At 41.2% G+C, this 72,089-nt stretch overlaps 6 protein-coding genes across 7 annotated transcripts; 1 reads left to right on the forward strand and 5 right to left on the reverse strand.

The window, feature by feature from the left end:
* Positions 1 to 5,939: 5,939 nt before the first annotated feature.
* rragca (Ras-related GTP binding Ca) lies at positions 5,940 to 18,249 on the reverse strand. 2 transcript variants are annotated; one of them, XM_080746642.1, is made up of 7 exons: positions 17,915 to 18,249; positions 15,769 to 15,972; positions 14,341 to 14,540; positions 12,072 to 12,186; positions 11,158 to 11,300; positions 9,553 to 9,701; positions 5,940 to 8,434 (listed from the first exon to the last, which is right to left on the reverse strand). In XM_080746642.1, the coding sequence occupies exons 1-7, from the start codon at positions 18,101 to 18,103 to the stop codon at positions 8,280 to 8,282; spliced, it is 1,155 nt and encodes a 384-aa protein (XP_080602768.1). In that variant the 5' UTR covers positions 18,104 to 18,249; the 3' UTR covers positions 5,940 to 8,279. The 2 variants fall into 2 exon arrangements, with proteins under 2 accessions (XP_080602768.1, XP_080602769.1); XM_080746643.1 differs by having other exon boundaries at positions 17,892 to 18,030.
* A 905-nt stretch (positions 18,250 to 19,154) lies between these two features.
* Positions 19,155 to 21,628, forward strand: LOC308303738 (c-Myc-binding protein-like). The gene is made up of 5 exons (XM_080748234.1): positions 19,155 to 19,272; positions 19,738 to 19,810; positions 20,110 to 20,158; positions 20,780 to 20,909; positions 21,397 to 21,628. The coding sequence occupies exons 1-5, from the start codon at positions 19,258 to 19,260 to the stop codon at positions 21,439 to 21,441; spliced, it is 312 nt and encodes a 103-aa protein (XP_080604360.1). The 5' UTR covers positions 19,155 to 19,257; the 3' UTR covers positions 21,442 to 21,628.
* Positions 21,629 to 23,219: 1,591 nt separating this feature from the next.
* Positions 23,220 to 25,312, reverse strand: gja9a (gap junction protein alpha 9a; the record flags this gene model as incomplete). The annotated part of the gene is made up of 2 exons (XM_080747617.1): positions 23,220 to 24,762; positions 25,263 to 25,312. 2 exons carry the CDS (start codon positions 25,310 to 25,312, stop codon positions 23,220 to 23,222), a joined length of 1,593 nt encoding a protein of 530 aa, XP_080603743.1.
* Positions 25,313 to 30,161: 4,849 nt separating this feature from the next.
* Positions 30,162 to 38,238, reverse strand: rhbdl2 (rhomboid, veinlet-like 2; the record flags this gene model as incomplete). The annotated part of the gene is made up of 7 exons (XM_080741334.1): positions 30,162 to 30,341; positions 32,196 to 32,257; positions 32,369 to 32,429; positions 32,911 to 33,011; positions 33,743 to 33,855; positions 34,507 to 34,655; positions 38,014 to 38,238. The coding sequence occupies 7 exons, from the start codon at positions 38,236 to 38,238 to the stop codon at positions 30,162 to 30,164; spliced, it is 891 nt and encodes a 296-aa protein (XP_080597460.1).
* A 3,584-nt stretch (positions 38,239 to 41,822) lies between these two features.
* Positions 41,823 to 56,462, reverse strand: akirin1 (akirin 1). Its single transcript, XM_080738722.1, has 5 exons — positions 56,094 to 56,462; positions 46,996 to 47,142; positions 44,951 to 45,079; positions 43,686 to 43,757; positions 41,823 to 42,334 (listed from the first exon to the last, which is right to left on the reverse strand). Exons 1-5 carry the CDS (start codon positions 56,296 to 56,298, stop codon positions 42,324 to 42,326), a joined length of 564 nt encoding a protein of 187 aa, XP_080594848.1. The 5' UTR covers positions 56,299 to 56,462; the 3' UTR covers positions 41,823 to 42,323.
* A 3,662-nt stretch (positions 56,463 to 60,124) lies between these two features.
* Positions 60,125 to 68,090, reverse strand: cnr2 (cannabinoid receptor 2; the record flags this gene model as incomplete). Its single annotated transcript, XM_080741345.1, has 5 exons — positions 60,125 to 61,197; positions 63,740 to 63,744; positions 63,844 to 63,896; positions 67,457 to 67,525; positions 68,070 to 68,090. 5 exons carry the CDS (start codon positions 68,088 to 68,090, stop codon positions 60,125 to 60,127), a joined length of 1,221 nt encoding a protein of 406 aa, XP_080597471.1.
* Between the last annotated feature and the right edge of the window lie 3,999 nt (positions 68,091 to 72,089).

Consider the following 72,089-nt stretch of genomic DNA (forward strand, 5'->3'; position numbering starts at 1 on the left):
ACCCAGTCGGTGATTTAGCAACCCAGTCGGTAGATTTAGCGACCCAGTCGGTATATTTAGCAACCCAGTCGGTGATTTAGCAACCCAGTCGGTGATTTAGCGACCCAGTCGGTAGATTTAGCGACCCAGTCGGTAGATTTAGCAACCCAGTCGGTGATTTAGCGACCCAGTCGGTAGATTTAGCAACCCAGTCGGTAGATTTAGCAACCCAGTCGGTGATTTAGCAACCCAGTTGGTAGATTTAGCAACCCAGTCGGTATTAGCGACCAGTCGGTAGATTTAGCAACCCAGTCGGTGATTTAGCAACCCAGTCGGTAGATTTAGCGACCCAGTCGGTAGATTTAGCAACCCAGTCGGTAGATTTAGCGACCCAGTCGGTAGATTTAGCAACCCAGTCGGTGGATTTAGCGACCCAGTCGGTAGATTTAGCAACCCAGTCGGTGGATTTAGCGACCCAGTCGGTAGATTTAGCGACCCAGTCGGTAGATTTAGCAACCCAGTCGGTGGATTTAGCGACCCAGTCGGTGAAAACTACCGACCAGGTTGCAACCCAGTTGTAGGTCGCTAAATGATCTCGCTCCTACTGAAAAAAATACCTATATTAAAAGATTTGCATACATGTTCACAAATAAAAATAAAAAAATAGCAGATCTACAAGCTCACAGCACGGTACTTGGTACATGTTCAACAGTTAAAGATTTGAATAGTTAAAACCCAGGGCCCAGAATTTGGTGCGACACCCCTGTCTGCATCAATGACAGCATGGTATAGTTGAAGGGTTGAGAGTTTTAGTTTGAATTTAACTCTGACAGTGTACACATGTAACATTTACATTTGTACACTCTCCGAGTTAAAAGCTGGTTAAATTGACAATGATGATGGTTCAATAATCAATACAGTCGTTTTGATTGTACTCTCTATTATTGAAAAGTGGGATTTTGTATAATTTCCGGTCAGGCTTCAGGTCCCACCATAACTTAAATATTTAAAGTCGATTTTGCTCCAGTGTTTGCAAACACTGACAAAGAGTTTATTTGCTTTGATATATTCAATGCTTGTGAAGCAGTCACTCAGTTACAGTGTGTATTTAACTGAATAGTATAGATTTTGTCACTTAAAGAATGTGTAATAAACAAAAAAGCTAGTTATTGGGGCAGTGGTAATGCAGTCTGCTTCTATTCTATTAAATAAATGTCCAATATTAGACATAACATACATCTTGATTTGATATAATTTCACAAGGCATGTTTCTACTTTTGAGGAGTTTTAAGTCTCCTCAACAACAATATTCCCCTATTTCAACTATTTATTATTATTTTACACCTTCCAGTCACTGGCAATGTTGTTGTTGCTACTACAATATTAAAGAGGTGGTGCCATAGTTTTGTACTTTTTCTGTTTTGTATGTGTCTATGGAGTTAACATAATAGACCCCCAGGTGTGGTTATAATATGCAAATATGTCTTCCCTGTGTATTTGTGGTTACTTACTGAAAGCTGAAAGTCAAAAGGCTGAATTGAAATACAATGATTTAATGACATCATAATATCACCCCCTCCCCTTTGTACCATTCAACAACAATGTGGGCGTGTGTCTAACTTCATCTGGGTCACCACCCACCTGACAACCAGGCATACTTAATGAACAGGTGGGTGTGGCCACATAAAAAGCATAATTTTAGCACTTTCTGTACACTTTTTTGAAAAGAATCGTCCTCCAAGTATAATCATAATAACTGACGATTATGTTGTAGGGGGGGAAAGAATCACAGCACATATCTTTATGAGCTTTGTTGTTACACTTAAAGATCCTCACACTGGGGGCAGGACTTTCTGTTTTCATGATTAATTCACCCAAAGATATTGTTGCTGTCGGGTGTCCAAAACAGTTAAGGGTTGTCCATACTGTCTCCGACCACCAAACTTTTCGTGTCAACTTTCCGAACTCAGATTCGGGGTGTTCGCGAGTGACGTCATTTTGACATTAAGGCGTTAATTTGACATAATTTTTATTCGAGGTAGATTTCTCTGAGTTTCCGCAACTTAAATGAAGGCATCAACCATATGAATATCTTACTCACCTGTGAGTAATTGACAATTTTGTTCAATTTATATACAACGGCCCCAGTGTGCAAAGGCCCAGACTGCTGAGAGTAATAACAAGTATATCTCTTGTTATACTCTGCTACTACTCCATTACAAATGAATAGGGTACAGAACACCCTCTTCCAACACTAATTTGTCTTGTTTAATCTGCATATGATACTCTCCCGAGCTCTTTCTTTATACCTGAACAAATTAAGCTCCTTTCTACATCTGTCACCTATCTGAGATGTCTTGCTTTAGCGGCGCTAGTCATTTTCCCCTCGTCTCTCGTAAGCACGCCTAATAAAATGTAAAGATGAGAGATTATACGCCGGCGAGTTTTTATTGAGAACGTAATGACAATATCATTACTGTAACGCTATCTCAGACGTGCAGGATGAAGGGGCCCGTGTCACAGAAACTGCAGAAAAGGAGGCTGACATCACAAGCACAAGTATGTTCTGCTAGCTTTATTTCATTATTGGCCGAGTTTCTTTATTAGGGACGGGGGTGAAGTCGCGTCGCTTTTGATAAAGCAAGGCAATTTCAGCAGCTGCTACAGTGCCAAATTACAGTTGTACATCATGCAGGATCTCACTTCTCTCTCTCTCTCTCTCTCTCTCTCAACTTCTCTCCAACTATCCATGTCTATGTCGTTCTGCAAAGCCTGTGTGAGTGTGAGTGTGTGTGTGTGTGTGTGTGTGTGTGTGTGTGTGTGCGCGCGCGCACATGCATGCATACATATGAGAGAGTATCTGTGTGTGGATCATTGTGTGCTAGAGGGAAGACCAAGTACAATGTGTGCGTGTGTGTGTCTAACTGACTGACTGTGGGTGCGTGTGTGTGTGCGTGCGTGCGTGTGTGTGTGCTGTCCACTAATGTGTGAAGCAGAGATTCTAAAGCAGAGGAGTTAGGGGGTGACAGTGAGGGATGGCGGTTAAAAAGCAGACAACAGCTCCATCTAGAGACTGAATATAGACACTACATGGCTGACAGGCTATCCAATGGCCCAGGTAGGCTATATATATAGGCTATAATATAACATACCAGCATTCCTGGTGTATTATAATTATACTGTTGAATATGATTACTTTGTTCTTCCCTTTCAACTTACACAATAAAGGATACCGGATGACCCAAGTGTTCTTTCTAGAAGATTAACAACACATAAAAGGAGGATGCTGGATGACCAATATGTAAAAGGCTACAGTAACTGACACAACTTTACCCTTTTTTAAGTTTCTCAAGTTAAATTGCACAGGATTTTTCAAAGCGTTGTCTTTTCCTGGTTTTAATCACTTAGGCCTTATTGTATATATTTTCTAAATCATTTTTTTATTTTTTTATGTATTGAGGTATTTGGTCTGATGTCTGATTGTTTTTGTCCACATCGCGCAGCCCTAGTAGGGAGTACAATGGATCCTCTCAATGGTTCAATTATTGTTAAACATCTGCATTACTTAATTTACAAGATGTCTACACAAATAAATGTAGAAGAATTGTTATTCTGATCAAACATTACCTGTTATCTCGCCTATGGTGCCACTACAATAGGCTACACTACAGCATGGAATCTTATCCAACAAAATGTTCCAGCTCTTGGGTCTGAGAGGCTAAATCTCATCAGAAGGTGGTCCTTAATTGGCTCAAATGCCAAACACATAATGGACCTTGATATGAAAAGGGTTGAAAACCACTGCTTCACATCCACATAACTCCTTACTGATGTGGCTGGCTCACTGCCACTCAGGCACGTGCACACATAGACATGTGTCTGTAAAAAGTGCCCTTTCCAGACCATAAATGCAGTTTTTACTATGGTGAAAGACATCCAATTGCCTCCTTTCCATGCCATACCTGAAGGCAGAGATGGGCACAAAAAAAAAAAAACGTATTTAAAAAAAAAAAAAAAAAAAAGAAAGTCAGTACTTGGTTTAATACTGACCAGGATACTGTCACCAAGATACTATCCTGGTGACAGTATCCTAGTAAGTATTTCACATAGTATTTTTAATTTGTATTTCAAATACTTTTTTTTGTATTTTGTGCCCATCTCTGCCTGAAGGCAGCATTACGCATTCAAGAGAATTGCCTTGTCTAAACTCTCCTGAGCAGCACCTTATGTTGAAGGAATTGCCCTCTCTTTGTAGAAATCCATGCCGTTACGCCACATCTCCAGTATTAACTTGATTATGCTTATTTCAGTGTGGCATCACACAGCGAAAATAGCCGACCTCCAAGCTCACAACGCGTCACAGCGTCTGCTATTTCCGAGGCCCTAACATTCTCTGCACGTCCCTGCTTCCCTTGATGGGACTCCTATAGGGTCGAGAATAGTTTGAGTTACAGTAAGTGGTTACTTCAAGGTATGCAAAAAAAACTCAACGTGGGTTGTTGTACCTAACTTTACTTGGTAGCTGGTACCCAAATAACCATCAGAAAACCATCCCCAAAATGACCCGGCCTGTGCCTTCCTGGGTAGGAAGCGACTTCCAGATCAACACACCATCAGGTTGGCAGGTCTAACCTATCTTGCCATTATATTCTGTCGAGACATCACACTTTGCTTTAATTCACCATCTTTCAGAGTGTCACACTTTATATTCCTTGGCATGGGTACATGCGGATGCATAATTTATCTCAAATTAGCGCCTATTTGAGTAAGCATCAAAGCACGGCGGCTAAGGTTGGAAGAGAGCTTAAAGAACCGCAGGGAAGCCATCGCCAGGATTAATGCGGGAGATTTTTATAAGAAATTAGGGGCTTAATGAAGTGGATAAAAAAGCTGTCAGTATTTTATTGCATCTAAATTGTGTGGAAGTGGTGTTTAGCTGTCTTGCCTACACCCCACATAATGGGTCGTGACAGTAGCTGTGAGGCTTATTTAACTTAACTGGTGAATAACTTGCATGCCGAAGCTATTCAGTAGGGGTTTTTTTTCTTTCTGTGCACTAAACCGGTGAGGTTTTTTTTTTCTCGCTCTCTCCTGAATGTTTCCCCTCCCTGCTCGCTCATTATAATGACACATGAACCACAACAAACCCTAGACAATTGGCAATTAAGTGTGTGTGGTTTCATATTGTAAAATTGTTGAAAATAAATGTTTTATGGCAAATTAGTAACTGCTAAACATGAAACCAAGATGGTGTTCCATAAATTAATGCATAGAAAACAGGGAGCTGTAATCATTGACTTCTTTGCAGATTGTAGACGAGCCAAACCCTGTTTTGTCACTACCGAGTAAACCATTGTTATGTTGTAGATATAATACATCAAAAATCACGTTATAAATACATCAAATATCACTTACAATACTCCAGTCTATGAAAGCTAGCTGCTGGCATTTATAGGCCAACTTTAACAGGCTGTAAAATGCTCTATGAAGGCTCATCAAATAGCACATGCTTACCATGAATTTAACAAGTATTAAAACAGTATGGAGGTTGGAGAGGTAATGATGTGGAACACCACATTATGAAGAAAATATTGTTATAGTCCTATGGCACCATCTAGTGTTTATTTTAAGGCTTGCAACAGATAAGTGAAAGGCTGTTCACTGATCATTTTAAAACCCTAAACCTTCTCATAACTTAACATGCAGGTCATTTTACTCTTAATCATATGAAACAAATTAAAGGAATGGCATGCATGTACAATTTTAACCAAGCACATTGCACTCTCAATTACCTTTGACCTCGGAAGTAAGTTATTTGAAAACAAAAGTTTGGCAAGTCTCAAATACTGTAGCTACTTATATGCTGATTAATGATCAGAACGTGGTCTCTTAAATCTTGAGCCAATCAATTGATGAAAGGGAGACAGATCTGGCATGCCATCACTACAATCATTAACCAGTCAAAATTAAAATGTTCCTTTATTTCACACAGTATAGCGTCATAATACATCAATCAATCAACCAACCAATCAATCAACCAACCAAACAACCACCCACCCAACATGGTTTTGATGTGCAAGGGTTACATTGTTCCATGTTACTGACAGTAAGTCTCAGATTAAACCAGTCCTCAGATATGTATCCTGAACCAAATCAAACCAGACCGAAACTACATGCATGGGAATATGTTTGCATTATTGTAATGGCAATCGTAATTAAATGTGGTCTCTCTTTGGATTTTGTGACTAGTTCACTCCTGCTTTCAGAGTACAGTCCAAAGAGTAAAATGAACTCAAGAGCCATTACGGGTGCATTTGTAGACTCAAGAGATCACAGAATTTTTCAAATGATATTGAAAATAGCTGATCTACAATAGACCTCTGAGACAGTCTTAGACTGATGTTGGGGGGCCAATCAGATGTTGACATAAAGTAACATAGTTTACAAATATATATATTTTATTCATGTCTTTTGTTGCTGCATGCAGTTGAATTTTATTCCGTTTGGGACCATGCAAGCATGTATATTTGTATTATTTTTAGGGGAAATCCTATTTGGCATCAAACGCTTTAATCCCTTAGTTTTGTTGTAGAGCAGTATAGATCTTTTGCTGTGCCGTCTTTTAATACGTCGAACAAAGTTGTGTTTTAGAGCGATACGGCTGGATGGTGTGTGCATGCTTGGAATGGTATACTGGACACCGCTGGCGCGGTCAATTCTAGTAAATCCCTGTGATTAGACCAAACGCAAGTAAAGAATTAAATGAATCCCTTCTGGGCACAACTCAGAGATAGTGCCTAAAGATGTGTGTTTCATTCCTGTCATCATCATCATGACCTCATCATCCTTCTTCAATGGCGCTTAGCCAAAAAGGAATGTAGGCCCTTGCGGAACCCAATTTCTAATGCTTCATCTATACTCCTTCACACAACAGTGTCACGCTCCCAACACAATGTGCCACGTCGTGGCACGCAGTTAACTTATAGATCGTCTATTTCCGTCGCAGACGATGTGTCAGTCTTCAGTCCAGCAAATGGAGTGAACCCATTTCCCTCATGACTATGACACTATTGTTAAGCTGGCAGGCTCATCAGATGAAAAGTTTTCTTTTTTTTAACCCACTTACATTTTAACTTAGAAATGTCCCGTTTTAAGATTCTAAATGTTGTCTTTTTTCTTTGTTCATTACCTAAAACCGTTTTTAATATTTATTTGCTATGCTTCAGCATCATACAAGGTTTCAACATCCTTTGTCGGTTTAGTTTTTTGTGTCTGTCCGCTTAATTATTGCCAACACTTTTGCTCTATTTTCTGCCACCGGAAAGTAAAAGGAATGGTTTGACATTAGTTTGTTTAATTGATTTGAGTGTATAACATTGAGGAAAGAATCACTGCAGTACTAATGTAGCATAAATGCATGAAGTGAGACTTCTGTAATGGTTGCTCATTGTGAAAACCTTTCCTTCCCTTAACAGACGTGCACGCACGCACGCACGCACACACACATGCACGCACGTACCCACACAGGCACATACGCACACACGCGCACACAGTAGCAGAACCAATGTAATTCCCTCTTCACTCCATTTTAGGAAGCGGTGTTTCCCTTTAGAGGTGGGTTTTGGGCAGCATTCAGGTGAGGTGAGTAGAAGTGAGAAAAAGCTTGCGCATCAATCAAGCTTTATCTACATAAGGCCATCTCTGAACTGTGGGGGCTTGGACTAGCATTTCTCATCCACCATCTTTGCACAGAGTGAGGGTGGTTACATGACTACACTGAGTCCCCAAACAGGCAGCTTGTCCAAAGTACAGGGTTTACAAGGTTCTCTTTTTTCCCCAATTTTCATCATTCACAAATTAGGACCAGCAGTTAAAGGACATAGCCATCGTCACGCTTCCTCTGGACGCTAGTAGGAAAGCCAGGAAAAGGTCCTGAACACCTTTTACCAGCATCCTTGTGGTGTATCTGGGTCAGGGTGCACTTTCACTTTGTCTTTGCAGCGAACGGTGTGCCTCTGTGCCTTTGCATTCGCCCCCAAAACAAGCGTTTTGAGTTTCCCTTCCATCCTATAGCTCGAGAGGACTGCCGCCTCATGTGCTCCAGTACTGCTCCTACTCTCAGCTCTAGTCATCTCTCAGTGATTTTATAAGGTGCTGGGAGCAAGGGATGTGATTGGTGCGCTGGCGGGCCCCAATCCATTAGTCTCTCAACCGCAGGCTCCCTAGCCCCTGTCTCCCATCTATCTTTTCCTCAAACCAATCTCAGTCTCTCTCTCTCTCTCCCTTTATTCTCAGTGTGTCTAGACAGTGTTGCGCGGCGTGCCGTTCAGTGCCACAGCCTTGGTGCAGGGCGTGCCAGGTGGCTGCGGGCCCGCCGTGCGCTGCATGGAGACGCCCACTTCGAACACTTCGTGTATGGCCTTCCGGAAACAGTGGAAGTTGTAGTCTATCAAGCCTGAGGCAGGGGCGGGGTCACCGATGCAGGCAAGGAAGACAAATAGGTTAGTTTTCAGACCCACTAAATATCTTCGTCTGCGATAGGTTTTGTTCTGTTTCCAAATATGCCATGAAAACACATGTATACTATACTAATCATGAAGAGGCAATAGAATAGAAAAATATACAAGTGTTTCATGTGTTTGAATATGACTCAGTAGAGTGGTTCTCAAACCTTTGCCACCAGCCGCTGTATTAAAATACTATGACGATGAAGTCAAAACAAGGTCCATTTGAATGAAATTCTCACTTGCATTGCTATCGTTTGAAGCCAAGATATTACACAAATACCTAATATACAATTGTATTAATAAAATATGTATGATCGTAAATTGTCAGTTAATCGTTATGAATAAACACTACATTGAGTTTGAATGCAACAAACATGGATGAACAATTCTGGACCAAAATGGCTGTGCACCCCTGCCAAAAGCATACACATCCTCTGTCATTGTCATGACATTTGAGTGAACACATTGAAAAAATAAAATAATAATAATGGCATTTGTAGAGCCCCCAACCTCAAAGTGATGTGGCACACATACTGTATGGTCCCAAACATAGTTTCAAGACAACTTACTGTACTGTACAAAGTAAACCAAAGTGGAATTGGTTAACTTTGTGAATGGCCAGACTCAGAGACAATGGGTAAATCATGTTGTTCAGATCATGGCCATTTACATTATTATGTTTGATAATAAGAGGAGCTTCAGTACACATTACCAAAGTGTATACAGTACTTATTTGATAGGCAGTATTCAGCCTGACCTACTACTTGAACACAGGACTAACTGCACTCAACAAGAAGCATCTCTCTCAGCTTGCTCTTCTCTTTACAGAGACAACGGAAAATATTGATGTTTGTTGAGGACTGTATTTTGCATCGCCTCCCAAGTGGTTTTTAATCCTAATATCACAATTAAACATTAAGTACAATTGTATGCAATTATATCATGGTTGGGTATATGATTCAATCAGTTCAACTTGCACAGGAAAGCTCTGACCTTGTTATAGCCCTACAGGTAAAGGTAATGTATAATAGAAGAAGAAGAAAATAATATTAATAATACAACTCACCTTTGCGCTCAAAGCTTTCTTCTCGTAGGATGCAAACAAGGGCCAAGAACTTGGTGACCTCTTTCAGGTACAGCACAGTGGTGTTGTTGAGCTTGATGATGGCCATGGACTCCTTGTCATAGGCACTGCCACTGCCATCCTCCTTCAGACTGAGACAAACACACAACAAACACCACATAATGTTCATTTGTTAAGGTTCGGCTGAAACAGGCTTCATTGCTCAGCAACGCTGAAGATCATGAGCTTTGTAATGTTTTCCAGGGCAATCGATTTGCTTTAAAAAATCAAAAGTAAATCTGATTCTGGGATCAACATCAATTATTAATATTATTATAAAGGCAGACAAGTAAACTACCATTACACCCAGATGCTAGATCGATAAAGCTCTTTAGAATGTAAAGGTAGGATGCACAGCCAAGTCATATGACCGAATATACAGTACCTCATGTTGCTAGATTCATATTTTATTCCAAAAGGACACTAAACTCACTATCTTGAGAAATCAACTCAAATCTCCATCAGGGTAGAATCACCATTTTGTTTTACTGTGCATCGACATGGCTATGATGGCTTGAGTCTGAACTGATTAACAAGTTGAAATTTGCAATGCATCTCCAACCTCCACTTAGTCTGTCTGTCAGACCTGTCCTGACCTTCCACCTGCTGTAGAGAGTGTGTGTGTGTGTGTGTGTGTGTGTGTGTGTGTGTGTGTGTGTGTTCAGCTGAACCGAGAGAGCAACAGGGTATACATAAGCAAAATAATTGCATTGGTTTCATAGACAGCGGTGGCAGCAACCTGGCAAATGCAAAATTCGTATAGTAAGTACTAGTAAGACGCCTCAGGGCGACATGCAACCTCGCCCATCTGGCCACTGATGTATATTGCACCAGTTACCCATTTATGTAGACCCCTGGTACCCATATAATTATGGAGATCCATGTACTGTATATGGAGATATGCTGTGAGAGCCCAAACATGCTTAATCAGTTATTTGTTATGTGAAGGTCCTATGATGTCTATGACATCTGACATCATACCCTTTTATGCCCATACATGGAGATTCCTGTCTGTAGAGCCAGCCACACAAATATGGGCTGTCTTGGCCATATATGGATTCTGTTAGTGTGGTATGTGGCCTCCATAGATGGGCATTCCCATATGAAGTCCTGTTAGATATGGGCTTAATATTGATGACATCAGGGAACTCCATATGGGTATAAAAGGGATTCTGTTAGTGTGACATCACAGTGAGGCCAGAGCATGATGTCAGAGCGGCAAATCCATTCTATTGGAGTGGTTCCCCTGACATCACAGTGATGTCAGAGCATGAGTGGCAAACCCATAGACCGTAAAAGAGTGTACACGTCCAGACGAACGGAATCTGCAATTAAAAATAACTCATCGTAGAGTGTGAAAATGTGTAGGTCACATATTCAAAGACATCTGAATCGTGATATATTAATACTTTAGGTGTTTCAATAAAATGAGTTTTCTCATGAGACACATCCATCACTGGCTGCTTGACTCATATTACTGGTCCCCATTATGAAAATGTTAATGTAATGAAATGATAAGAATGTAGATGTCCAGGGGAACAGACTCACCCATAGATGCAGGACACGTCGATGACCACGTCGATCATGTCGCAGCAGAGTTCATAGGACTGCATGTCTACAGGAGAGCTGTCTGTTGCAATGTATATCTTACTGACTACATCAAACAGAAAGGCCTTCTCTATCCCCGAATTCTACGATGGAGAGATTAAATGAGGAGACCAGAGAAGACAAGAGATGATACAGAAAGAGGTGAGGTGAGACAAGGAAAGAGGGATTTAGTTTTAAAAGAGTATGTATGATATAATCTACATTTATTTTGGACACAATAAGCCTGATAAGCATCTGCAAATCATTTTCAGATTAGTTTTAACTTGCTTGGGGTTACGGTACCTGACAGGTAGATACCAGAAAATGTGGACAAGGAAGTATTTCAAATTCAGCTTAGCGTTAGACATCAGTGACTAGTATGGTTGCTATGTCTATCTGTTCACCCAACTCTACGGTACAGCAGAAAACAAAGCCAACGGAATGATTTGTAAGTACCGTTTTGGCAGGATCGGCTTGATACCATTTAAAATCGAATGCCCAGAGATAAACCTTTCCTATGTTGTTGTGGGTCCTAGCAAGAGTGGATGTTTTAAAAATGAACTGTTTTGTCTGTGCGTGTATATTAGAAATTCTGCACAGATTCATCCAAAACACCATATTTTATTCACAAAAGCTCATGTATTGTTAAATGATTGTTATACAACTATGATCACAGTAAAAACTGTGTTCATTTAACACTGAGGATAATCAGGACATAGCTGTGATGCCTATAAAATAAACTGAAGGAAAGCTGTTCAACGCTAATGATGAATGATGAAGCATGTCACAACAGAAGTAAAAGAAAGTTAATGGTTATTAAACTTAATAGCATTATAAAAATTAAGACAGTGAATTTTACTTAAGAGCCTACTCACAGAGATGAAGATGTTTAGGAGGTTCTCCAGTGTGGGAAGCTGAGGGATGAGTTTCTGGACCACTTTGCTGAAGGCCTCAAAAATGGAGTGGTCATAGATACTTGTTAGGTAGAAGCTGAATGGGAGCAGAGAGCAGAAGGAAGTAAACAGACATTGAGTCATCTGATAGTGGAAATCCAGTCATAAGACCCTTTGCAGTTCCTCAAATATTTGTTTTGATAAAAAGAAACTGATCAAAAACGGACATCACATGACTGGCAGCAACTTCGTTGTCGCCCAGAGGTTCTCCAGTCAGCATTTCAGCTCAAGGCTTTAGCCACGTAAGCCATATGTACTTTGCCCTATGACGAATAGCAGAATAATCTACAAGCTCATACACTTGTGAATGTGAGCTTGTAGATCTGCTAGCCTATTTTCACAATCTCTGACAGGGACGTTATGTTATGGGGAGTGTCAGGTTTTGTTTTGGGTTGTTGTTTTTGTCCAAAAACGTGAAGCAAAACAGCATACATGGTATGGCTATATTGCTTCTGTTGTTTGGACAGACATTGTATGAAAGAGATGAAACACAAGGGGAGACAGCACAGCAGCAACTTGGGCGAAATGGACTTCCATAGCACAGATGGCAGGGACACAACTTTGCAGCAAAGGAAGCCTACATCAGAGGAAGAGCAATACATCAGAGGAACAAGTCTCTCCAAGCACCACTATAAATCTGGGATTGATCTGGCTGTCGGGCCAGAAAAAAAAACAGCGATCCACACCTTGCATAAAACATATCGCTGGGGGATGTGCCAGCACAGCTCTCTAATCTGCTACAGTAAACCACCAGCAGAGAACAACAACTGTGTACAGTTTAGGTAGTCTACCCCAATGTATTTGACTTGTTCTATGGCTGGCAAAACCGAATAACATTCAGTCTATCGCGGGTTGATTTGTTTATTTTTGAAACGCAGTTCTTATGTGACGCAAATCTTAGACGAACCTATGGGATTTTTAATAGAAAACATTACTGTGACCAAGGGGGACAGCGGCCTCTAAATGTTTTTTTAGGGGAAACAATATTTTGCCTACTGTACAATAGACAATAGGTGGCTGTGGCAAAATGAATGAATGCCTGAACAACAAAGTCCTTAACACTTTCACAACAAGCCTGGTCTCTGGAGCAATGGCATGGGGAATCTTCATTAGGAACCCAATGAGGAATCTCACAGCAATTCCTTCAGAGTATTCTAACCATGTGGTAGACCCGTCACCCAACAGAGCAATGCAACATGTCTCACACACAATGACAGTACTAGTTATTAAAGGACCATGTCAGCATCAATGCATTCCATACCGCTTATCCACAGGTTTGGCCAAATACCATACATACACATGACAGTTTTTCCATGAATGGGAAATAGTGACGACTGTGAACCTGAACCCGCATTGTTCTGATGAGAGGTGAGAGAGAGATAAGTTACTACCTGTTGGGCTTTTGGATGGTCAAATAAGTCTTTAACAAAGTGTATGCACACGTGTGTGTGTGTGTGTGTGTGTGTGTGTGTGTGTGTGTGTGTGTGTGTGTGTGTGTGTGTGTGTGTGTGTGTGTGTGTGTGTGTGTGTGTGTTATGCCTAAACGTGTGAGAAGGAAATCAAGACCACAATCTTGTTTTTTTGTATTGCAAAATCTATTTTTGCACTCCACTCACATCCCTCTCTAAAGCACATATTTCAATTAGAGGAAATGACCCTCCGTACCACCAAGCTTATTAAGGCATTGGTTATATACCACTATTACAGTATGTTAAATTATATTGCTGCAGTATGTTGTTACTAGTGTATTTAAAAAAATATTTTTTTATAAACATTAGTTTCTGTGAGAAACAAATACCCTATGACTCTTGTGCATTTCTTCTGCAAAATGATCTTCAACCATGATGTCAAACACGTTATCAGGCACATTGTCTCGCAAAATAACTGCTATTTAATTGAACATTGGAACATATTGGAAGTTGGAACATATATAAAAATTGCATTTTTGTTTGGCTTTGTAAACAATAATTCCACAGGGCAGAATATGACAAATAACATTGACAAAAGTCATACTTCATAAAATAAAATAAAAAAACTTTACATTAGAAATATAGTGGAAATAGTCGATCTACACTGCGACAAGTTGTGAGCTTGTAGATCTGCCATTTCCGCAAAACAATTGCGATCATCTCGAATAATCGTGATTAGGCAATTATGTAATAATAACTGTGACAGGTGCATTCCTACGTACCTGAGGTGTAGCTTCTCTAAGGAAGCGTCTGCCAGGTCGTCGTTGGCTCTCTGGTGGATGTCTCTCTGCGTCTCTATCTTGTGGTCGTCCGAGAGGCCGTCCACCTTGTGAATGAATACCTCAAAGTTGATGTCTGGGTTCACCCTGTAGGCCCGCGACACAGTGAGGTGGAGTCTGCCCAATGCCTCCACGTAGTCATCCTGGGAGAGGAGATGGCATACAGTTTCAGTTAAACAAGGATAACCTCTACCGACTAGGAATGGGACGATAATCGCTATTATCGTTAGGGTTAAAAAACACTCAAGATAATCGTATTGTTGAGATTTAATTTATCGTGCTCCGTCATGCACTGAGGTGAATTCATCTTGTATTTGCAGAGCTGCATATCTGGTACCACTTAAACTCTCTATAATTGGTAAATCGGACCTGTAAATAACATTATTATTATGTATAGCAATCAAACTGTTACAAACTTCTGCGGCCATCCACAATCTGTGATCTGGTGCGGAGAACTGGAGGTTGGAGAACAACTTAACCTTAACACTTATTTGAAAACAGACAACATTCTAGACAGAATTACTCCACCACACCACAAACCATGCCAAAGTGAGCAGAACAATCCAGACTATTTCGCATGAGGCCTGTGCACAACAACTGCAACAGGCTTAACATTCACATCCGTAGTTATGTCAAACCAGTTATGAGGAAATCCATTAGTCCACTATCACCCACAATGTCAAGGCGTCAAGGCAAAAAAAAGAAAAAAGAAAAACAGCCTGTGATCAATGACTGCAATAAATTGACACGGTCGATCTCTGATTACTAATAAGGCTTCCAATCACATCAGCTCTTAATTATATCATGGCCAAGGCTGCTTGTTTACATTTGAGGTAATGCATGTGGTCTCTGTATAATATCTGTAACACCTAATACTCGTGTGGTATAAGGTCAGCCCAGTTAACTTTAGCTCTTCAACACTATTGGGTTAGTTGAGGCCATGGTTATGAGAGGACCACTATATAGTGGTCCTTTCATAACATGTATGTGTCAATTTAGCCACTTTCACCATTTAGTGTGTTGACACTGGTGACAAGTCAGATATATAATATGGTTACATTATGACATGGAAATTGGCAAACATGAAATGACACAAAGAAATACAAATTAGATAAACAAAATCTTAAAATAACCATTTGAACAGATATCTAGGTGTGAGGGACAAGTAGTGCGGTAGCTTGTGTGAGCGAGTTTCCATCAGTGTTTCTCAAAGTGGATTCCAAGGGCTCTGTGGGTTTCTTTATGGGGGTCTAAATTGACGCATACAAGTCTGTAACTCTGACAGTGTACAAATGTACACTGTCAGAGTTAAGGGGAGACCTTGAAATGTAAAAGTTTGAGAAACTTATATCAAATGGGTTCTTCCCTCACCTGAGCATCAATGACAAATATCAAGGCCCCCGTCCCTCTGAAGATCATCTCATAGTCGAACGTGGGATCAAAGAAGTCCACCTGGCCAGGGAAGTCCCAGATTTGGAAGTTGACAAAGGAGCTGCTGGAGATGTCGTCCTTGTAGATCTTGTTCGTGCTCTCCAGGAACAAGGTCTCATTGGGAGACATTTTGTGGAACACCACCTACAATAAGAATAAGAGATTCTTAGAAATAATTTAAATGATTTTCTTGGTCAAAATGTGGCATAGAAACAGCAACTGTATCACCAAACTGTACAGTTTGACTGTGACAGTTTTTTTTCTCCTTTTTTACATTAACCACTTGAACCCTAGTGTCCATATTCTGAGAACTCTGGCAAAAAAAAGCAGATCTACAAGCTCACAAGAGACGTTGCGAGCTTGTAGATCGGCTATTTTCGGCCAAGAGGTTTTTTGTAGGAGGAAAAAGAGCAGACTAAGTACAGAGTGAAAGGTCAAGTTTATTAAGTATTGATGGTTCAAGTGGTTAAATATCTGAAAACACAAATTGACATGAATCCAAAATACACTGATGATTGTGCTATCAAACAATGAAACTATATGGAGACAATGAAAAAGGTTGTGGGGGGTCCCTGCTTCATCTCTCTCTCAACTAAGGAAAACTAAGCCTGAAAACGTTGAAGAACCCTGCTCTACAGTACAGTATATCAATTCTATAACTATGTACTTTCAAGCGGTGTGGTGTGCAGCATGATTGCATATTGTATATGTAGTATGTACTGACCAAAATGCAATAGATTACAAACAAAACCTGAGTGATAGCTAGAGTGCTGTTTGAAGCAGCAAGTCAGGCACTTCCATTTATAGTTGTCATTTGGCCCACTGGGATCAGCATCGACTGAAACAGCAAAAAGCCAAATCACATGTTTCACAGTCCGTTCTTGGAGCTTACAGGGGAATTGGACTAAAGGACCAAATGGATTCTCACATGTGTTGTCAGTGCGAGCTGCGAGCATCTACCAGCCTGTACTGCTTGTTCTACTAACTAGACAATATTTGCAGGACAGGCCTTTGTTGTATGTTGTCACTCAGCCATGTACCAATACCACCTTACCATTTCCTTCTTGTATCTCAAGGTGAAAAACAGTCCTCTGTGCAGTCTTAACATGAATAATAAAATATCTCCCATAATAACTCATGATCAATTATTCAACTATAGTGCCAGTCTAAAAGTGGCCAACCTGGGGCTAAAAATACCAGTTTTGACTTGAGCAGACTTTATGAATAGTAAGGTAATCAAAAATAATGACATGCGTCTGTAAATAGCGTCCAAATATTCTGTTATCGTTTATAGTGACCATGGCGTGTATCCAAAATATTATGACTTGCAGAATGAGAAGGTGTGGCTGCTTGTCACAAGTCAAGAGAGCAATACTTTGAGAGTTGCTTTAAAATAAAATAGCAGGCAAGTTATTCTCCACACACAGCCAGCCAGGTGCCATATGCCCACCTAGGAAATCACTAAGATGCACTGGAGCATCTGTCACCTAGTTAATCATTCATGATTATCAAAACATATGAGCTAAAGTTGCAAGATAACTACCCAACCATGAGCGTACAGTATATGTGTTGTTTGGAGCTTCAGGCCATGAGGCCAAGTTAACAACATACATTATCCACGTTTTCTGTTCTAATGACTGACTTTAGATAGATACCATTACAAATGTAGTAGCAGCTAGCCAGCCAGCTAGCTAACAGTGGTGTAAAGTAACTAAGTACATTTACTTAGCACAAGTGTGAGGTATGTGTACTTTAATTGAAAATATAATGCGAAGCGACGCATTGTGAGGTTGTAGATCTGCTATTTTCAAAAGATTTTATAGGAAATGAGACATTCTGCATACTAAGTACTTTCTACCTTTGGTGCTATAAGTACATTTTGATGCCAACACTTTTGTACTTTTACTCAAGTGCATTTTGAATACTGGACCGGTAACAGAAACAGAGTATTTCAACATTGCAGTCAGTATTGATACTTGTACTTCTGAGTACTTATTTCATCACTGTAGTAGCCAGCTAGCTAAAATCACTTGCATGGACCAGACGACCAGATACAAACGTACAGCTATATTCACTCCTTCCCCACCTTCTGTATTGATGACTTGCCACTCCTTCGCAGACCCATCAGAAGGATCCTGGGCTTGCTGTCAGAGGGCGACAGAGGGTTGTCTTCTATGTCGGCCTCTTCTTCCCCGTAGCCGAAATCTTTGGGGAACGAGTCCGCTACCCCGTAGCTGTCAGCCAGCGGTTCCACCACCTCGTACTGAATCGACATTTTGACCTAAACGACGGGTCGCTTCCTTCCTCCCCCTATCTCTGTCCCCCCCACGTTTCACAATTCTGTGCTTTTATGCCAAAACACAGTTTGGCACCAGGAATTCAACAAAGAATCCAGTTTATCGGCCAATGTCTATCTATGCTAGTCGCAGAAACAGAGAGCGTAGTGGTGGTCACACGTTTCCTCTGGGTTTCCTTTCCCCGTGGTGAAAGAAAAAAAAAAAGTGGTCCCACCCTCTAGCATTGATTGGACATGCAGATTCGACTGCGGACGATGATTGGACGGTTTGGCTGTCACTCTGCTTGGGGTTTTCGCTGTCACCTGACTAGTACTCGGACTTGTTTTGCTTGTTACAAGCTCACGTTGCGAACTACAAACTATTGAGTGACATTTTAGACCTACTAGTACTGCACATACAGTATAAACAGAGCTGCTACCTTTAAAACGCATTTTAAATCTGCGGCTGAGAAATGAAATGCTGCTAGCTCAGAGGAACATTAACATAGCTCTGTTTACACAATGCTGTTCCCCCTTCAGCTGTATATAATTATGTTCCCCATTTTCAACAGTTTTTTTTATTATATTTTGACACTTTTGCTTTGACAATGTAAACGTATGTTTTCTCATGCCAATAAAGCTAATTTGAATTGAATTGAATTGCTTGTTTTGATCGAAGGAGAGAGGGGGGGGTCACCTGAATAAAAAAAACACAGTGATGATAACAAAATTAATGAGCTTGTTCCAGTAAGTTTTCCCAACTATACATTTGTGACTAGAGCGAAATATCTACGTTGACAGACAGCTAGAACGTGTTTCAAAATAAGATACAGTTCCACTGGAAATGGATTGATTTAGCTTTCAAAATAAAAGCTTAGCCCTTCCTTACATAATGTAATTACCAACGCGACGGTTTTCCATAGAGCTTTTACTGTTGAAAACAGATACCATCTATATCCGGTGTGACGGTAACTTATTATCGAAGACTTGACGCAGCTGGAAGGAAGAGGAGGAAGTCAAAGAGACGATAAATAAACTACAACTACATCCATCTGGCGACACTTCGTTTCAATTTATACATTAGGACGCAGCTGTCTAGTGTTGCTACTTGCCAGTGAGTTGGTTTTCAACCGAAACAAGCCCTCGACAGCATTATGGCACATTACAGAGTAAGTACTTTCTTTCTGTTTTGTTGATAACGTAACTATTTTCCAACTTATTTCAACTAAACTCCAAATCACATGTTTATCTCACACGCGAGCTAAGCTAACCTAACGTTCCCTAATTGCAACCTGTCACCTGGCTGTATCACCTGCAGCCTCGTGGCTTTAATGTCTAGCCACGCGTTGGTTTTTCTTTATAACTGTATAACTTTCCTGCGTTTTTCTTTAAAACTGAATAACTTTATAACACCGAAAACCATGTAAAACAATCCCAACAAACCTTTTCAAATGTGTAACTAAATTATGCTTAATGAATTAGTTGTTTGCTTGTGGTTTTAATACATCCATTGGTTGGTTGTCTAAAGTTGAAACTACCACAAAGAGAACACAAGATTCAACACGTTGTAATTCTGTGTAGTAAACTTTTGGTGGTTGTTTGAATGAATCACTGCTTTTGTTTTCTTCCCACAGGCTTCAGACTCGAAAAGGGAACAGTTCCGGAGGTATCTGGAGAAAGCAGGCGTTATGGATACTCTTACTAGCGGTATGGTCCATTTGGTTTAGCAAAGTTTCTGCCATTTTGGCATGCTCTACGAATGGCAACATAAGACAACGCTGAATGAGTAGCCTGAACTTGCACTGCAGTATACAGTTCAAGTTCAGGCTACTTGTTCTGCTTTTTCTAGGATTTTCTACAGTCTTCTTCTTTCGTGTATCATCATCCTTGATGATTGGTTGACAATTGGTTGCAATTGGTTGCAATACCGGTAAAACCTTTATCTAAATGTGAGAAACTTTGTGTTAACTTTGTGTTCTGTGTGTTGTCCCCCTCTGCTCCTTCAGTTATGGTGTCACTGTATGAACAGAACGAGAAGCCAAGCAATGCAATGGAGTATCCTTTTTAAAGCTAGGAATGTGTCTTGCCCGATAACACCACAATAACAGGGAGGTCTTGTAAATGTTGTATTCTAGCTCAGTGGTTCTCAACCTGTCGGTCGGGACTGGTCCCTAGATGACAGTGAAGTGACAAAATAAGACCTTCAATACCTCCAAAAAATACTAATACTGCATCAAAAGTATTCCACACCTCTATTCAGAAGATTGACTTCCATTATTCTAAATAGAGATGTCACCTAACCCTAACCTCAGTGGGGGTATTTCTGAATAGGGGTGTTTCTAAGTAGGGGTGTTTCTGAATAGAGGGCTGCCCCCCTATAAAAACTGGTCAAACATTGGCCAAATTGTCAAATAATATAAGGGTTGCCCCTTATATAGCCTGTCTACAAGTTCTTCTACATTCTCACTATTTTCACAATATTTATCTGGGGAACCAAGTAATCAGGGTGGGGGGTCCCCAGTTCAAACATGATTATTTTTGGGAGGGTCACTGCCTGAAAAGGTTGAGAACTACTGTTCTAGCTAAGGCCTGTCATTGTACATTCATGTTCGGTTTGTGATGGGAATGATTATTGCAAATTGCCCTTTTGTAGATTCCTTCACCAACTCCCCCCAGGTTTCTGAAGCAACGCCTCGGTGTTGCCAGTCAGGATTCTGAAGACACTGAAGCTCTTCAGCAAGAAGTGAATGAGCTGAGGCAGAGGTGTGGACTTCTGGTAGAGGAAAACAAAGAGCTCAAGACAAGGGTAAAACTTCTCCTTATTTCTCAAAGATAACACACACCTCATATTTCCAAAAAGTCATTCTTTTTTTCCAAAAGCATGACTTTTCAGGAAATAGAGAAAAGAAATAACCTGTGTTCCAAAGCAATTATAATTATATTAAGTCGCAAGCTCTTGATATTTTTCATTGGTTCAATATTTATAAAACCCCAGACTTCACCACATCAACATTTTCATCAAAATGTTTTCAGAAATGGCAAAAGAAATCTGATCTACAAGCTCACAAGAAGGCTTTGCGACTCGTGAGCTTGCAGATAGGCAATTTTTGCTATTTTTGTGACGCTGTAGTAAGATGAAGTAGGGCATTAATTTATGAAGAAAAGTTGAATACGGAGATACAAGGTTTCTGCCTGACAGCAGCTACGTATATGGTGCTGTATCTTTACAAGTTGAACGAAAGTGACATCTCAATACCTGGTCCTGACATTTGACTTTATTCCAATTTCCTTAGCTTCAGCGCTACGAACCAAAATCGGAGGATGGAGCTGCAGAATGAGCAAAGACGGTCTTTGCTTTATCGTCATGTTTGTTAATGTTCCTTAGTTTAGTTTTGTGCTCAATGCTATGTCTTTTTTTATATACCTCTTCTTAGGATTTAACTTATTTTGTATATAATTTATAAAAAAAGTATATTGTTTTTCTTTATGTTTTGAGGATTTCTTAGCATGACGAACCCTGTTTATTACGGATACTATGGTTAAGACATAGTATGGGCTGAATCAAAACATTCATGTCTGATATTGCCAAGAAAATAAATGGGTAACAATTTTGTTTAAGCCTTTCTTTCTTGGTATAACTTGTAATTAGAACACCTTCTTGACAACATTTGTATTAGATTTAGAAAGGGTTAACATGAGATTATCATTGATTAACCATTCTTATGATTTTCAGAGAACTGTAGATTGCCATGGCTTTCTAGAGGTCTAATAGCAGCCAGTACTGTCAGACCCAGCACTCATCGCATTTATAGATCATATTGCTGTTATGCTACATTTGGCATGAAGGGAAGCCTACTTTAAACATTCAATTGTTACTCCCTAATGGGCATAAGATGGCACAATGTCTGTCTACTCTTGTAATTGGTGGGCTGTAGACAGTTCAAAAACCTGCTTACCAATGACCTCGACATCTATTATAAATACAGCCTTTCGCTTCCTGGGAAGTTAACTGATTGAAATTGAAGCCTTTATGTTTGTATTAGTATTAAAGTTTGAAATTAACTTACTGAACTAGCCCTCCTTGAGAGATGGAGCAAGGACAAAATATTAAGTTATGGTTGTTAATGGAGAAGTGGTTCTTTAAGCAAAAAGCCACGGAAACAACTTCAATTTAGTCAATGTACAACAGAATGGTGGTGATGACATGTAGAATGTATGAGTTTGACCATGCTTTTTTAATGTATATAGTCAGTCAATAAACAAAATAGTTTTATTACAAAAGGCATGCTGACAAAATCTTACAAAATGTACATGGTGACAAAATCTTACAAAATGTACATGGTTCACTGCAGTTTTGTTGGAAGAGTCCTGCATTGTTCCTACATTTCTAACAATTTACAAAACATAACTTGTCCAGTGTATCTGACCCCATTTCCAAGCCTATAGTAATCATACTGTGCAATAAGGCCCTTATTGCACACCAGTGTGCTATCAATGCCCCATGACTCGAGCAAACAACAGATCTACAAGCTAACAATGTATCATGGTAAAAAGTATTAGCATGTAGATCTATTATTTTTGTCACATGACATCCTGCACTTAGGCTGCACTTGCACAGCTCGTGCAGGGCAGCACTAGCCTGGTTGTTCCAGACTGCAACACCACCCCCTGGCGGTGGTGGTAGTGTGTGAAAGAGGCTGGCAAGACCAGGCTAGAGCAGCACTACATTTTAACATGTTACATATTTCATGTATGACAGACATGTTTTGGGACATGCTTTTATGAGCAAAAACAATGTATATTTAAACCTTTTCCAAAACAAACCTTTTCCAGGCCTGGAGCATTTCAATTTTCAAAATATTTCCAGCAATTCCATGACTGTGGGAACCCTGTTCATACTCAGTCACAGGTTGAGGTTTGTATTGCTCTATGCAATTAAAACATCCATTAAACTGTAACGATGAGTGTACTGTACCCCAAATGTCTGAACTCAGGACCTCTGACCTGTCAGTAATAGCCATTGAAACTTAACAGTCCTGTTGCATAATTATGTTTCTGTGAAGCAACAATGTAACAATGTAATCCTATCCTAAGTCAAAAGATCTGCCATCAGTATTCAAATTTGCAAGTCTGTGGGTCGCCTGCTGCTTGAGATACTTGCCATGGATGTTTTGCAGTTGGAAGATGGTGGTCTTGGGCTATGCCGTGATCCTGAGCTAGAGTCATCCATTGGCCCTGGGGAGGAGGAGGGCTCGCTTTGATGTTTGGCATCTGATTTGGACTGGGTGCGACCAGCAGGATATCCACCACTGGCCTTTATGCACCCATATGAATCTGTGTCAGAGCTCTTGCCCTCCAACACTGTGGAGCAGTTGGAAGAGCCGTGTCCCCTCCATGGTCTCCTCACCGCACATACTGGCAGTGTAGGAAAAGAGGAGGCATAAGATACATCTTTTGGAGGTTTTGGTGAGTCTTGGCTCCCTCTGTCATCCACCTTGTTACCCTCCTCGCTGCGCTGGGGAAGTTGTGGGAAGTCTTCTGCCTCCACCTGCTTGGGAGGGCTCTTTGAGTCGCAAGGAGGAGGTGAGCGGGGCTCACTGCTACTAGTGTTGTTGGAGTTGCAGTTGCGCTCCATGGGACTGTGAGCTGCATCCATAGCATCATCTAAGACCTGTTGAGCGGCTAGTTCACCCTGAAGAGGTAAAAAGGCTGAGGGATTGATAAGATTTGGGTATACGTTCACTTCATGTGCCCTCTCCATCAAGAGGTTGTAGCCACTGGGTGCGGAGGCAATCGTTGCCTTCCGGGTTGTGCCGATACCCAGTTGCACCACAGATTCTTTTTTGCACTTGTTGGCATAGTAGTCGTCGAGCTCATCTCTTTCCTCTCGTAGGTGGGGGTAGTAGTCCAAGAGGGCCTTTTTAATCTTCTTGTAGCCCAGGATCATAATCTCCAAGATGTTTAGGAAGAGGGAAACCCCAGCGATGCACTGCATGAACACCATGAAAACGCTTTTTTCTGTGGGCCTGGATATGTAGCAGTCCACCGCATTGGGGCAGGGCTCCCGCTCACACTTGAAGAGCGGGTAGAGGTGGAAGCCATAGAGGAGGTACTGGCCCATCATGAATGCTACTTCCACGGCAGAGCGTGTGACAATGTGAGCCACATAGGTCCTCAGCAGGGAGCCCCTTAGGGGAGCTTTGTTCAGCTTAGCCTGGTCAACTTGCTTCATTTCCCGCTCAATTCTCCTCCTCGCCTCAGCCATGTCCACGTGCACCAGCTCCAGCTCTCGCCGCAGAAGTACCTTCTTCTTTTGCCGCTCCTTTTCCATGGCCCTGAGCCGGTACAGTGCATGGCCCATATAAACCAGCGAGGGAGAGGACACAAAGATGACCTGCAGCACCCAGTAGCGGATGAGCGAGATGGGGAAAGCCAGGTCATAGCACACATTGCGGCACCCGGGCTGCTCTGTGTTGCAGATGAAGTCAGCCTGTTCATCGTTCCACACATCCTCTGCGGCCACCCCAAGGACCAGCATTCGGAAGACGAAGAGTATCGTCAACCAGATTTTACCCACCATGGTGGAGTGGATGTGCACCTCCTCTAATATCCCCCCGAGGAAATTCCAGTCACCCATCTTCACACGGCCATTGTTGTGGCTTGCAGAAAGGGGGAAAAAAGTAGTTGCAAGATTAAGTTATTGTGATACCAAGAAACAGATTATTTCAATAATGTTTAGTTGTCTCAAGCAGTTGGCTGTTTCATGTATGAAAGCTTGATATTAAGAAGTCTGTTGATCTTTTATGTTAAAAAAAACTTGAAGTTGAAAAAAAGGAAGTACAGTTAGCTGGGTGAAGTTAAGTAATAAACAACACAAAAATAGAATATTATATTTAAATCCATAAACATCAAGCTTTTATGTAAATAAAAAATATATAAATCGAAATTACCTCTCATCAGGAACAACAAAACATTAGTGAGGACACTTGATGTTGTTAAATGTTCTCTGCATCCTGAGCATGATATTTGTAAATGAATTCCCATCTTGTCTTGATAAACACCTCGTCACTGCCCCTGCTTTGCCCTAATAAAGCCATTGCCCTGGCAGGCAACATTTTAAATCATGACAGAGATCAATGAAGTAGACATTTCCATTTACCTTGCAGCAGCGTGGATAGACTGCCGGTGGTTCAAATCTCCTTTGGTCATACAGCCGTGACGTGATCACCAAAATGTACCAAAATCGTTGCCGCCCTCCCAACTTTTGTCCCTGCACATCACCTGAACCTCAATGACCCGCCTCTGTCCCGCTGTTGCCTGAAACAGAATGGGGACATGGGACAACTGAGCAGTAGAGGGAAGCGTGCCAACAATACACTGACAAGAGAAAGTCAATACCTGCAGCTCCATCAATACATTTAAATCATGGCCTCATGGTACTGTAATTAGGTTGCAACGTGGATTTCCACCTCAAGCATGCATGCCACAGTCAAAGTCCTGTATAGCTTATGCAGTATGTGTAGGATTTTCCAAATGACAGGAATGTCAGACAAATGCTTGCCTTGACATACTTACAGTACACTGAATTGTATTGCACTAATCTGGTGGGCCACCAGAGTGTGTACAGTTGTTGTGGATGTAAGCAACATTAGTTTCCAGATGTTCAATTCAACTGTGTTTTTTTATTTATTTTGTATTTATTTTATCTTTGTCTACTCTACATAGATAAAGATGCATTAACAATGAATTGTGCTGCTGATCTGATGAGTTACCTCTTTTACTGTATACAGATGTGTGGGATTGAAAATGGATACCATGGTTAGAATCTCCCCATCACTGATGCTATGATAGCCACTCATCCCACAGGCCTTTTGTGATCAATAGTTTTCTATACTCTTGTGTGGCAATCAATGAGTCACGTCCCAGTTCATACTCTGCTGCTCCTCTGCAGATTAATACACTTGTCCATTTCACACAATATTTTATCACATTTAATAATAAATAAATCCACTTTGCTTTGGCATTGTTGCTGACTGCTTGTTGGCATCTACAGAATCAGAATACAGATGCCACCATATCTACAGTACACGTCATGGTATGAAAGCCTGGTAAAGTTGCATCAATCCAGGCTGTGTATTTATGTCAGACATCCGGAGCTACTAGTTGGCAACCATTCTATTGTCTTTTGTGAGCAAGAGGAAAAATGTTTCAATGCACAGCCGTTGCTGCAATATTATTAATTATTATTATAAATAAATGTATTATTGTCTCCCTTTAGTAGTTGTTGGTTTATCATGTGCCACATACATTTGCACATATCTGGAATTCATTGTCTGCATTTCCCAATCCAAACTATTAGGAGCAGTGGACTACTATTTTTAACTGCGCCCGGGGAGGGATGTTTGGACCCAAAGCGTTACACACAGAGTATAATGCTGGTGGTCTATGAATAGCCTAGATTATACATGACATTAGAGATATAGAGCGTGACGAATCACAGCAAAGTGTAATATTGGTTTGCAGTGGTGTGCAGGGGGGGGGGGGGCTTGGGGGGGTTAGAGGGTTCAAGCGGCCCTGCCATTTTAGTCTCTGGGTCACACGTGCACTTTACCCAAAAACTAAAGCACAACTAACAGGACACAAGTGGAGAAAACTAAAAATCACATGCAGGTAAGACAAGACAGGTAACAAATAACTAGACAAAAACAGGAAACGATAATACTAAAAACAAAATTAACTTGACAGTTCATGACATTTTTACTTTTAGAAATTCCTTGCAAGAAGAAAATAAATAGACATAATTGCAATTTTTGGTTTTGTTTGTTCTGTTCACATAAACCTCATCAAGCAAACTATATAGCAAACAAAATCAAACAATATAGACAATGCTATTTTCAATTTCAAAGTTGTGAAACAACGGGATGTTTAGAAGTTACTTCTAATCTGTACTGTTAACTATGTCCTGTCCTGTCCTGTCCTGTCCTGTCCTGTCCTGTCCTGTCTGTCTGTTCGGACTGTGAAAAGGTAGGCCTACTTTTTTCTTTCTTTTTTTTACAAAAGTCAAAAGTGCAAAAGCCTTGGAATCAAAATGTACTTAAAGCGGAACATCCCGTAGCCTTTTCAGACCATTTCCATATTATTTTTAAATCAACAGATAATTGTCTAGATATGAGGACTGGTATGTAATATCTTAAGTTGTCCCTTATTTGTTGCCCTACCTTCAAATGAAATTACTTAGCCAGCCTTGTCACGGAATGTCAGATAAATATATTCAAATATATTCATTGATAAATGGCTTTGACCCATATTTACAGGGTTAGCAAAATTAAAATCATGAAAGAAGAATGGAAAGAAATCAAGATTTTACAAAATATTTCAAACTTTTAATAGGAATGCTTTCTTAGATAAGAACATTCGAATTGATAAGGAAAATACTCTAGTTACCATTTTCACCACCGGAACATGAGTCATACAGTTTAACTGACCACAGAATTTCAAATATGTATTTTGATGCATCAAAATTCATTCCCTGTACACCTTTGGTTCCATGTTGTTGGTCACAATAAATGTATATAAGAAACTAATAATTAGCCTAGCATATAATGGTCTTATACTTCTAAGCTTTACCAAACTGAATCTAGACTGTAGCTAGCAATAGACTGCCTACAGTTATAGTAGAAACCTATGGTAATGATAAAACAGCAGAAAATGAAGATAAGACGAGATCTTATCAAAATATGAGGTAGGCTTCTAACTGGAGCCACGATTGGGCATTTCCTCTCATTTTGTTGACAATCCAACTATTGTATACCAACCCAAATATAATAAATCTATAAATTAGCCAACACACCAAAACCAAAAGGTAACAAATGTTATCTGTACCAAAACCAGTGTAAAAATGTCATCTCTGTACTGAATTCTAACAACATAAATTACTGGTACACATAACTTACAACAGAAAATCATTGAAATGTTTCATGAAGACGATGTATTCTTTTGCTGTCTGCTCAACAACAGAATACAGGTAATTGAAAAGGCACACAGACTACTGCAGTGAAGTAGTGGTGGGTATACACAGTAAGAAGGTATCTATATCCACTTCTTCAGTGGGTAATGTGTATACTCAAAACGTTTTAATGTTGTCACAAATAACAAAAAGAACATTAATAATTGATTCTGAACATTTAAAACTCCTTTGCCGCATTATGATACAAGAAACACTTCTTGTCTCATTTGTTTTTCTCACTCTGTAGCAACAAGCTCTATAACTTGAGGCACTCTGGACAAAGGTTTTAAAATTGCGTTCCTTCTTCCCATCTCTGCCTAGCTAGATTTTTCTTTTCGCTATGTAAAATACTACAGGAAGTTCTGTTTGGAAACACGTCGCATTTGAGGGGAAATAACAAGGAAAAGCAAGAGCTACCAGCATGCCCTTCCTTATGCAAGCAATGCTACAGAGCCAGTAACAATAATATTGCAAAGAATGCAAACATAACAAAATGTGCACATTAGGTGCACTACTTTGACCCAGGAATATAAAGCATTCATAAGAAACTAGTTTATTTTTGTGTAAACTATTTAATTTGGCTTGCCAATGTAATAATTTTGGCAGACTTCATACTACATGTCACTGTCTGAGAATGATTTGCATTGGGCGCCGTTTGTTTACGATTGCACGGCATCATTTCGGCTAAATTACAGCATACCCTGTTCTCCAGACACAACTACATCAGTGATGTAGTGGTGTTTATCACATTTAAGTGAACCAACAGTTTTACATCTTAATGAATTCAAAACATGGTCACATCATTAGTTAACCCAGTCAACAGGATGTGACCAATGAACAATAGCAAGACATTCAGCCAAGGCCTGATGGTAAACGGTCAGATTCTCACAAAAGGATGTGGATCATTGTCCTTTCTCGGTTATTTTCCGTTCATGGCACAATGTAGCATGCAATTCATATAAAAAATAAAAAATAAAGATACTTTTTTACTTAAGATTGAAAATGAGGAGGCTGCTATGGGTTTTAATCATCAAAAGATATGTTTTTGATATTACAACTTTGGAAAAAGCTAATGTAGATTGAAAACAGCAACAACTCTTGGGAAACCTCTCGAAGTAGTGGTTAAACAACACGAGCCATGACTGGAACTTCCTTAAATTATGCTGATAATCCAACACTTTGGAAAACCCTCCCAACTATAGATAAACCAAAACCACAAAGTAACAAAAGGAAAGAGAAACCCCTTTATTAAAATGTGTTATAGCAAAATGGTGTAAAAACTAAAAAGTGTTTCTGATAAACTAAAAATTCTTACTGATAAAAGCACTTGGATATTGCTTTGTCCCTCGTAAACATGAGGAATAAAGTAAAAACAAACCCTGAGTATTCCTCCAAAATCCCTGAAAGGTAACTTTAAGGCCTTTTAGTGTCATTTTAAAAAAAGGATAAGGTGTGGGACTAGTGGTTCTCAAAGTGGGATCCAGGGACCCTCAAGGTTCATTGAAACGGCTCCAAATGGAGCCTTACGGGTCCTTAAATCGGGCTAGTCTCGTTTGGGCAGTGTAGCGATAAGGCGGTGTAGCGATAAGGCGGTGTAGTGATAAGGCGAACTGTACTAACAGGGGGAGCCTTTCCAACGGACTGTAAAGCAAGCGATCTTCATCCCATTCATGCGTTTATCGTGCGCTTGCCCAGGCCTTACGGCCTGGGCATAAATATAACGATTGCATTCACCACGGCTTCGCGGGCACTCTCGCCTGCGGCGCTCGGGCGCGAAGAGCAGGACCAAGGTCCGCTGGCCTTCGCGCCGCTTGCAATGTCGTGGACAATAACTGTGACATATAACCATTGCTCATCAGTACGGTAGGAGAGCCCGTTCGTACATTTGCCCCTGTTAGTCCACTTCGCCGTCGCTACACCGCCCTATCGATACACCGCCCTATCGATACACCGGCCAAACGGGATTTTCCACTTAAATCAGAGTGTACTCTCAGTTGTGGGGGCCCTTGAAATCAAACATTTTGAAAACCACTGAGGTACCCCATACTGCCATTATGACGCTGGGGAAAGGAAAATGTTGAACAACACAGCAAACAGCAGGAAGACCACATAACCCACAATGCAGAGCCAGAAGCGCGGGTCCTTGAGGAGTTTCTTGTTGTAAGCGCTGAAGAAGACGTAGCCAATGGTCATTCCAGCCACCCCTCCTCCGATGTGAGCCACAAAGGACACCTAGAATGGAAGGGTTAAAGGGCGGGGTCAAAATTACTATTTGTTCTTTCAATTAAAATGATGGCGATTTTTTTGCATTCCTGAGCCAATCATTTGATGACCTTGGTCATCGGTCAGTAAGAGACTCAGGAGACTTGAATCTCCAACCGGCTACTGCCAATCAAATTACTGGCTTTGGAATGCAACAAAAACTAAAAAATCTCCATGATTTTAAGGCTTCATGAGTGTAATTGATAGAAAATATTTGTTTGGGGTGAACTAGTACTCCTTTAAGGTTTTGTTTTGTCTTTTTGAAAAGTATAAAGTATAAATTAGGCTTCGGTGTTTCCAGTTCAAATCTGCTTCCGCCCCAATGAACAACTTAAACCCCAGCATCCGTTGCTGGGAAAATGTTCTACAAGCTCCCAACGTGTCGCAACGTGGCTATTTTGAGCGAAACATTAAGGCCTCATTTGCACTGGCAGCCAAATCCAGCCTGAATCAGATCTGTGTCACATCCAGATTGTTATCTGATTGGTTCCTTGTGACCATTTAAAGTTTAAATGGTCCGAATGGTTTACATTTTAAACCAATCGGATTCCATCTGGATGTTTAGAGACCAGAGGGACTCCAGTCAACCATGTATAGGGTTTAAACTGAAACAGGTCACCTTCAGGAAACCTGGGACTACAGTTAATGTATGCGCAAAGCCTATTTGGTCATAAGTGACCTCACCCTTTAATTTTCAGCACACTGACCGCAGACCTGTAATTACTATAATCTATGTAGCTTATGGTTACTCAACAATGACAAACACATGCAAACGTAGTGAGAACCGTTTAAAATTAACTAGCAAAACAAAGCTGAGGGACCGTAAAAACATAGAGCAGACGACCTTTAGACCCGTATTGGTCTTTATTGGAAGCAGATGGCTCTGAGGATCTACAGTAGTTGATGACAAACAAGGAAGCAGGGTGTGTTTATCCTCCAAATGTTATTGTATTCCATAAGAACAGTCCCCTTGGTCAGATCCTAATGAAATTCACTGCATAGTCCTTTAGGACCAAATTACTTCTCCCTACTTCTAACAAGTAAGCATACTAGTACTCTCCATAAAGCCACATTTGCTGTCTGTCAAAAAGGACTCATTATTATATTCTTTATTATTCCATAGTTTTCCATAGAGAGATCTGAATCACGCCGGAAGCATTAATCTTAGCCCCAAAAAAACAACAAAATGACCAGACTGGTCTTTGTCTTGGTCGATGTCAACCATGTGGTCTCCCTGTGGGTTGTTTCATTGGTTGACACTGGCCTTGTGGTTGACAAAAGATTAATGTTGTTTTTGGTGGAAAGATGAGAGCTCTGACATGATTAAAATAGCTATAAATAGGAAAGATATGGAATAATACTCCAATAACTCCAATAAAGAAGTCCTGTCCAACAACAATGGCTTTGGGGAGAGTACTGCATACTGTATATTATGCTTAAGTTTGGGAGAAGTAATTTGCAGTGAATTTTGGCAGATTCTGTCCGAGACTGAAATCGAATACCTTTAATGAGGCTATGTATGCATGTGGTGATGACATACTTAATCCAGATGAGAGGCTTGCGTTTAAATTGTACTGCATGATACAACTAATGGAGAGCTACTTTTCTGCAGCTGTAACCACATTGAAAACAGGGTATATCTTAGGGCGGGGTTGGCTGGAATTCTTCATAAGGTCTTTCCCATGTGCAAACAGGTCTAGGATAGCCTTTGTTATGCTGAAACATGTGTGTGTGTGTGTGTGTGTGTGTGTGTGTGTGTGTGTGTGTGTGTGTGTGTGTGTGTGTGCGGGGGAAGGGAGCTCTCCAAATCCATTGTTTTCCTACCTGCATTCCAACCTCTTCACTGAGAAATCTTCTGTAGATGGCAAAGCCAACATCTGTGCCGACTAGAGAGGAAGGAAACATCATTGACTATTGATTCTTTATCATTTATATTGATCACAGCAATAGAAGTTTAAGCTTACTGGGACAGCAAAGCATAGTGATGGGAAACTTACCAATTGCCAATATCGCCACGATGCGAAATACTCCCAGAAGAGGCATCATCTCTCTGAAGTTCTGTGGGATGAACACACCAGAAACTAAATAATACAATTTTGGTATGCTACATTCTTTTCTTAAAGTTAAGGAGTATCTAACATCAATATCGTTAAACTCATTAAAAACTATACAACAGGCATGAAAATCCATTTTGACCATTCAGTGACCGCCCACAGAATCGGCAATCTTATCAACATGTTTAAAATGTCTTAAAGGGGGAAACCACCGATTTTTAATATTGAACTATGTCATTAATATACCTTAGAGGAGTTGTGTGGAAATAAAAAAATAGCAGATCTACATGCTCACAACGAGCATGTAGAAGCATGTAGAAGTTCCCCCCCGACATTCAATCCCCCCATTCAATATTGAAAATCGGTGGTTTTCCCCTTTAAGTAGTGAAAGACCATGGGACAAGAGTCACAAGACTGGTTCGTTCATGTAAAGTAGACAATTTATATGGTGATAGATAAATGTAACTAATTGTATGCAAACTCACCACCACAGCATTCATGAAGTAGCCTCCAATCAGGGCATACACCCCACCCGAGGCCCCCACCAAGGCACTCAGTGGATCAAAGATGGAGCTAGCCAAGGAGCCTGAGGAACAGGCAACAAAAATAATCAGCTTTCCGAACAGTGGTATTTCTGAGCCCCACAGCTTACTCTATCACAAACAGGAAAATCAGCTTGAAGTTTGGCAAATATCTGAGTGCATGCCATACATAACCTTCACCTGTCCTCAGCTGACAGTGTATCACAGGAATTTGAGGGCTGATTATCGACAAATAGAGTCAGAGTGTAGTACTAGTGAATGTCGCTTGCTTAGAGAAAGATAAGACTCTTTTACACAGCTTTCAAGGCGGGAATGTTGCACCGTTATTCTGCCTCGCTGTTCGGTACAGAGACTGAATCTTTGAGACAGCAGTGGAGGTGGTCCCAGAGTTCTCTGCTTCTTATGTTTCTCCTCCAATGTATGTCCGATCGCCTAAACGCATTGCTCACACAAATCTGCTTGTATCTACATTTTCACAATGTGACTCAACGTTATTAAAACACAGACAGTAAAAAAGCCCTTATTTTGCAAGGAAAATGCCAACAACAGCAGTTCAATTGTCCCATCCTATATTTTGTCCATAATTTGTGAAATAAATGTGTAGGCAACAGCATTGTAACACCAGACTCGATGACACTGTTATGTTACACGTCACACCTCTGACACAGCAAAGCCAGCATGGCATGTAAAAGCAGTAAAGTGCACACACGGGTGACATTATAAAAGTTTATGATCTCTATATAAAAGTGTTTTTTAGAAAGACAATAGAACTCACCTGCCAGGACCCCTGCCAGGTAGACCATTCCCACTTCGAAGCCTTTATGGACTAGTTCAAGAGGGATGCCCAGTAACAGCTGCATCACCAGGTTTCCCAGGATGTGTTCCACACTAAAAAAAGGAAACGTGAACAAACATGGAGACGGAAGTTATAAAATCATATTAGGACCAAATATTCGAATATTCAAATATCAAAGTCACTATTCGATGTTGTTCACCGAAGTCGAATATTCGCTTATATTATTTTATTGTTTTCTATTTAAAAAATATATTGTTTTTAAAACTTGGCTAGATAGGAAGTCATAAAAATGAGTTGTCAATGCCCCTGGTGGATGAATTTGTTAAGGCTCTATACCAGGGGTTCTCAAAACTTTTTAGGCCGTGACCCCCAAAATAAACATATTTGAACTGGGGACCCTCACCCTGACAAGCACTTGGAATTGTAGGTATTACATTTAATGTGACTCGTTTCCGCAGAAATATATTGTGAAAATAGCAGATCTACATGCTCACAACGCCTCGCAACGCGAGGCGTTGTGAGCATGTAGATCGGCTATTTTCACAATGTTCTCCTCTTGCTTACTTAATATTTAACAGTTTGGCCAGTCCTGTCGACTATTCGAATACTTAGAGGTTGAATAATTCGAATACTAAAAATCACTATTTGTGAATGCCCTAGGACATGGAGGTAAAAACATTAAAGAGGGTCATTATTATTGTTATTAAAATATTCATGTATTCAGCCCTATGTCAGGTTCTTACCCAGCGTGGACGAACATGTAGGAGAAGAAGCGCCAGGCCTCCTGCCTCTTGTCAGACCGGTAGGTTAAGGGGCTGTTCCAGATGCCCTCGTCCAGAGTCACCCACTGCTTCTGTGGCTTCCATGCTGCGTAGTAGATAAACACTGCCAGCTGAAAGGAACACAACAGGGTTCACACACTGCAGGGTGTTCACAAATATGACAGTGTATGGACAGTGTATAATATAAACTGGATGAAATATAAACATCCAGCCAGTAGCAGTCACTTTAACACATTCTATTTGTCCATCAGCCAACAAGCCTTCCATTATGGACTCCAAAGGTTGCCACGTTAATTAGGCTTTTGAAAAACAAATAATGAAAAGCACATCCCTTGAAAAAGGTACATTATAGACAAAACAAGATACTGTATACCATTACCTCCCTGTCTGACCTTCAGCTGAGCAGTTTGTGAACAAAACCACAGAAAACTCAACGTGGTCTCCAGTAACAAAGCCACACTGTACAGAAAAGATCTGAAAAGGCATCGTTCTAACATTGACAAGCCGGCTGCTTGTGGGCAGTTCGACTAGTGAGGCGACAGTGTGTCTCTTTTGGTTAAAACGGAAAGGGCAGTATTTATAAATACTCCTCCTGCCAATACAATCATGTTCCATAAGAACAATGTGGTCCTAAGAGTCTCCCTCTAACTCTGGGTGGTGAGTGATGGTTCAGCTGAGTGACGAGCTCTGAGAACAAGACAACACCAGGCAGTATCACACAACAAGTTCTACACACAGTACTGGACACATGACGTGGCCGGAAGGTATGAGAAATGGTGAAGAACAGAATGAGTAGCAATACAACGGATTCATCTCGTATCATCGTGCACAGACGTCAGTTTATCTCTGATGAAGTATTTGATGGCCAAAGGTGTCAAGTCAGTATGTGTTTACGCAGATCAGAGTGATTCAACACATCTGTTTACTGGGTCAAGCAGATATATGTCAGTCATGCTGTATTCACACCAGCAGCAGAGCAATTTTTTTCTCGTGGGGATGATTGATTACATACAAAATCAATGCAAAAATGTGCATTTGCACAGGGCAACACAGAGGATGTGCGTCATTCTCTGTTTCCCAAAAACGTGCACGGGTATTGCAAATAAACTCACGTGAGTGAAGCGGGGGGAAAGGGATATACTGGCAAGAAAATAATAATTATGGATGATGATCCAATTTCTATACTCTTCATGAATTTCACTTTCAGTTCACCAGGCATTTCCCGTTCACCAGTGCAGACTGTTCACGCCTTCTTTCATGGGGTTTCATTATGTCTCAAACAGGACTAGTCTACACTTGGTGCCATGACCAAAATATATTTCTGCCAGGCGCTGACAAACAAGTCCATCACGTGTTTTGCTGCCCTAAATACAATCAAAGAAAATCAATAATGTCATTACTATGGTGACCGTGTTTAAAATGTAGGCTGCACATGCTGTGGAATTAGAACACAGAATCAATCCATAATGGCTGGCACAGTGCCCAATCTGCCCATGTGTGTGCAACAAATATATGGTCAGGGAGTTTTTGTCCATGGGTCAGTGTCTAGAATTGTTTAAAATTCTCCAGACATTTAACAAGTATCATAGTGTGACATGTTATAATACAACAGGTAGTGAAAGTGACAGGAAGAGTAAACCCTTGCTAACCAAAATTGACCACTAAACTATTTAGCTGGTGGTAATTTCCCACTCTGCTAATGAGGAAGCATCGACTATATTAACATGCTGGCTCTTACGTCAAACGTAAGAGGCCAATAGACCGTATGTCAAATCCCGCCCCATTTTGCTCTTGTTACTAGGTGGGACGAATTTACCAGGGCAGATTCTTTTATAATGGAAGTGGATGGGGGGAAAAGATTTTTCATAGCCTCATTATAGCTATTTAAAGTACCAAAAGAAACACATCTACGTGATATTAATACAAAGGGGAGAAAAAAGTACAGTAATTACATTGCAAAACAGGAGCTTTCCCCCGAAAATATATGTTTGAATTAGTTTAATCCCAGTGGGACAGAAACACCAGGGCAGGTTGTTTTTATATTGGAAATTAATGGGGAAAAAAGATTTTTCATAGCCTCATTATAGCTATTTAAAGTACCAAAAGAAACACATCTACGTGATATTAATAAAAAGGGAAGAAAAAAGTACAGTAGTTACATTGCAAAACAGGGGTTTGCCCCCCAAAATACATGTTTTAATTAGTTTAATCCTCTGAAAAAGTCAGAGGAGAGAAACAGAGAGAGAAAGCGCAGTGCATCAGCCATATATCTGGCTTATCAAGAAAGCTGGTTCTGTCCTCGGTACCACCTTGGATACTGTGGAGGAGGTAGCCAATAACAGGATTAGGACTAAACTCCTGGCCATCATGGACAACCCCTCTCACCCCCTACATGACACTGTGAAAGGGCAGAAAAGCTCCTTTAGCAACAGACTGTTACATCCAACTTGCAAAAACGAACGCTATAGGAGATCTTTTCTGCCCACAGCTATAAGACTGTACAACTCCTCATCTGGTTGGCTTGACCAAGCCAGTTAGGATGGGGGATGTGGGATACAAGTTATTTCAGATCTCTATTAGTAATGTTTTGGTTTGGTTTGTCAGTTAACATTTTAACTTGCTTAGATGCATTTATTTTAGATATTTATTATCATCATGTGTTTTCATTGACGTTTTTATGAGCTGCTGTAACGCTTGAATTTCCCCTCGGGGATCAATAAAGTACCTACCTACCTACCTACCCTATAAATCCACTGCATAATAGGCTGGCTGTCGTAATTCTGCCCGTTTAAAATATATGTACCCAATCGAAACTCTTAGTTACATTGATAAGGTTCATGTGAACTAGTCTGTTGAAGCTTATTCATTATAATGATCGAAATCGCTATGGTCGCGCAGCGCCGTACTGCACGCTGTCCGTGCTCCGCAATGCGCACCGCGGTGAAAGGCTGAAACGACTTTCTCCCACTGCATAAATCCACCCCCGGTAGCGAAAAGTGAATGTTTTTTTCTGGTTGGCCAGTCAGGGAGTCTCAGGGACCAATCAGAAGGCTGACAAACGGTCTATTATGATGCAAGAGCAGAATGGCTGCCTCGTGAATACACACTTACACATTAGTGTCCAGTGTTCATTTATCCATTTGTAATTGCAAGAGTGTACAAATTGCCTTATGGGTCCATTTGGTTCCATTTGTACCTTTTTAGGTAAACCTTTTCAGTTTTCAATGTGCCTGGTCAATATTGCTCTAGCCGCAACTTGCAATTCCTGCATTATGTGCAATTTAGAAACCAGTGGTACGCAGGACTGTTGAGTGATTTCCCACGAGCGCTTCCAAACAGTCAGATAGGACCTTTCACTTTGGATGTATGGGCTGTCAATAGTTAGACGTGTTGCAACTCTAGATCCAACCTAATAAAATATTTCTAGAGTTGCGGCTACAATTTCCCATGCATCTCTCAAAGCCTTACCTCTACAATGCTGATTAAAATGATGAAGATTGGAGGCGGGCAGCAGTTGGCACGCTCCAGGTAGGTGTTGCGGGCATCTTCTGGAAGCATCCATCTGGACACAGAATGCTGGAACCTGGTACAGCATCCCAGCTTCCCATCTATCTGGTCTTCTCCTTGCTTCGATTGTCTCTCATCCTTCTCCACAGGAAGAGGTTCCTGTTCTTCAATGTCGAGCTCCTGCATCACGTTTACTGGCCTTCACAGATCAGATTCCACATCACATACAAACACTCTCTTGCATGCATAGCCTGGGCACCTAGACATGATTCATAGTACTTTGCAATAACAAGCAAACAGGTAAATTGGGGTTCATACGTTTGGAGTGGACCATTCAGCACTGATTTGTAGGATTTGTGAATCAGGCTGAACATTATTATTATTATTTTAAAATAAATGTTTCTACTTTGTTTGTACATTAAAAAACTGTCTGTAAACCCACAGAACAATATACTGCTGTTTTGATTCCTCACGTCAGTGTGCAGCTGATGGATCTCAGTGTGAGGCCTAGTATACTATGAAACCACTGGTATGTAGTAGTAGTACTCCAGTCCAGTCTCAACTTGAGTCCAGTCTCACTCTCAAGACATTTTTGAAGGTCTCAGCCTCGCCTGCAATTTTTCTTTCCGGTCATCGCTATAAATGCTATTTAGGTATTCTTGAATGACTTAGGTTAGCTTATTACGGCTTGGTTGAATCACTTGCTTTACAAGATGGATAAAGTCAATCAGCCAATTAGCCTGGATACAAAGTAGAATTGGCTATTTTGTCAAAAATGTAACATATATATAAAAAAAAAACGTTTTAGTAATGTAAAGATGGCATATACATGATGTGAACGTGCACTGTATAATCAGAGGCCCATTCCCACTGGGCCAGATAAACAGATATAAAAATATTTCTCCATTCAAGTGGATGGTAAGAAAAAAAATATATCTGTCACAGATATGTTTTATCTGTATCTTACCATCCACTTGAATGGAGAAAGATATATATATATATATATATATATATTGTATCTGGCCCAGTGGGAATTTCTTGTTGATGTCCCAAAAAGACTGGATATACAGGTTTTGTAGCTATTTGTACCAACTGTAGAAACATTAGTGCTTAATTGTCGAAAATATATTAAGCATGTTGTAATCATGTGTACTTTACTTTAGACCAGTTTTCAAATATTCTATTTTGGACAAAATAGACAATGAATGGAGGTGCCCACATGTCCTCATTGCCTATTAGTAGATAAAAAGGAGCAAACGTGTGAAATTATTTTGTGGTTCCTCTGACATTGTATGGCAGCAATAATAAACAGATATATGCTAGCTTGAAGACAACAAGGAAATAGGCTGCAACAAACAATAATCAAAGCAGATCAGCTGTATAAAGTATGCATAGGGATGATAATAATGATCTTGAATCTCGAATTATACAAGTAAAAATCACCATCTAACGTTTGGATAAAACAGGCTATAACAAGTCAAAAGTAAATTCAGATGGTAGGAGGACTCACCTAATAGGCTACCCTGTTTTTACGGGCGTCCGGGGGCTTCCAACGCATAAAATCACCAGTTCTATTATAAATGACTTTTTAAGATGCCAGAAAATACAAAAGACGGTAGGGTTGTTGACCACAGTTCAACTACCATCCATAGTAATACAGAAACCACGGGTATATCAGGCGACTCTTCCTTTCCTTCCTCAAAATGAAGTCAAAAGTCTCTGCATGAGCGCTTGCTGGAGGGGAAAACTTTGCTTGAGATAATTATAGGCTTTCCTCCACAGAGACTTCCTTCCTCAGGGATAACAAATAAGTGATTCTTCTCTGCTAAGTTTACATTACTAAAATGCTGTCATTGAATGGGCGGTAGTAGTGCATTTGTCTGCTAGCACAACTACAGTAGCTACCTGACTGTAGGTAGGTACTGACTTGAAGCTACCTGTGTTTGGAGGTGGGACGTTCGCGAACGAATCGAGTCTTTTGAACGGCTCTTTGAAATGAACGATTTGCAGTAGGGAGCCGTTCCTTTCTAATGAACAGTGATGGAAAAATAACTAAAATTCTTGACTACTCAAGTAAAAGTATCAACACTGCAATATAGAAGGTTATACTCTGCCACAAGTAGAAGTTCTGAATAAAAATGTGCTTGAATTTACTTACTGTTTGACTTACTGTTTTTTTGTTCTTTCTTTTTTTTAACGACTATATCTACTACATAGTACTGTGTTCTATTCGTCTGTCATTCAATGTTATATGAGATACTTAAATGGATTCCTGTGGAAATATAAAGCTTAGTCTTTTCTAGGATCTCCTTTTAGTAGACCTTGTACCAGTGAACTGTACAGTCATGAAGCTGTACCTTTCCTATGCAAACTCCTAATAAAGTTTTCAATCAATCAATCAATCAAAATGTACCTAAAGTAGGCCTATCAATAGTAGAAAGAACTCATTATACAGAATGTTCCATTTCACAAGTTTTCAGATGGATAAAATGTAGAAAAATCATTTGAAAATAGCAGATCTACAAGCTCTCAATGCGTCACATTGCGACGCATTGTAGTGATTTGTAATTCTAATCGAAATCTACAAAGTTAACTAGTAGGCTATCTAAAATGAGCCAGTCTTTTGAACGGCTCTTTCAAAGGAACGGATCCCAGAGATCCAGCTCACTTCAAAGAGCCACAAATCCCATCTCTACCTGTGTTGTTTCCAGGTTGTTTCCCAGTGAAACCCAACGCCACACCTGGGATCAGTGACGTCACCTGCAAACATTATGCAAATCCAGAGCCTTGTTCTGTGCAAATGCAGACGGTATCAATTAAACCAGAACTACCAGTCACCCACAGTCCCACACCAGGCCACAACTAAAATGTCTTAAAATCCCTGTTTGGAATTCTTTCTTAAAATGAAAAGCTATAATAATAGTGGTTTAGCTACAAATGGTTGAAACCACCTTGCAGAGTTCCAACATTACACCACAAGATGGCACTAGAGTGCTGAATTAAGGACACAAAATGAAACTTCTGAAAGATCATTTCGTTGTGTATAAATTGTCATACATTGATTTATACAAACCATAATTAAACTGGTACAGTAAATACAAAAATCATAATTAAGGAAGATTGGATATTATTTACCACCCAATGATAAAAACACATTCAATTAATCTTTGTTGACCTCCCAAGAGGTCCTTTCAAGGCCTTACCAGCAGATGGTGCCATAACCCCACATCTGTTACATAGAACAAAGCCAATGCATGTCCTTTTTAAACATTTTCATAAACCCATTTCCATGAAAGGAACTTTCCAGACAGGGATGACCCATGAAAAAAGTGTTTACTGTAAGATAACCAAGAGGAAAAGAGTCACCAAATTGCTGCTAGATAGTTTACTCTTCCTCAGACCTTGGTCTGAGAGGCTTATTAGTGGAAGGTAACAAATTTCTGTCAAGTCCCAGAAAATACATGGCAGACCTTGGTCTGAGGACCTCGGCCTTGTGGCTCGAAACGTTACAGTAAACTATAACTTTGGGAGCAGCAATTTGGTGAGCTGAGTCTTTTCTCTTATATGTATATAGTGATTTTAGCCCAGCACCCAGCCTATACAGCCTCGGATGTGAGTGCCCTTTTAGCTGTGTTTCAGCCTCTATTTCTACTGTAAAATATCTATCAGTAGTGTTATAATGCATAGGCAGCCATTATAGTATTGTACTATTTTCATATAAACTGACAACAGGGATTTAATCACAGAACTTTTATTTTTTCAAAAGGGGAAAAAAAATATCCACATTCTCAGGTAAAGAGTTGAAAATAAAAAAGGAAAAAGAAAAGTGGGAGAATGTGAAAAGCAAGAGCTATTCAATACAGCTGCTGCAGAGGGGCAGTGCTGGAAGGTAATACAGAACGATCACATTAGCCAAGCTTTTTCTACAGCACCGGCAAGAGATTGACACAAATCTGCTTTATGTTCAAGATTTCCAGAGAGAGCCTATCAAGAAGAGGAAAGAGGTGGGGCTTTTTACATTAGGGGCTTTTTAAATCTTTCAGATTCTTCTAAGTTTTGGCCAGCAGCAACAGTTTTGTAGTAAGAAATCAGTTTTGGATTTAAAAAAATGTGGATAAACCATGGCACCCAAACGGCTAGAGAGGGGAAGAAAAAAATATATAATAATAATAAAAGGGAGATAAAACTGAAGTGAAAATTGAGTGGAGGATGGGGGCAGTAGAAGAGAAGCCATCTTGCGAGAGACAAGCTGGGACCTCATCGATGGGAGTTCAAGAGACATCTGAAACAGAGGAATTGAATAATGGATGAGTGCTGCAGTCTGGAATAAAACAAGATACAGAGAATCATAGGCTTAGCCAATACACTATGTACAAATATCAATTATGCATGTTTTACCAAATACCTTGATATAGAGTTATAGACTTAATATTGTTTTCTTTATATTACAAAATAGAGGATAAAGTGAGGGGGAAAAAACAGGAGAAGACAACACTCTTGCATTATGACATCTAGAATGCCAGGTCATATAACAATATTGATATAATACGGATATATTTTCCTAGCTGCAAGCAACTCCTACGATCCCATTTTTAATATTTGGAAGCTAGAGTTGCAATACCAACCCTTTTATGGCCCATTCATTCATACAAACAGAAAAGTCCCATTTGACTGTATTAAACAACGTTAAATTCACCAACATTGGAAAGCATTAATTATCCTATTTCTATCATTTAAGTTTTCGTTTAATAAAATTCCACCGTAGACAGGTTATGAGCCATTTTCTGCCGATAAATTCCGACTATGCAGGTGATTATTTATAAGTGTTGGAGTTTGGAATTGCTTATTGGAAATCACTCAACGGTACTGGTACCCATTTCAAAATTGCACATAATTCAGGAGGCAGCAGGACGTTGCGTTATTGAAGACACTTAGAAAAACAATCACCTACACAGAAGTTATTGACAGAAAGTAGCTCATAACATGTCTATGGTGGAATTTATGAAACAAAAGCGTGGCAGATAGAAAGAGGATAATCCATGTTTTCTGTATAGCTGCAATGTTGGTGAGTTTAACGTTTTTAATACAATCAGATCGGACTTTTCCGTTTGGATGTATGGGTTGTCAAGGGTTGGCATTGAAACTCTAGATTCAAGATATAAAAATAGAATAGCAGTTGCTTACGGCTAGGAGTAGGACCTATCGATTTCCGTTGGAAATTGAGAATATTCAAAGATGTATTGTCATAACCAAATGACAGTATATTTAGAATGTGTTTGTGTGTGCTCAGAGATAAAAAAAAAAAAAAAAGAAAGAGAAGAAAGGAAAAATGCTGCAGTGACGTGAACGTGTGAGAAGATCAGAGTGTCCCTTTCAATGGGTCTGGACAGCCGGTCCTCTCCATCCCTTACAAGTGAAATCTTTAGTCTATAAAGACATGGAGCAGTCTTCGATTGTTAAAAGAAATATAATTAATTTCTTAATTAATAATTAATAAAATTGAGCAGTGGCACAGCGCCACCATTGAATGCATATAGGGGAAGCACTTCCATTTTCCTACAGGATTTGAAGGTTACCTATTTACCAAAGCGAGAGAGAAAAGAATATATTAAAAAGATGCTTGCAATACTTACAACTAGCAGGCCGGGCACCATATCTTCGCATGATCTGGTCTTGTGTGAATTTCACAAAAGATTCATATTGTTCTGAAAGAGAACAGTTAAGGGAGTTAGTAGTGTAAACCAGTCCCACAGAATCAAGTACCACCACATGATCAAATGCCAGATGGGACAGAGGAATGAATTAGGAATGAGTCTTGCATCAGTTACTACACAATTACACAATTGAACACTTGCTTGTTTCAGGTACCATGACACAATTTCATTCCACACCCATTTACGACCTTTGGCGTTCAGAAGACTGCCAGCGACAGTTTGAAGCAACTGAAGGAAAGGCATTGCTAATTGCACAGATAATATCAAGCAGGCTTCCTGTTGGTGGAGCGGACTAACTTCAACTTTACTTTTTCACATCTTAACCCAATTAGACCTGGAATTATTTGATACTTAAGCTATTGACAAATAGCAGGCTGCGAGCTTGTAGATCTGCTATTTTTGAAAAACCATGAAAATGTGTGCACATCTTTGAATGTATCAATTTCAAAGCAAACCATTGTAACTCAAATCTTTGCCACCGAGGTCCCTGGAACATCATATTTTCAGATGCGGGTCCACAGCCAAATACATGTAATTTTGGGGGTCCTTGACATGAAAAAGTTTGAGAACCACTGATTTAGAGGAAGGATTTAGAAGAAATTTATCGGGTCGATATATTCAAAGACTTGAACAAACACAATTTTTCAAAAATAGCAGATCTACAAGCTGTGAGCTTGTATATCTGCTATTTTTTTACAGTTATCCACGAGTTTCCAACGCCCCATAGTGCATTGCGCAGACGTCTGCACCGAGCTTCCGGCGCCGATTTACAAGCTCACAACGGGTTGCATCTGCGACGCGACGTGAGCTTGTATGTCTGCTGTTAAACCCGGAAGTTTGGTCCCGATAGTCTCCAGTAAACTCCCGCGGAAACTTGTGGATAGCATAAAATAATGGTTAAAGTAATAATGTATTCCAGGGAAAAGTGCTGTTCTAATTCTAATAAGAGCAATAGTGTTTTGTGTGTGTGTGTGTGTGTGTGTGTGTGTGTGTGTGTGTGTGTGTGTGTGTGTGTGTGTGTGTGTGTGTGTCTGTGTGTGTGTGTGTGTCTGTGTGTGTGTGTGTCTGTGTGTGTGTGTCTGTGTGTGTGTGTGTGTGTGTGTGTGTGTGTGTGTGTGCGTGTGTGTGTGTGTGTGTGTGTGTGTGTGTGTGTTGACTACAGATATAAACTTCACATATTGTACCTGCAAGTTTTGTGTTGAGGATCTGTTCATACTCCTCCCGGATCTTCTCCTCGTGGTCTTTGAGCAGACGCTCACACAGGTAGCTCACCTGCTTCAGCGTGAATGACGGCTGGTCCTTCCTTGAGGCACCTGGTGGTGATAAAAACAAAGAACAGCCCACAAGCTTTTAAAATAAGGCTGACACCCCCATGGCCATCTACACAGTGATAGGTCACACGCGTCTGCAATGTCCTCTCTCCCAAAATAGAGAGTGCATTGCATAGTCTGAATGCAGTCCAAACACAATGTACAGATATTGCTTTTTGTCTCCTTCTCCCCAGCAGCAGCAGAGGCTCATGTGGCACTAATGAAGGCCCCTTTTCCCTAAGTCCCCTTCAGTATCTCCTTCACAGAGCAACTAGATCCAGCTTTGGCTGCGTGATTCATCGCCCCTGGGCTCTTTGAGGTCTGCTATGACCCGTTTGCACTGAGAATGTTTGTAAATCACAAGCAGCAGGGATGGCAGGGCGAGTATAAGAGGCTAACTTAGGTCTCAGACAGAAAATGGCCAGGTTAGTGGTAGTATTGTGCCAATGTGAGTGTGACATAAGCTGGGAGTATTAAGGCTCTGGACGGACACACACACACACACACACACACACACACACACACACACACACCAATGGAAACTAGCATTGAAAAGGCAATTCAAAAGTGTATATTTTAGAAGATCAATCCAAAGGTGTAGAAAGGATCTATGATCAAATAATAATCAGAAATATGAGTGTCTTGGCTTGTTAGGCCATCCCTCTGTCACTGTGCCCAACAGAAATTATGTACTAGTAATAACTGAGAGAGTGCATTGTTTCATTATCATTGGTATGAAGATGATGGGGGATAGCCAAGTACTGTCAGCACCACCAAATAATCCCATAATCACAGCAAAGAACATCCTCAAGGGTATTGTGGCCTTTATACAACCCACGCACCTGTACAGGCTGAAAAGTTGCTTTCAAAGCAGCACAGAAGAATAACAGATGGTAAAAAGAAGCAAAGATCACTCGCTAGCGCACTCCATATTCACTGTAAGCAAAATCATGGAAATCGACTGAAAGCTGCTTTATGGGGAATTAAGGTATATTTTTCTTTCAAACATGTTAAGGGGTAATTGTAACGTCTACTCTACTCAGGCTTTTGTGAGCTCAATACAGTTTTTAAATTGCTTGATTCAATATTGATATTTGTTATTCATTTTATCAGACACAACCCATGATAGATTCATCAGAAACACCTGTCCTTGGTTCTGCTGACTGAGGGGGCTTTTGCAGTTAATTTACGCTATTTTCTTAACTTTTAACGTGGGCACGTGCGTGTCCAAAGTACACGGAGCTCACAATGCGTGATGGACGCGATGACTTGTTGATCTGCTATTTTTGATCTGCGACCCACTATGCAGAAGTACAACTCGATTTGCTTTTCTACCACGAATATATCGAGGATGGCTGATAGGAATATTTTGGCATATCACACAACCTTAGTGCCAAGGACCCCCAAAAAGATAAGCATTTGGCCGCGGACCCACATCTGTAAATGTTTTGTGCCCAGGGACAGATTAGTGTTCTCGAGCAGTGCCGAGTGCTGACTGTTCAAATGCTAATGGTGCTGCTAAACACTCTAGTCTAGGTAGTGCTACTTGCACCTACAGAGGTGCTCTCTGCTCTGTATTTAGCACTTTGTTAATCACAAGGCGTGGTGCAACTCAACTCTTCCTGTCTTCTTATATCGATTAATCAAAAAAGTAATCAACAGAATAATCGCTGAATAATCGATAGTTGCTGCCCTAGTCCTGGCTGTAAATGGTTCTGGACTTGTTTTGTTTCAAAGAAGCATTTCTTTTTTGCATTTGATTTAATCATTTATATATAAGATGTCTCTGGAATGTATATAAGACCACAGGTGACTTATGACTCATTATACCAGTAACATCACTCCTATGGACTGTAGACAACAAGCATGTGTGTCCAAGCCTCCAGAAGGCATATGAATGCTGGAGTGTCGTTTCTTACCTGGTGGGGAGCTGGGGGCTGCGAGGGCGGAGGAGGGGCTGGGCGCGTCGCTCGAGGTACAGGCCTCGCTTTGGTTGAAGGCCCCCTCCAACTGCCGCCGCCTCTGGATTCGGCTGTACTCCTGACGGAGGTTCTGGAAGATCTGCTCTGTTGGGGGAGGAGGATGAGCAAGAGTCAGAACATCATCAATCATCATACTAAGTCACTTGGATGATTCAGAAGAGCTTTAACTGTGCAGTAGGACTGCTTTGGGTGATGGTTACCGGAATAGAGGGTATGCGCAATTGCGCATGCATAAAGTGAATGGCAAATCGAGTGGCAAAGTGAGTTTAACATTGTTTAACGTTGTTTAATGCAATCAGATAGAATGTTTCAGTTTGGATGTATGGGCTGTCAAGGCCAGAAAGTAGTTTTTTGCCACTCAGTAGGCGTTCCTGCATAATTTCCGGGTATGATGATGAAGTCACGTACATACCCTCTACATGGTAGGGCAGGTTGTAGATGGAAACTATCAGACCGGTTCATTCAAGGCCAGGGTGGATAAAAAAAATGGAAAGAGTCAGCCTTGAGGCTCCAACCTTTCTTGTCTTTGTGTACCTTTACAATGACACAAACGTTCTTGCAACGTGAGATACTGTTTGAATATCCTAGCTGCTTTGTAATGACCACGGTTAAATAAATACTAGAAAAAGCCTAATCACAAAATGGGGAACAAATTTCCAGTGTATTGGCAGTTTAACGAGGGCCCTTATAGTTCATCTATAATCATGCAATGTAACCAATGATGTGTTCCTTGAACATATCCTACAGCTTTGCACACTTCCTCTGTCTGTGCAACTTTTAGCTTCCATTCAAAACAAAGACTCAAACAAGCATGTGAACACAGGAAGTAGAGCTTTAAAGTTGTAAACAAGACAAGACTGACACCACCATGTACCACAGCTAATGTGACAAACACCAAAGTGAACACACACACAGGTCCTTAACAGATACGATTGAAGAATTCTTGGCAGATACAGATTTTGCCAATACAGTTTGTTCCAATTATGTTTTTAATAAATATATAAAAGAGAAATCAGAAGAATTCTTCCAACCCGTCTTCTTACTATAAATGTGCGAAATATCTGCTTATGCGCGTGCGTGCAAGTGTATCCGTCATTCACACATTTCGAGAACAGTCCTCACATCCAACATCGTACAAAGAGATGAAACTCAAATGGGTAATAAAATACTCAACTCTCAGTGATTGCCAAACAAATATTCAGCGGTTCAGTTCAACTTTTATGCTCACTGAGCAAAACGTCCACGTCATCATGTTCTTGTTGCAGTGTGCACAACTTGAACATAGTGCTGGGTGTGCATGTAAATATGACCGGCACCAAATCTGATTTATGAGACCGACCGGCCACCAATCATGTCCAAGCGACGGAAAAAACAGCCAATTCGCATCGGTGGCAGATTGCTCGGTGCAACTCTACTGATCCTGTATCAGTCTCACTTCTGCCCCCCCAATATTTCATGATGTTGTGTAGATTATTCCAATGTTATGGTGGTTGGAAATGTACATGTCCATGCCATGAAATATAGCGTTTTATCAGGGATGCAGCACTAACTGCCATAATATGTCACACTCTTAGGAAGGCCTACTTAGCAGTCATGCAGATGTATGATGCTTCCTCAGGCGCAAAGGGCTGATTGATTAGTGTGGATAGATCTGGGTGATATTGTACTGCAATGCGGAAGGGGACAGTGTGAAACAGGGCACCCCGTGCTTCAGTCCAGCTGTCTGAGAATACTGGGCTGGGCTGCTTCCTGCCTCTGATGATTTTGTGAACTGCTGCAAAGCTGCACTCTTAACACTAGGAGTGCTCATGCCATCCACAGGCCAGGGTTGACAACAATAAGCGCATGTCTTGACACTAAGGGTTGCCCACCTGCCGTCGGCAGGTAAATAAAACTTTCGGACAGGTGGAGTTACCCGACCGGGCAAGTACTCATTTGAGAGGGGATGCAACAGTCTATAAACACAATAGGAGATATCTGTTTGTGGTATCCTGAACGTGGCCGGAGTGCCTTTTCTGGTCTGTGGAATGTAAAATAAGAGCGCTGTTTTTAATGTTGCTACACTTAAAAATATAAAATTAAGTTTGAAACCACACACATATTCAATCTTAGGTATGTAGGTAGGTATTTGGTATTTGGAGGTATGACATTTTTTACCGCACAGCCCCAGAAAGTAAAGAAATAAGTGTTTAATTGAGCGGTAATTAAAATCTTGCCCATCATTTTATAATGGACGATTAACTTTACCTGTACTTGCCCGATGGGCAAGTGCCTCTGAGACCTTGTGTGTGTCAAAACCTGACTAAGTTCTAAAAGGAAGTAGGAACTTGCCCGTCAGGCAAGTACAGGTCATGTGCTACTTGCACAAAAGTCATGCCCACTTTCCCAAAAAGTAAAACATCCATTATAAAATGTACTCTTCCTGAACAAATTAATGTTAAATCAAATCGATAACTGCCGAGTGGTGACAGTCACTTTGAAAAACAGAATGAGTAATACTGCTAGTTAGTAAAAAATCAAAAGTAGCATTGTTCTTCATGAATCGCCAATAATATTGAATGAAGTCTGAATGCACTTGCTGCCGGGCAACCTGGAAGCCAACTCCACTTGCCCAAAAGTTTTAATTACTTGCCACCAGCATTTGGGCAACCGTGTCAACACCTGCATCCATCCAGACATTACAACCCGCTGGCTTGGCTTAAAGGGCCACTTCCCCTCTGGGACAACCCTATCTTATTTTATTGTTGTTTGGGACACGATCAACACAATCCTGGAGTTATTTTTTGTGTTCAATCTGTGTTTTTAGATATTTTAGTATTTCAGCATGACTAGTGATGCATTTTGCATCATCAGTGATGCGTTTTGCATCATATGATGCAAAACGCATCACTAGTACTGTACATGCTGAAATACTAAAATATCTAAAAAAAACGGATTAAACACAAAAGATAACTCCGGTACTATAGTGTTGCCTATTTGCCTATAGCAACCAAGCAAATTATTAAATGCGTTCTGTGGTAGAAATATTTATAGATTGTCAAATGTGTATGTATCCTACTTCATATTCATTGCCACCACAGTTCCTATCGAAAGAAAATCTCTTTCCAATCAGAATTGTTTCCCTTTGGTCGCTGTTCATTGGCATGTTCAACTAATCGCCTATTCATGCTGTCAATCAATCACTGCACACATACTATGGAAACACCCTGTACCAGATTCTAATAACATTTTAATCTAGAAGTTGTGTGCATGTATGAAAATAAAGATTGAGCAACTTTGTTGAGCAGAGCAACTATATGTTCTACTTCTATCATGACAAAAATATATTACAATCAGGCTGTCAAAAACATACACCAAGCGTGTTTTTCCTCCTTCCCAAACGGGTAGCTATAGCCTACTGCTGGGGACGACCGAGCAAGGCCATCACATCAGGGTACTCCAATACTCCATATAGGAGGATTTGTGGATTTATCTATATTTTTGGAGACAATTGTTCACAGTTAATCATGGCTTGGTAGCGTGTCCCCAGAATAAGAATCTAGAACCCCTGCATAATTGAAAATAGTTAAGAGCAACGTTAAGCACAAGGTGCAATGAAAGAAATTAATGCAACATGATTTGAGATACCATCCCTCCGTTCAGATTCACCCACCCACACAAACTAGGCCCTTCTGGTCCTGATAAACCATATGCTTTCCTGCCGTTCCATGTCAGCACAGGTTAAACATAGCTAGCAAAACAACCCCCTCTCATTCCCTGACTTACTCAGCATCTAATCAGAAGGCTAAAGTTCAGCATTATCCTGGGAAAAACAACAGAAAAACACCATGGCCTACTGCCGTTTTAGCTCAACAGGCTCTGATAAACATGCGCATGAAGAAGGACTTATCTCTACTCCATTCCGGGGAGGGAGTGAAACTAAGGCCTGTTGCGTATACTATGGAGCACCTCTATCTGAGAACGCCCTGGCTCATTTATCTTGGGTGGAGGAGAGAGCCTGCAGGCAAGGCTGCTACTTCAGTCTGTTCATCAACAAGCCTCTCTGGACGGGAATAAAAGCAGAACCTTCTCCACACACAGAGGCCATTTTGAGGAAAGAGCCATGTTATGTGGTCCTGGCACTATAGAAACTGGAGGCTTCATTGAGCATTTAGCACAAAACGAGCAGGGGATACAGGCTATGGAAGCCTTCCTGTGTTTAACAATACAGAACGCTAATCTGACAGGCTCAGTTTGTTTAGTCCCAGCAATAGCTTTTCACACTTAATAGAGCTATGTCACTGGGGGCTGAATGACATCCCTGGACCCATTCTTCTCCGTAGAGACAGCTGAGTATTAACCATGGCCTTGGAATGGGCTTTTTCCACCCTTGTTGCGGCAAAGTGTAAGAAAGAACCTGAAACAAATGGGCTATAACTGTGTAAACTTACTTCTATCAATCCGTTTAGTTTACTTGATTAGAAATTACAATGAAAATAATATGCATTGGGCCTGTGTGGTAAAAAATAAACAGTGCCTGCTTTCTGTGTGTTGGGTTACATTAGATTTTCTATTCTGCAGTGTTGTTGCTAGTCATGTTAAAGTGATATTAGCACTCCAGGGTACTCTTACAGGCAAGTAAAAAAGCTCTCTGATGCCAGTCCACTCCCAGCACTGCCAACTATTAAGAATCCTAATCGTGGGTGTTGCCAGGCAACAATGACCCTGCTATGACTAGGCTGAGCAATCAATCACAGAGACTTCCGGGCATGAGGGCAAGGCAAGCGGAGAAAGCCTCAGCTAAAAAGGCTTAGCCTAGGCACAGGCCAAACAAAAACAGTGAATACAACAGGAGATTGGCCAGCTAGATTGGTTGTGGGGGTAAAGGCCCAGCAGAGAGAAAACAGTCGGACTCATTTAATTTCACCCTCAACTGCTGAAGGATAGCAAAAATCACCAGGAGGTTACTCATGGGGAATTGTGTGAATTTGAGTTTAAAACTGTGCCGTTAAGAGAGCATTGAAGATGGCAACAGTTCAGGAGTGGAACCGAGTTAACTGACCTGCTTAGTATCAGGAAATTAAACACCTCAATTAATCTTGAACAGAAACACAACAATAAGGACGTTAGTGCGGACAGACAAAGTTAGAACAACACTGCAGCAGTATCAAGACAAATTAAACCAGGCCTGAGTCAATAATTAATTTAACTTAAAAGTTCAGATAAAATCACAATAACCAGTAGTCAGGGCTAAAGTGACAATGCAATCTGGGCTGAAGTAACCAACGCACATCATCTTGGGAAGTCCAGCTGTGCCATACTATCCCTTTAAAAAGAAAAGTGATGAGGCACACTCTCTTTGGTGATGAACGCTAAATGGCACAATCATATTGGCTACTTTTGCAAGTTATTTTGTATAGAAATTCAATTATCTTCTGACATGGTGAGCATGGCACTTTTTTCGGAATCTGACAGCTAAACGTGGTCACTGGCCAGCAGATGACAAAGATATTCTACCACAATAAAGCATTGGACCATCAGATATCCTAATGGGATATAGACCTAGTTAATTATGTGTGATCTACATATATAACCTGTGCACTTTTCCAACCACTCCCTCGGTTTACAATGACTTAGTGGGAATTAAAAACCAGTTCCCCACTGCAGGCCCTGGTTCATCTATCATCTCTAGGCACTCTAACCGAAGCACATGCCCTAACTGGCAGCACCAGGCAGGGGGATGGGGAGAGGCAGTGTAGATGAGGGTGATCCTATCTAGGTCTAACATTATGAAATGATAACCAGAAGGCTTGGTCGTAATGATTCACCAAGCTTAGCACACATTTTCCTGGCTTGTACAGCCACAAATCAACACAGCCGTCACCACAAAGAAAAACCTGACTGGCTGGAAAGCATGTGTGGGTCCTGGGTCAGGAGGGGTGGGGGTCTGACAGCTGACCTTTAGCTAAATACAAAACTGCTTTCACTTGGCAAGCCCCAGCTGAGGCAGGCTTGCAGCACCAGTTGCACGAGGGGCCACATTCTGGCTGAAGGTGAGGATAATACCTGGTATCCAGACCTCATATCTGCAGCACACACCCTCATGCACACAGACTTCTACATTCCTTCACCCTCTGCAGCTGCCGTGCAGTAATTTAGCAAGCCAAAATGGGGAGTACACAAGCACTGCCAACTGCTCAACAGTAAATACATCACGCCAAAGCCAAGCAATGGCAGCCAGGTGATCTTTGACATTCGTTACTGCTACTGCAACATTGCATATTGTATTAGTACTATGTACACATGTTATGTTGTAGTTAGTAGTTACACTAGTTAAACAATAATATACATTTCATTTTGTGTGCTGACTGTGCTCCCAGTTTCAACAAATTCAAATAGGCTAAGGTTACACATTTGTTACACTGGTCCTAACAAGCATAAGCCCAGACTGTAAACATTTGCTAGGCTGTGGCTGATCAGGGAAGTGAAAAAGCTGAACAGTATGACCGACTACATCACAAACGGAAACATATGTTTCACAGGAAGTCAGCCATGACAACAATTCTTCCTCCTATCTGGTGGTCACGAAAGCCTTGTGCTTCTGTTGACACCTGCACGTGTGGACTACAGCTACCTACACCAACAAATCTCTTGGATCCTAGCCTTTCTCTTTTCCCACAACTATTTTTTTTTTTTTTACTTAAATCATATCTGGGGTGGGTGCACTGCCCTCCACGACGACATAAAAGCCTCTGTTTGAATAGGGTCAGTTATGATCTTTCATTTTTTGCTCAATAGTTCTCGAATTTGACTTTAATCAAAGGCTGTCAACCTCCAATAGTCCTTAAAATAAAAGGTGTATGCAGCTAAACTTCTTAAGAACAAAAAGGGATGCTAAGCATTCACTTAGTTTGGATATTAAATTAGGGTAATTCCTAGGAAGGATACATTCCCCTCTTCCGCAGGTGGATGAGCTCCATCAAAAAGTGCTGACTGTAACCCCACACGGGGAAAAAAAGCACACTGGTGCTTCATTGTCAAAGAGCACTGTGAAGAGAGAGGGTTGCTGGCTGAACGCCATGTTGAAAATATGTATAATGTGCAACAGCCATGGTTAGTTAGAATTCAATCATCTAGGTCCTAGATGATTGAATGATTGCCTATCTTAGATTCTAAGATAGGCAAACAGAAAAACAAAGGATGGTTTAACCAGCTGAATGGAGGATGCCTCAAGACATAGCCCATGGATAATGATTAGGGCTGGGGAGTGGGGAGTGCCACTAAAACAAAAGACTTCTTGTGCAGGGGGGTGCTCTAGCAGCAAACTGGTGGCCTGCCAGGCAGTCCCACACACCCGTATAAGATTTCTGACTGAGTCATTGACATTCTTCACACAGTTATTTGTTGGTAAGAGGAGAGAAAGCCACATATTTCACAGCAAAAGGAAATAATCTGTTTGTATTTAAGACTAGCCTTTCTTTAGGGCCATTGCAATCATGACAATCTTTTTTTTTTCTTGGTGCAAGATAGAAGACAATGTTTTTTTAGCCACTTAAAGGAGTAGTTCACCCCCAAAATGATTTTTTTTCCTATTGATTACCCATGCCATGGAGAGTAGAGTTCAATAATATCTTTTGGTTTTTGTCACATTCCTAAGACAAAAATTTGATTTGAGTAAATTTACCCCCATTGATTCCGGATGGTGACCCGTTTCGAAACGGGTCACCATCCGGAACGAATGGGGGTAAATTTATTGTTATCACATTTTTGTCTTAGGAATGTGACAAAAACCAAAAAATATTATTGAACTCTACTCTCCATGGCATGGGTAATCAATAGAAAAAAAGTCATTTTGGGGGTGAACTACTCCTTTAAGTGATAAGCCTTCTGGGGGCTAAGAGCAGGGTTAAGGAGTTGGCACCACATTGATCCTCTCTTACACCTCTCACTGATGGAAAGATCACAATTCCATGGAGGGTCAGACGATTTTTTTTAATTAAGCTTATTTTTTATTGTATTTTTAGATTAGAGTCTGTCCGCTGTCAAACTGTCCAGCCCTGGCAGTGACAGACGCATACAATAATAAGCCTTCAGTGAATTGCTGCAGAGATATCCAGGTAATTATCTTGCTTCCCCCTTGTGCCCCCAACACACCCATTTGATGCTCACATGGGAGCTGCTTTCTCAAGTGAAAGGGGAGGGAACAGTACAGGCATAAAGGAGAAGAACAATGCCTTGTGCCAGCCAAAGTTGACAGTGTTTTGGTATAGAAAGAAATAATGGCAGCCAAAGCAGGGAACAGAACAGAACGCTACCTTCTAGACAACTCCTAATGATGATCAACTTGCCAAAAGGCTGTTGTGACGCCATTTGTCTGTTTAGGAAATGGATGGAATGAGCATGCTAGCTAATAGTCAGTCCCAGTGTACATGTAGGTAGGATGGCCGACTGTGACGCCATTGTTTTCTGGCCATTGTGTTTCATATCAAAGTTATGATGAAACGGGCGTTATTGTTTAACGCTAACAACAAAAGCACGATGCCATTATTATTGACAAGACTTGAAATCAGGTTTTGCAGACATGTTCCTCTCTCTCAATGGACATAGTTAACATGTGTTTGTTCGTACTGCAGGTTTATAAAAGTGAAGCAGTGATTTCCTGTTGTAATGGGAATCCTAAACATAACTTTTTTACAAAATAGTTTCCTTACAAACCAGGGTTATTATAGTTAAACTGAGCTTCGATTACAAAGTTGGTCAACAAAATGTTTGCTGGATTGCAGCGTTGTCACTGGTTAGTTTATAAAGAAATGTTCTGTGCGTTGACTAGACAATTGATTGTGTTCTTCCTACTGATAAACCATGTTCCCTTATCGTTCGGACCTCATCGACGACGTGCACCTTGCTAACGTTAGCTTAGCTAGGCTGATGTTTCCTTCCAACCCCCATCATACCGACTCTCTCTCTCCACAAGCTATCCATTCCACTCCACCCAAACCCCCTCCCCCCATGTCACCCACCCCGCAAATGCGACCAAATCCTCCCTAATTCAGTACCTGGGGTGAGCCTGTGTTCACCCCCGATCGCCGAGGGAGACATGGAGTGCGACGGCGAGTCCATCGGCGGACGGAGGTTGCATCTCTGCGGGGACGGAGTGCCTGGATTCCCCGGCAGCGGGTTGCACCTTCTCCGCTTGGGAGACTGAGGACTGAGGAGGGCCTCGAACTCCATGGACCGCTTTAACGTAGCTCCACAAGCCATGCCGGCGAGACGAAACCGAACAAAATCAAACCAAACCAAAAAAAAACAAAGAAACGTGATCGGACAGAGGACCGAACCCACAAAACGGGGCTTTATTTGAGGCCAACGCCGCTCAAAGATAATCTTTCCTCTGGGTTTCTTAACGGTTTCTTTCTCTCCTCACAACAACGGATTCAACACTGAAGTAGTAAAGCCAACTGCCGACCCAGCCTGACCAATTCTTACTACGTCACAATGCAGGATCATACCATTGTGAGGGGAGATCGACAAAAATGTACAACATTGCTAGTTCTATGTTCACTCAACCAGTGTATTCATGGCATAACCCCCCGCGATTGTACGATGTTCGTGTATAGTAGGTTACGTGCACTGTTACATTTTTATGTTGTCCTCTATTTGTGCTGTTTGATGATGCATCTTACCCCCCCGTTTAATACTAATTTGGACTGTCTTCAGTTGAACTCAAACTGAAGGTTCACGAGACGTCCATGTATGTATCAGAGATACCGAATACCGATGGATTTTGGTATAATCATTGAACTCTAGAACCAGATTAGTTATACAAAGCGATATTCGCGACAGAAACACCCCTAAACGGTTCTCTCGTAGAATGGCCCGCCATTCCACAATGTTATTTGTGTTAAAGCAACTGTGGGACTGATTTGAACTTAGTGCTCTAGGTAGCTTAACTGATAGGCTACATACATAATAATTTAGGCTATTATTACTAATAGTAACGTTAGTTACTAGTTAGATTCAGATTATTATTATTATTATTATTACTAACCAATAACCATACTAATAGCCTATTAAAGGATGTGGTTTAATAATCTAAAAATGCAAAGAACAACTAACATTTTGGAGTAGTAGGCTAACATGTACAATTTGCCTCTGAGATGTGATGGACTAGAACAATGGAAATACTCAAGTGAAAGTAGGCCTACCTAACTATTGTACAGTAACAAGTAGCTACAGTCACTATACTAAATAGACCTATAGCTTACTTTAGTTACTTTCCACCACAGACCACTGAGGCCAGTTGAATATTTGTAGCCTAATAACACTTTTGTTGAAGTGATATAGAAAACATTTACATTTTGCTCAAATGCAATTCAACACTGGCATGCACTGATTCCACACAATCACAGGTGTTCAAATAATCCATTTTGCACACATGTATTATCTCATATTCTGGTATTTTATTCTATATCATGCAATAATAATTTGACACTAGCACAAACTATCATACTTGTGCCATGTTTCTGCCATCTATCTATCTATCTATCTATCTATCTGTCTGTCTGTGTCAATGGAAGGAAACAAGCCTCTGGTGGTGATTTTAACTTTACTGCCTGTAAAATCAAGATCTATCTGTTTGTCTGTCTGTCTGTCTGTCTGTCTGTCTGTCTGTCTGTCTGTCTGTCTGTCTGTCTGTCTGTCTAGAGCCTCTAGCTGTCTGTCTGTCTGTCTGTCTGTCTGTCTGTCTGTCTGTCTGTCTGTCTGTCTATCACCATTTTCCAATTACCCACTCATTCACTCTCCCTTCTTCTTCAGACCATTGGTCTGGAGTGGCAGACACCCTGTCTCCAGCATGTCTGTGGGTTTGATAGAGAGGAGGAGATGACTGTAAGCTCTACAGAGCTCTCTATCAAAAACGTGTGCGCCATTTGGCTACAGTACCATTTGGCTTTCTATCAAATATGCATTAATATTTTTAAAAAAGTCTGAAGAACTCAACTGAGGAATGTTTTACTGTAGATGACAAGGAAAGAAGCCAAGAGACCAAAAATTGACTTTTAATCATTTGATAGGGTGCTTGATAAAGCATATAATTATGAACATATTCACCATCAACAAGACGAAATATCAACAATAGCCTTTTTTGATTGTGTGTGTGTGTGTGTGTGTGTGTGCGTGCGTGCGTGCGTGCGTGCGTGCGTGCGTGTGTGTTTGTCCAACAATAGCTGCCACTTTTCTTACTACATGAGTAGGTCAAATCTTTCCCAGACTTGTGTCCCACTTCTCTGGGTACATTGCTGTCACATTGTTGCCACACGTGGCAAACATTGCGTATACAATCCTCCTCTGCATGGGGCTTTTGTAACATCTTGGCATTCATGTGCTTGCAGGCACCATCTTTTCCTGCCCGGTCACTGGTCAGGGACAAACAATCAAACAACAATCCACATGTCCACCTTTCTGCTGTGTGTTGTTGAACCAAAGAGTCAGCAGTTCCGTTCAGAAAAGGCAACATTTCACGGCAGAAACCCCCAACTCTCTGACACGGGATGGGAAACTGTCAAAGGTTGTAGAATGAGTGGCATAAGGTAAGGTCACATCATGTTACCCACTAATACCCAGTCAAATCCTCAGCATTAATTTAACTCTGATAGTATAGAAATGTAACAACCAAATGGACAGGCCCGACTAAATAGAATACATTTTAGGCCCCCCTCGGGTCGGGTTTGGGAAGAATTTGAGAACTATATCACAGAGTAAAATTAATAAAATAATTCATGAAAGTAAGTAATAGTTCACCTGTCCATTGAACTGTTCCTCAAGCTATATTAGGGGCTCAGGTGTTCCCTCTCTAAAGGTTATTACACCAATTACACTATATAGTGTAATACTGTAGTGTGTTTGCTATTAGGGAGATAGGTGTTTCCTCTGTAAAGGTTATTACCTGTACACTAATTACACTTTATGGTGATAGGTATTTCCTGTCTATAGGGTGATAGGTCTTTGCTATCAGGGTCGCTGCCTTTTACTATTCAATCATTTCTTCTGCACTGATTTTATCCTCTTTTTCTGTTTCACTTTAAACTCTTTTTTATTGTGTGTCCTTTTATGTTTCTTTTGGGCTCTCTTACGCTGTGTCTCAACCCATGGCGTCTCACATTTTGTTTTAAAATGCAAACTTTGGTCATGGGTGGTATGGTCAACTTTGTCTCAATACTTAACGTTTTATGTAAAACACTTTGTTAAAATTTGCTATGCAAATAAACTTGCCTTGCCTTGCTTCTCAGAGAAAGGATTTTGCAGTGTACTGTAGCCCATAACTAACCCTGACATTTAAGTTAGCACTACTCAGTGCGTCACAGAATCACAGAAAACAAAAACTATTGATTAGCGCACTACCAACTTGCTATTTTATATCCATTTAATTTTTTATCCATTTGGTAGCTTTTTTTATTTTTCTATAGTTTATTTCTTATGAAATGCCTTTTTATGAAATGTTCTAGGCCTATACAAAAACATTAGCCTTATGTGCCAGTGTACATTCTTATTCATGTGTATTCCTTCGTATGACTGGTCTGATTTACTCAAATACTGTTACACTTATACAATTTTGAGGTACCTTTACTTTAGTTGAGTATTTGTATTTTCTGCTTATACTTATAGCCTATACCTCTTCAGCACTACACCTCAGAGGCAAATAGCTTACTGCACTTTTTATTCCACTATGTGAGAGCCTTCTCTGCACATTTAGATTATTAATACAAAACATACTTAATTCTTTTTATAGCAGCTGCAACATGAAAGTGATGAACACATTAATACATGACTAATTACAATCCAATAATATGCACAATGGGCAATTTCGCATAATGAGTACTTTTTGTATGTTTTTTTTAAATACAGGACTTTTACAGAATTCGATAGTATTCTACATTGTGTAATTAGTACTTTTAATTAAGTACAAAACAAAATATCTTAGTACTTCTTCCATCACTTGTCCTATCACCAATTATGATCTATTTCTCGTCATACAGTACTGTAGCTGTCATACAGTAGCTGAACACCACACATGTCTCCTCCACCTGCCTCATTTTCTAACGTGGTCCAGCTGCTGGGGCTTTTCCAACTGCCCTGCTATGGTGTGTGTCGGGGCTCTGGACACCTCTTCCTCAGAGGCAGCGGTGCCCTCTCCTGAGTGCAGGGTGGGGTTTGTGTTCCAAGTGCATTTTTGGCAGTGAACCAGCTGAACCAGGCCCCCCCACAGCTGCAGCAGAGCAGCCCTCAGTTCTCGGCATCGCAGGGCATACAGCAGAGGGTTGACAGCTGAGTTAACCAGGCAGAGGGTGCTGCAGAAAGCGAAGGCCCTCTGCTGGCCACGGGTCAGCGCCACAGCGGCATCAGCCAACATGAAGGAGAGCGCGGGAAGCCAGCATCCCACCAGTATGAGTAGGATCAGACCAAAGGTACGTGCAAGCCTTATGTCCATCCTCATTCGTGCCTGACCCGTCCCCGTCACCGCCTGCAGGCCAGTCATGGAGGCTTCGTGGCGATGGGCCGCCCACAGAATGAGGGCATAGGCTACGAGAATGAGGGACAGAACAACCAGAATGAAGCTAACCCACACGACCATGTAGCTCAGGTTGACATAGGGGAACAGGCGTGAGCATGGTGGATTTAGGCCTGTGGAGCACCTCCAGCCCATAAGAGGCAGGAAGGCGATGAGGATAGTGGTGCTCCACAGGACCAGCAGGCCCTGCAGGGCCCGCCGGCGGGTCAACAGCACCTTGTAGCGGGGCGCCTGGTGGATGCAGAGGTAGCGATCCAGGGCGGTGAGCAGTAAGCTCCCCACAGAGCCCGTGAAGGCCATGGTGACTCCGCCCAACTTGAAGAGGTAGGCATGTGGCCCGTCACTGCGGCGGAAAAGGTGGAAGTCCAGGAAGCTGGTGGTGAAGAAGATACTCGCAAACACATCCGCCAGGGCAAGGCTGCCAATGAACAGGTAGGAAGGCCTTCGCCGCAGCGAGGCCGTGGCTGCAATCACCCCAAGCACTAGAGCGTTCTCCAGCAAGGTGAAGGGCCCGGCCAGGAAGCAAATGGAGCCAATGGCTTTCTTCTCCGGTCCTGATAGAACCATGTAGCACTTCAGATTCTCACAAGAGGCTAGGGAGTCAAGGGGGAAAAAAAGGTTTTCATCACAAATGTATGAGGCATTTAAAATGTAACTGTGTCATCATTCATGTGGTAAATGCATCTAATGACAAAACCCGATTGAGCTCCAATAAAAATGTCATCAGAAAACTTTGAAACGCAAGGATGGACTGTATTTATTGAAGGCTAAGTACTCATGGTTGATGATGTTGTGTAGCTCTCATCTTTGGCTTCCATGGTTCCTGATCCTGAATAGGTTGAAAACTCTTCCATCTCTGCTGGTATGTTGAGGCTCAGCACACAGATCTAATATAGGAATAAATGGTGGTTGAAAAAAATAATATCCATACAAAAATAATACACAGTTTACTCACACACACACACACACACACACACACACACACACACACAAAGTAATTTTTTGTTCAAATACGTCTTAAATCTATACTGCAGTGTAGAGTGTTGAGTTGAGGCGTCTTCCCATCTCTCCAGCTCTTAACACACAAGATACAGGATAAGAACATTGGAACTGGAACAATATCTTTGTTTAGTAAACTCTCCTGATTGGATTAAATCGGTAAACCCACAAGTTATGTATTTTCTGTTTACTAAAGAGATGGAGAGACGGGGAGAGCCAGTACAAACACTCCGAGTAGCAGGGGTGTCCAAAGTGTGTCCCGAGGACGAATTTTATACGGCCCGCGGCTTCATTCCTAAATTGTATTACAAACGGCCCGCCAGCACCGTCAAACAAGAATATTTTGGAGTATAATTTCTCAGGATTCCTTGTTCCCTCATTGTGAAGGGGTCAAAGAAAGGCAATTTTAGTGTCCCCGTAAAGGACCACATTTCTGATGTCGTCCGTCTAGGCCTATGTGACACCTACTGTATATTTCCATTTGAATCATTCTTGTGTTATGTAGACTCCATCCAAGGTCCTTTCCTGTGAGGGTCCATGCCCCATACAGCAGTACAGACGTCCCCAGTAGCTACAAACAGCCGTCTCTTGAGGTCTTAAGCCTCGATCAGAGTCGGCTCCGCGGTGGAAGGCAGTCTTTTTGAGTCATGAAACTACAACGTTACGTCATTCCTCGTGGTGAAGAGCTTTCCACCGCGAGTCCCGACACATCTCTCTGTTTTTACTATCAGACAGATCGGCTCTTCATCCCGTTCACTGATTGGACGATCTAGACCAGTCAGTCACGGTGAATAGGACTCCACCGTGACGGACTATGATGGCCTTCACTTATTTTCTGACTTGAGGTGGAAAGCTTTCCACCTCAAATTTGCGGTGGATAGCTCTTCACTGCAGACTCTGATCGAGGCTTTATCCCATGTCTGATTTCCACACTCTCCTCATCCCATGCAGGGCATTCATTCCAGGCAAGTGCCCTCCAGACCTTCAGGTCTGCCAGTCCAGGCCCCTAGAATCGAGGGGCCTGGACTGCTTCATCAAAATAGATAGATATTTGAAGTCCTCGACTGCCTTGAGCACCAACCAACCAGTGGCAATGGTTGTGTCCTCATGTGTTGTTTTCTTGGCATTGAGCTTGAGGCATCCATTTCTACTGCCAGTTTGTCCGGCAGTGAGATATTTGGTATATCGTTTTTTTCTTCTTTTTTTTTTGCCTCAAATAGTGTCTATACTGTACATACATTGTACACTGCCAGCATTGAGGATTTTCTGTATTACAAAAATATACTACTGGAATTTTCTAGTAACTTTTATTATTGAAATGTATTCCATACTGTAGGCTAGAGTTCTCAACAGGCCTGAAAATTACTTGGCCCCTAACTGGGCTGCCCCGACTAATAAACATACCGGTACATTTCAGGCCCTACCCGGCTTGAAAACTTCGGGTAGGGTCGGGAAGAATTTGAGAATTTTACTGTAGGCATAGCCTATGAAATATAAAAGGAATATGTTAAAACATTTGCATAATTCCCAATTAATAGGCAATAAAAGTCCACTCATCCCTCCAACATTCTTTTCTGAATTCTGAATAAAAATCGTTCAGATGGGACAATATTTTAGGTCAATATATATATATACACCTGTTTCCGTGGGAGTTTACTGGAGATTATTTGGACCTGTTTGGACCACACTTCCGGTTTAACAGCAGACATACAAGCTCACGTCGCGTCGCAGATGCAACCGTTGTGAGCTTGTAGATCACACTCGGCTGCGGCGCCGGAAACTCTGTACAGCGTCTGCGCAATGCACTATGGGGCGTTGGAAACTTGTGGATATATATATATATATATATATATATATATATATATATATATACCAAATTTCCCACCCCACTTCAGGGGCTACTAAAGTAGTAGTTCCCAAATGTTGATTCCACTGAGTATGAGAGGAATAAGGAAACTTGTTAATCCCTACAGCCATGCAGTCACATTACCATTGACCAGACAACTAATAATAATAATACATTACACTTATATAGCACTTTTCATGGTACCCAAAGTCGCTTTACAACTGAAAAAGCCCTGTCACCCCAGGTACGTTTGTTTGTTTTATGGGGGAATTCCAGGAGGTTGACATTACCAGACCTGTGGGAGCGGGAGGGGACATGGTGTTTGACAAGATCAGAGGAATATGTTAAAGGCCTTGTAGGTGGTGATCATTTTTAAATCGATTCTGTGTTTTACTGGGAGCCAGTGAAGGTCATGATGTGGTCTCTGGATCGTGTTTTGGTGAGGAGCTAGGCGGGCAGGAGAGTTTTGCACATAATATGGTTTCTTGAGAACTTTGGAGGTGGCACTGCTAAAGGAGGTTAGTATAGTCGAGTCTGGATGAAGGCATGGATGAGTGTCTGCAGCAGAACTTGCACCAGACAGGCACGTGCCCATAGACATCAAATGGGGCTTGAGCCCCTGCCCTTTTATCCGTCTGTAAAAATTGCCCTCTCCAGACCATGAATGCAGTTTTTGTGAAAGAAATGAAAATGCCCTCTTTCCATGCCATACCTGAAGGCAGCATTCAAGATCCAAACTCTCCTGAACTTGAATGCAGCATCTTATGTTAAAGGAATAGCCCTTTCTGTGTAGAAATAAAGCATTGGCCTCCAAGCTGCGCTGTGAGCTTGGAGGTCTGCTATTTTTTGATATTTCCACCAAAAGGCCCTTCTAGACATTTCAACATTCTCTGCACGTCTCTGGCACCAGATATTGTGCAGCAGAAACCCCAATGTAAAATCAAGGCAGTCTCGCTTGCACAATGTTTTGCAAATAATTTTCAAGGGAGATCTGTCTGCAACAATGAGACAGTGAACACTCCAAGTCGAATATTCTAATAAGGACATGCTAGTTGGACTACAAGTTGCACGCATTAACATTAAGACATTAATTATTCTCTATTGGCATATATCAATGACCTAAAACTTTACAAAAACAAAATACCCCGCAGCAATTGCATACCCCACTCGGTCCTGTTGAACGTTTATAGGGCATTCATTACCAACACAAAATTAACTTAACAATTTTTGTAACAATTTTATATTTCATACACTATAGGCATAAGGATTACTTTTCAATAATAAAAGTATCAGAAAACTACATTTCTGAGCCATTTCTTTCTCCATAGTGGAAACTGCATTCACGGTCTGGAGAGGGCACTTTTTACAGACAAATAAAAGGGCAGGGGCTCGAGGCCCCTTTAATGTCTATGTGTGCACGTGCCTGGTCAGGACCAATGTGAACCCCAGTGCCTCTCCTTTGATCCATCCAGCCTCATCCGCAAGTCTCAGATGAGGCATTGTGAGCTTTGCGAGTCCTTGAATTGTAATGGTAAGGGGAACATAAGAAAATCTGCAAAGTAAATCGTTACCAAGACATTTCTTCACCAATGTGTTTCTAAAGGTGTGTAATAATATGTACTAAAAGGTTGAAATTCAACTCCCGGGGGAAACCTCATAAAAAAATATATATTTGTGTTTGTGTCCCATTAACTTTACAATTCATGGGTTGCATTTGTAGTCCTACACCAGCCATTTTGAGGACCAACATAGGTGTTTTGATTAATGTAGAACATTGGTTCTATGCCAATCAGACAAATTGAACACCTGTGTTGGTCCTCAATATGGCCCATTTAGGACTACAAATGCAACCCATGAATACAGGAAAAAAATACAAAAAATAAATATGCTTTAAGTAGCATGTGAGGGGTCAAAGAAGGGGTTTTTCATGATGATGAATCCATTGCAAGCATTTGTTTTGCACAAAAAAACATTCCGTGGGCTACAAATGGCCCCTACAAAACGGTGAAAAGTGATGATTCATCACTAAACCATCGTTTTGTGGGTCCGTTTTTAGCCCAAGGAATGTTTTTCATGCCAAACAAATGCTTGCAATGGATTCAGCACCATGAAAAACCCCTAGTTTGACCCCTCACATGCTACTTAAAGCATATTTATTTTTTGTATTTTTTTCCTGTATAGTAAATGAACTAGCCCTTACCCGTTCAAAGATATGAGCTCCGAAATGATGTGCAGTGTGTGGATTATGGGATGTGCACTGTGCACACAGTATATGAGGGATGGAAAGTAACTTTAACTGGTGCTTGCATGCTAATATGTAGGAGCATCAATGTAAGAAATACCCGTTCCATTTAACGGCTACAGAGATACTGTGTACCGATCTGCATGATTTTGGACAACATCTGTAACAGGGCCTCTTTATTGACAGTCATTTCCAGGAAGATAAGGCAGTATAGCATCTTCGGAGACCCTATTCAGTGCCCTTAATTTAACTTGATTGTATGTTTAGCCAACATTAGAGCATTTTAAATGTTTGAACCCATGCATGCACTGCAACCCCCCGTGTGTGTGTGTGTGTGGGTTTGTGTGTGATTGTGCATGGCCTGAACAACAGCGCCCCTCCCTTAACATGTGTGGTCACAAAAGGTACTGTAGGCTAAATAGATATAGATACACCATAAAAATGCAATTATACAGCATACGATTTGTGAAAGTGACAAACGGGCTTCACAGTTATGTCAGGTGTGTTCATATGCTGATGGTGATGCGATTTCAGATCAATTGCTCCAGCCACTGAGGAGAAACGCGGTTTCAGACAGACAGACACTCAGACAGACAGACAGACATTCGGGAAATTATATGTTAGATGGGACACAAACACAAATCTTTTTTATTTTTATGAGGTTTCCCCCGGGAGTTGAATTTCAACCTTTTAGTACATATTATTACACACCTTTAGAAACACATTGGTGAAGAAATGTCATGGTAAGGACTTACTTCGCTGATTGGTCAAATATTCTAAAATCCCCTTACTATAGAATAAGTTATGAAATGTGCAGTTAGCCTGTATACACTGTACGTTGTTTTGTTTACTGTTGAGCGAGAAAACAACAGGCCTATTGCACATTAAGCTAATCATCTGGGGACATCCCAAAATGATTTGGGGACCAACCCCCAGTTTGGGAACCACTGCCCTATTTGATCCTACAGTCCCACACCCAGAGAAAGTAATGGAGGGGAAACCTAATGGAGTCCAAACTGAAATTATGTGTAGTTGCTCTTCAAAATAATGGTCATTTATACTGATTAAACCAATCTCTTTTCGGCTGAACATATGCAATCAGTAGATTAAACAGCTAAAAGAGTATGTATAGCTGCCGTGAGGAGATTAGATCACAGTAAATGACCCTGCCATAAATGACAGTTGTCATCCATTACTATGTCCTGGTCTCTATCTTGTGGAAAATGTTGCAGTGCATGCATGGGTTCAAACATTTAAAATGCTCTAATGTTGGCTAAACATACAATCAAGTTAAATTAAGGGCACTGAATAGGGTCTCCGAAGATGCTATACTGCCTTATCTTCCTGGAAATGACTGTCAATAAAGAGAATGGCTGTGTTTGTGTGTGTGTGTGTGTGTGTGTGTGTGTGTGTGTGTGTGTGTGTGTGCGTGCGTGCGTGCGTGCGTGCGTGCGTGCGTGCGTGCGTGCGTGCGTGCGTGTGTTGAAATAACCTGTTGCAATAACCCCACTTATTGTTGTCACACACTAGTCACAGTATTTCAAAATCATCAGATGACATAAAAATGACTGTTATGAAGAAAGGTCCAAGAAAGTGTCAACATGGTTACAGTACACCACAACAAAGCGAAGCCATAACACGTTGAAATACAATTCGAACACGGAATAACATCACAATACAGTCTAAAGTTTATGAAAGGAATAAAACATATAATAATATGAAAATAATAATACAAATAATACAGAAAAACCCTCGAGAAGCTTACCTTCAGTTTCCTCTTGTCAGTAGAAGGGAACTGTCTCTCTGTGCAAACCACTTCACAGCCCATGCAGACCTGGTGAAGTGAAAGAGTGAGGGAGGAGACAGGAGAGAGGCTGGTGACAGAGGAAAGAGAGATATGAGGAAGGGGATGGAGACAGAGAGAGAGAGAGAGAGAGAGAGAGAGAGAGAGAGAGAGAGAGAGAGAGACCCAAGGGATCCAACACTATTATTTGAAAATGATGAACACAGCTGCAGGGAGTATTTAACATAATGTAAGACGAAAGTCAAGTTGTTTTAAAACTAGAGCTGTGGCAACAGAACGGTTTGGCTTCACCACAGCCTTATATTTAAAGTATGTAACACTGAAATAATAGAAAAAACGCGGTGGTGCGTGATGTGTGTGGGTGGCCGTGTGTGTGTAGCAGTTCATTTCAGGATTGTGTGTGTGTTTGCGTGTGTGTGTGTGTGTGTTTGTGTGTGTGTGTGTGTGTGTGCACGTGTGTGTGCGTGCGCGTGTGACGCAAGAGCGCCACTTGGTCACCAGCGGTATTGCAGCTCATGCTCAGGCTACATACACACATAGTAACAAACCTACAAACCTACACACACACACTCACGCAAAGGAGACGGTGTACCATGGCTCAAAAACAAGGGATATAGGTGCTCACATTGATTGATTGATTGAAGAGTTTATTAGCAGTTTGCAATAGAAAAAAAGCACAGTTTCATGACAGCACAAGGTCAACTAAAAGGAGATCCTAGTAAGCTTTACGGCTTATTTACACAGGAACCACTGTATCACAATAGGTAAAAAGAGTAAGAGGAGTATGGTGATCACGGATCAAACCGGGATCAAGACAGAAGAAAAATGAAACTGAGGTGATACAGGTTACATTTTCTTTATAAAGTTCAAAAGGCAACTGCCAACATGCATCGACCACACTGTTCCTTGCCATGAGGAAAGATTCCTTGCCCTGATGATGACCAGTGTGGTCGAAACATGTTGGCAGTTGCCTTTTTAACTTTATAAAGGCTTGTTCCTCTTTTTAACTTCTTACTAAAATAATAGAATTCCCTCCATTGATTGAATGATGGTATTTACAATAGAAAGGTCAGGGCCCAGGGGAGGTATGGATATAGGCTTTGTTTTCATTTACCAGTTTTGATTTATTTATTCCGATGTATTTATATTGTTCCTTTTTGCTAGCAGAATGGGAGTTGATGACAGAACAGAACAGAGCCTACAAGATGGTACAAAAATATTTAATTGGTGTTCATATCAACAGCGATATCACATATAAGACCAGAAGAAATTTAAGGTATATAAAAAATAAAAAATAAAAAAGATAATAGTAATAATAATAACTGGAAGCAGTGCTCTTCCGAGCACAGGTCTCTGCCAGGTCAGGTAGGTTATTGTGGCCTCCTGGTGGCGCTATAATAGGCCAAAGTGAAAAGAGTGCCATGTCTTCATCAGTCTTTCACTGCACTAGCGCCACCATGAGGTTGATTTGATCATTTTAATGTGCCAATTTCTTCCTCTGCATAGTAGGAATGTGCATGCAAAGATTCATGGAAATCACACTCTCTCTCTAGGTCGTCCTCAGACGAGCCTTCCATCGTCGCTTCCAGTCATCCTGGTTCTCCATACATCCATCCGGCCAGTTAGGTGTTTTGTGCTCCTGCGTCTTTCTTGAGTACATCCACATAGGTTAGTATGGGACGTCCTTGTGACCGGTGCCCATGTGTTGGTTCCCACAGCACCAGTTTACTGGCTGGCAGCTCTTGGTGTCTTCTTTGGCAGTGTCCTGCAAGTCTCATTCTCCTGGCTGCTATTTTATTGCTCAACTTTAATATTCCAGCATACAGATTCTTGTTGGTGACATGTGTACTCTTGCTGATGTTGACCACTACACGTAACATTCTGGTGTCTAGAGACTTCTGCAGAGTTCGCTTCAGGGTCCAGCATTCACTGTTAATGATTTGAGGCATTTTTTCAAAATGGAGCACTCCTGCAAACTTTCAAAGCTAATCTTAGCCAATCAAGATGGAATATGAAATATCTGAAAGACCTGTTTTGTTTAATGACTATAGAGATATTGTGATTATTGGATTACTGTCCAAAAATGTGTTTTGCACAAATCCACCTCCTAGTGCTATAACAGGCCCATGTGAAAAATGTGGGGCAGAGGTTCTGCTCTGGCTCCCAGGGAGTGTGCGTGCACAGGTTCGCTGATATCGTGCCAACGGTGCCAGATATTAGCTGTCCACACACGGACAGACGGATGGACAGGCAGACAGGGTGCAAAACATAATCTCGGGCCATGCCTTTCGGCCTGGTGGAGAGCGCCGGAGACAATAATAACACTTTAATAAATGTGACAAATGTTAAGAGAGTTACAAAGCATTTCACATAAACAATTAAATAAAATGATAAACCAACGACAATTAAAATAGTAAATCACTTGTCAGACCACTGACATGGGCTCCCATCAACCGTCACTATGACTCAGACATAACCACATGCTATAAAAGCCATGTGGGCATAAAAGGTGGCAAGAGAGTGCAGTGGATTACAGAAGCACTTTGATGGATTGATTGAAATCAACAGTGAAATCAGGATTTAATATTAGTTACACAATATTTTAAGATTGCATTTCTATACTTGTCCCAAGCTCTTGTATGTCTTTTATTTTCCTTCCCATAAATTGTCTCTGGCCTAACATTAAAATAACATTGCTTCATAACTTTTTTTTTCCTTTACAAATGATCTAGCGTAATGCTCACTCTGGATCCAATTAACATTTTTGAGTGTAATATTATTTACGGTGCAACAGGGGGAAATGATAAACACTGGATTACAGTACAGTGGGAATAATGAGCAACTCAATAACATGGTAACAATTAACTGTGATGTGATAGTTAAATCTTTATTGCGCTGTACAGACAGACCAAGGCTACTATCTTTATTTATCAGATAACAATTTCTTGCCATAATCAGGCCAGCTTAATCTAAATGAGTCCTGGCAAAAGGGCACAATGACATTTCAATTAGAATTTAATCAGGCCACAATAACACTTGCCTGAGGTGTGATTGTCAGCTATCTTCACACAGCTGAAAAGTGTGTTAAGCAATACGATAAAATTGAGACCTGAAAAAAAGTATTGTACATCAAGTGATATGACAAGCGAAATAGGTCAGAGAACTATGCTGGTTATGTTCAATGTCTATATGTATGTAGATTATGACCATCAATCTATATATGGACAGTGTCCAGATAGGAGGCTTTACAGTTCTGGTATCAGGGGCGTCACAAGGGGGGGGCATTGGGACTGAGTTACTAGGGCCCAAAGGTGGAGGGGCCTGGAATTATTTTATACTTTAGCTATTGAAAAATAGCAGATGTACAAGCTCACAGCGCAGCACTCTGTGCCGTGCTGTGAGCTTGCACATCTGCTATTTTAGAAAATTCTTTGAATATATGTATTTTTTAAGCAAACATTTGTAATTCAAATTTTGCTTCTGGTGGGTCACTGGAACTAAATATTCCGTGGCCAAATACATATAATTTTGGGGGTCCTTCACATGAAAAAATCGAACCTCTGTTCGAAGTGGAGCTGTGTGTGTGTGTGTGTGTGTGTGTGTGTGTGTGTGTGTGTGTGTGTGTGTGTGTGTGTGTGTGTGTGCAACAGCGCCCCTCCCTTAACATGTGTGGCCAGAAAAGGTTACTGCAGACTACATACCCGGAGACAGACAGACAGACAAACAGACAAACAGACAGACAGACAGACAGACAGACCCACACACACGGCCACGTATAGGGAGCTCCACACAGCTCCAAAAAGCTTGAGCACCACTTACATATAGAAACATAGGTAACGAGCACAGGTCTCCACCAGGCCACACAAATCGGCCTGTTATAGCGCCACCATGAGGCTGATTTAAAAAATGTGGGGCAGAGGTTCTGAATTAGCATCCAGGGAGTGTGTGTGCTCAGTTTGGCAGCGATCGGGCCAACGGCGCCGGAGATTAGCTGGTAACAACCAGGCCACACAAATCGGCCTGTTATAGCGCCACCATGAGGCCGATTTGAAAAATGTGGGGCAGAGGTTCTAGATTGGCATCCAGGGAGTGTGTGTGCTCAGTTTGGCAGCGATCGGGCCAACGGTGACTGAGATTAGCTGTTCACAAACTGCGAGGACGCACGGACGGACGCACGGACGCACGGACGGACGGACGGACGGACGGAGGGGAAAACATACTCTCCCTCAGCCTTCGGCTGGTGGAGACAAAAACAAACCTAGCCCATGCAGCCCTATCCTTCCCTGACCATTCTTTGTATATACTTACTGTTTAAATAGACTTACTGTTTTTTGTTGTCTCCACCAGCCGAAGGCTTGGGGGAGAGTATGTTTTCCCCTTCGTCCGTCTGTGTGTGCGTCCGTGCGTCCGTCCGTGCGTCCGTCCGTCCGTCCGTGTGTCCTCGCAGTTTGTGTGCAGCTAATCTCAGTCGCCGTTGGCCCGGTCGCTGCCAAAGTGAGCACACACATTCCCTGGATGCCAATCTAGAACCTCTGCCCTAAATTTTTCAAATGGGCCTTTTCTAGCGCCACCTAGTGGCCGATGTTCGCAAAAC

Source organism: Nannobrachium achirus (genome assembly GCF_963921795.1).
Source record: "Nannobrachium achirus genome assembly, chromosome: 2".
NCBI lineage: Eukaryota > Metazoa > Chordata > Actinopteri > Myctophiformes > Myctophidae > Nannobrachium > Nannobrachium achirus.

Coding starts and splice junctions, on each gene's coding strand:
- akirin1 (XM_080738722.1), bottom strand. CDS start 56,298: ATGGCTTGTGGAGCTACGTTAAAGCGGTCCATGGAGTTCGAGGCCCTC. Junction 47,143..56,093: donor TGAACACAGGCTCACCCCAG/GTACTGAATTAG, acceptor CTCCCCCAACAG/AGCAGATCTTCCAGAACCTC. Junction 45,080..46,995: donor AGCCCCCAGCTCCCCACCAG/GTAAGAAACGAC, acceptor TATCACCACCAG/GTGCCTCAAGGAAGGACCAG.
- LOC308303738 (XM_080748234.1), top strand. Junction 19,811..20,109: donor TATGGATACTCTTACTAGCG/GTATGGTCCATT, acceptor CTGCTCCTTCAG/TTATGGTGTCACTGTATGAA. Junction 20,910..21,396: donor ACAAAGAGCTCAAGACAAGG/GTAAAACTTCTC, acceptor CAATTTCCTTAG/CTTCAGCGCTACGAACCAAA.
- rragca (XM_080746642.1), bottom strand. CDS start 18,103: ATGTCGATTCAGTACGAGGTGGTGGAACCGCTGGCTGACAGCTACGGG. Junction 14,541..15,768: donor TATTTGTCATTGATGCTCAG/GTGAGGGAAGAA, acceptor CTCCTCTCCCAG/GATGACTACGTGGAGGCATT. Junction 12,187..14,340: donor TTAGAGAAGCTACACCTCAG/GTACGTAGGAAT, acceptor GCTCCCATTCAG/CTTCTACCTAACAAGTATCT.